This window comes from Cibotium barometz, chromosome 32 (genome assembly GCF_041138505.1).
Source record: "Cibotium barometz isolate CiBa-2024 chromosome 32, ASM4113850v1, whole genome shotgun sequence".
NCBI classification, from domain to species: Eukaryota; Viridiplantae; Streptophyta; class Polypodiopsida; order Cyatheales; family Cibotiaceae; genus Cibotium; species Cibotium barometz.
In genome coordinates, this window is record NC_141077.1 from 15976437 (window position 1) to 16048525 (window position 72089).

General features: G+C 38.1%; 1 protein-coding gene and 1 pseudogene across 1 annotated transcript; one reads left to right on the plus strand and one right to left on the minus strand.

Annotated features, from left to right (window-relative positions):
• The first annotated feature begins 39228 nt into the window (after window positions 1-39228).
• LOC147619862 (indole-3-pyruvate monooxygenase YUCCA2-like) lies at window positions 39229-42214 on the plus strand. Its single transcript, XM_086772649.1, has 4 exons — window positions 39229-40349; window positions 40694-40942; window positions 41067-41189; window positions 41631-42214. The coding sequence occupies exons 1-4, from the start codon at window positions 39657-39659 to the stop codon at window positions 41907-41909; spliced, it is 1344 nt and encodes a 447-aa protein (XP_086628775.1). The 5' UTR covers window positions 39229-39656; the 3' UTR covers window positions 41910-42214.
• A 3165-nt stretch (window positions 42215-45379) lies between these two features.
• Window positions 45380-47043, minus strand: LOC147619863 (uncharacterized; annotated as a pseudogene).
• Window positions 47044-72089: the final 25046 nt, after the last annotated feature.

Below are 72089 nucleotides of genomic sequence, written 5' to 3' on the forward strand. Positions count from 1 at the left end.
CAACTAGAAGCTAGCCCATGAGTTTTTTATAGCTCTAGACAACCAACCTATGGAGGTGTGCGCTGTGCTATGGGAGCCCCCTTAGTTCTTATATAGGAGTGTGGGAGCCCATCATACATGGAAAGTGGAGTAGAAAGGATTGGAGCTTCTCCTCTATGAAAGCTCGGCACTGTATGTTACATTTTTTTTCAAACAAGAATTAATCAAGACTTTTTTTGTCTAAAGTTTCACTACCTTTCAATTTTCAAACTTATATTCTAGCTAGTTATTGTCTAAGGTACTCTAAGTACCCTATTTTAAGCCCAAAAATTATTTGTCAAGGGTTAAGAAACTTCTAAGATTATCCAGTGACTATCCATCTTAACTAAAAGTGGGAAATTTAAACGTATAAATTTGAGAAATAAAATTACAAGAAATAAATCAACAAAATGCATTAAAAATAATTATTATTTCTGCGGGTTATTCAGCTTTATTGGCCAAGAAGGTCTTGAATTTTTTTGTTTCTCAATGTGCACTTTAGTATTCTTCTTATTTATTGTAAAAGTCTCTCTCTCTTCTGTCTGAATGGAACCAGGGGTAAAGTTAATCCACCATGAGAAATTAATATTCTTCTTATTTATTGTAAAAGTCTCTCTCTCTTCTGTCTGAATGGAACCAGGGGTAAAGTTAATCCACCATGAGAAATTAATATTCTTCTTATTTATTGTAAAAGTCTCTCTCTCTTCTGTCTGAATGGAACCAGGGGTAAAGTTAATCCACCATGAGAAATTAATATTCTTCTTATTTATTGTAAAAGTCTCTCTCTCTTTTGTTTGAATGGAACCAGGGATAAAGTCAATCCACCATGAGAAATTAATATGCGTGTGAGGGGGAAACATGAAAGTGGCAAAGATTCCCATCTCAATCTACCCTTTACATTATGTAGGTCAAGTCACCAACTTATAATCTTTAGCCAAATGAGAAAGGTAACTACATTGGAGGGATAAAATCACATTCCAAAAGCTCTAAAGCAAAATAAAACATAGTGATATGGGATAAAATTTTACTTAAAAACCACCATTTTTTCTCATCCATTGTGTCATTTCATCAAACTTTGTTCCTTTCCTAACTACATCTCCTCTCCTTCTTGACTTGAGCTCTAACTTGCTATCTTTAGCCCATTGGGGAGGAAGAAAACATTCGCTTTCTTCTCTCTAACTTTATAGTGTATAATCCTCCGGTAGTTGGAATGGATGAATTATAGTATTATAGGCACACCATTACTCTAAGACTCACAATGAGGATATCTCTACTTTTTCAAGGAATGTCTCTCTAGCAAGCAAACTATACATGCCACAAATAATAAAAGTTAAGATCACAAAACACAATATTCTAATCTATAGAACACTTATGCAAAATCATTAACCCCAAGAGGCATGAAATACATATCTCTAATGGTCCTATTTACATTGAGTAGCAAAGAAACAAGATTCTCTTCACCATTTTGAACTCTGTGTTTGCATCAAGTAGCAAAAAAACAAGAGTCTTCTTTATTCTCAGAAAAAAACATTACCTTTATATGGTAGGCATGTACATGGATAAGTGTTACAAATGTGGGATTTCACTCTATTAAAAGAGTTGATCATTTGAAGAGGTAGTCATGTATGCATAGTTGTTATCCTCTTTTCCTTGATCACACTCTCTTGATAATTGACCAAGCTCTCCACATTTTCCACACCACTCCTTTCGAGGGTCCTTCTTGTAGCACCATGTTTCATTATGCCCCTTCTTTTTGTAAAACAAGAATTTGATTAAACCTTGCTTACCCACATACAAAGCTTGATTGGTTGTAGATGATGAAGATCCTCCATTTGTCTTTATCCTTTTGTCCTCCTTCAATAGTGATAAGATGGTCCCTTCAAAGGATGGATTAGGTAGGGTCTTAAGAGTAGTCACAAGATACTCATACTCAGGTGGCATGGCTTTGAGAAGAACCGTTGTTGCATCTTCATGAGATCTTCTTCATCCGCTTTGACATTAATTCATGCCAAATGAACCATAATACATTTCATGTTGGAAATTAAGGTGCCAAGTTCTTCTCTTGGTTTCCTATCCACCAAGAGAAAAAAAATTGATCTTGAGAGTAGTTTTTAAATGCTTACCCTTGGCACACTATAAATCTTTTCAAGCTCATTCCACATGCTTTTTGCGGTCTTCAATGTGGCCAGATGATTGATGAATAAGGCTCTTGTGTAGATAAAGTGCGATTATTGATTGTGTGTGCTCGTCATCTTTAACCTCCTATTCATTGCTTTGATCCACTATCTTCTTCCATGTCACATAAGGCCATAAAACCTTAAGCATCAACATATATTTGACTTGGACTTGCTAAGTATGGAAACCGTCGGACTTGGACTTGCTAAGTATGGAAACCGTCGGACTTGCTAAGTATGGAAACCATTGCTGGAAAATTTGTTGATGGAAGCAGACTCTTTGATTAGAGACATCTCGTTTAATGATGAGGCTAGGGTGACAAGTTGTCCCATGATGCACAATAAAATTGTAGCTTTCAAGTTGATGTGATGAGGATAGGTAATAGAAGATGGATTAAATACATGGTAACCAAGGCATGGGAATCGGCTTTAGAAGAGCATGTGAAATGGCTTTAAACAAAGAAAAGAGGATAAAGGTGTAAGTAATTTTTAACCTTATATTAAGATAAGGCTCTATAGAACAACATGTGGTGGACAACAAGATCAGTTCATCAATGGCTCATGACATGCTTCCATTGTGATAAATTATATTGCTCAATGATTGGCCGAGCAGCTTGCTAAGGACTCCTAGTGTACACGACTACTATACAACACGACTGATTACATTCTGATAAATTAAATTGCTCTGAGAATGATTGGTCGTTCATTGAGTCACCTACTGGCTGAGTCACTTGTTGAGCCCACCGCGTGCAAAGCTACATTTCATATTTGTAGATTCTCTTGATGCTGAAGAAGACTTAATGTTGCAAAAGATTTCAAAAAACTTAATGTTGCACAAGACGTAATGTTGTAGAAGACTTAATGTTGTAAAAGATTAAAAAAAACTAGCTTTCCTTGACCTTCTTCTTCTCTTATCTTAAAGTCATGTCCTCTTGCTCTCAAAATGGCTTGCTTATGTTGCACACACAATCTATTCTCTTCTTGAGAAAATAACACCACCAAACTCTTCTCCTTAACCTCACACTTTCATGCCAAAGCTTGATGTGAGGGAGAAGAGAGAGGACCAACCATGGAAGCTCTAATACCAAGTTAAGATTTGCATAGTAGTAAGAGGAAGCACATTGAGAACTATGGTGTATGTGTATGAGAGAGAGAGAGAGAGAAATGGAATGCATGTGTGTGAGCTAATACAAGCCACAAGGTAAGGATGAGAGAATGAGAGAGCCACAAGAGTGAGATAAGACTAGAGATATAACCAAAGATTAGGTTGCTTGACTTTTCAGTTTATAAAATCTCCCTCTAGCTCATATAAAATGAACTAGACAGCACCACCAATACATAGGGTTTGTACATACATGATATCCACATCCTCTGTATCCCTTATCTTATTACAATATGAGAGCTATTTTAACACCCTTCAAGTGGCAAAGGTTGTTCTCCTTCTCCGCTTCCACACACTTACCTTTCTTCATATTAATCCATCAAGAGCAATGCTTATGCTCCCAATCCGTGGCTTCTTTGGGGTCATTTCCCTCCCTAAAGGAGGTGTACATGCTATATGTAGGGGGTGACATAACTATCCAAGACTTAAATATGTCAAGAAAGCAAGTGATCTTCTTATTTCCAAGGAGATGCATCAAGAATGTTCCATAAGAAAATGTTCCGTGGCTTCTTTGGGGTCATTTCCCTCCATAAAGGAGGTGTACATGCTATATGTAGGGGGTGACATAACTATCCAAGACTTAAATATGTCAAGAAAGCAAGTGATCTTCTTATTTCCAAGGAGATTCATCAAGAATGTTCCATAAGAAAATTCTAAACACTTCTAATCTAGTAAACTTAAGGTATACAAAAACTAGAATCACCTAAAAAAGTGTACAAGATAGGACATACCTGTACACCAAGCATCGTGAAGAATTTTTCAAGTCCACATGATTTTGGAGGTGGAGTAGAAACATTCATCTCCTTTTGAAAATCATAGCTAATAAATCCTTTGTATCTACTCACAATGTCTCCAAAATACAACTCTAAGTCAGCATCCTGAGGAAATGTCACCTTATTTGCTCCATAAGTAGACAATCTATTGCAAAAGTCTTGTTGCATCCTCCAACAATGGATTCATCTACACTTCCTTAGTCAACCAAGGATTATAAAAGTGATCTTTCAATGGCATCCCATAACTATGGCAAAAGTTTTCATTTGCTCCCAACAACTGCCTTAACTTTTTTATCTTGATTTCTTGGGAGCATGCAGCACTTGAGATGGATTAGAGATTCTTTATTGTAATCTTGAATATTTTATCTTCAAATGTTAGCTTCTAGAAGTTTTCAAACCCTTCTTCACCATTTTCAAGATTGACCACAAAAAGATTCTCGATTACCAAAACTCAATGAACTTAGTAATGCCTTAAATTCAAGCTTGCTCTACAAGTCTCTTATACATTAACAGCTCATAAGAAATTCAAGTTTTCAGTATGAAACAATAGAGCACTCATCTGAGTCATTCTTCTATTGTAAGACTTCACCATGTTCTTCCTTGCTTGGTTTTCAAACTTTGTGTTCTCATCTTTTATCAACTCAAGAGTATCGTCTTACATGTTGCCTCAAAATCGAACTTTCCGAACACCATTTTGCCATGTATCTTTTAGTTTCTAGAAACATAAAAGAATCTTACCATACCAAGAATATTTCCCAACAATATTGAATTGCATGACCCATAGACCATGGGAGCAAGTATTGCTTGGGTGACAATATACTAGACCCTCTTTCCTGTTTATGCCACTCTAGTCCTTGCTTTCTCCAATGACTTCTTCCTAGCCTCAGTGAACTTTTCAGAGAAAAGTGAGACTCATCCAAAGAGAAAATGGTACTTGTGTGGTACAATTTTTCCTTGAGGATGGTCTTGATGTTGCTTCCTCATTCAATCTACATAAATAGTGAGTTATGAGATAAGCATGCTTATTCCATGGAGTTCGAGCATCAAAAATGTATGAAAAACACAACCTAAGAATATAGTTACATGTTGAATCTTTGTAGAGCAATAATTAATTTCAACTCCTCTTATCGTGTAGGGATAATAAACTATGCTAAAACCCTCACATTTTTTTTCTTATCATTACATGAGACCTCCCTTATGCTTTCTAACCCCAAGGTGATGTCCAGTGGTTTCCCTTACAAACATAAAACATCTTACCTCTCAAGGTAGACCATTGCTTCACTGTTGAGATGTCAAGACGATGTTCAATGGTTGCCCTTACAAACATAAAACATCTTCCCTCTCAAGGTAGGCCACTGCTTCACTATTGAGATGTCAAGATCAACTCGAGCTGACACTTATGATATGCTTGGGTGACTGTTTCTACCACTTACATCACTGGCATGTTTGGTAGATTGCTGATATGATGGATCTTTGCTAATGATTCTATAGTTAGACTATACCATCCACTAGTCCTGAGTTATGGCATACTTATCTTGCCAACTCACTCACTTAGCGTGTTCACGTTGTGGACCGCATGTATATAGTACTTTAGTACTTATGTTGTATTTTCCTTATCTCTTTTGTTGTTATACCTCTTTTACTGAGAAGAAGAACAAAATTTCAGTCTCTCATCTTGTGTGAGTGTGAGTGTGTGTGTGCTTGTAAGTGCTCAAGCTCTCTTCCCCCCTACATCTTTTCATGGTATCAAAGCGTAGTTCATGATATTCTGCAAAACTCTATTTTTGGAACTGCAGGAAGGGAATTTGGTTGTGCAAACACTGTGTGTACTACAAAGAGGTCTTACAAGTGTTATTGGGTGTATCACTGGTTGTTGTGAAAGTTTGGGTGCATGTAAAGAATACAACAATTTGTGCAAGTCAACAAGAGTGCTGTGAGATCCCTGTTCCCATCGCGCAATTGATTCGGGATACTAGGAGCGGAAGTAGCACTTCTTGCACGGGGCAGAGTCCCACACTCGGGGCCTCGTCCCACGGATATCCGGACAAGAGACTAATCCGTCGGTTTTTCCAAAAACGAACCCGAAAAGACTTCCTTTATCCGGAAAGCACGTGCGATTCCACCAGGATAACTTTTTACTCTAACGTAGTCAAGACCATTACTGATCAAACTGATCCGACTGCACCTATAAAGATACTCGGTCAGATCAAGGAAGAAACTTGCACTTGGATCATTGGGATCAATGCTTTTTTCCCCATCAAGAGGCACAGCCGTTGATTCCTATCCATAGAACAATTACTATCCGAGATTTACTTTATCTATCGTAATAACAGAAATCGAGTCTCAATTTACGGATCCATCAGTCCAGCCTAACCCCATCCAGTCCCATGGGTTAGCCAACCGCCCAACCACTGTAGTGATGGGATCCAATTAGGAATTTGGTTAGGTTTTGTCCTGGGTACCAGGGAAAAGAGTTCCCAGGCCCCCTAGCCAGAAGTTCATGCAACATAAAACTAGTCACATCACTTACACACCCAATATGAAATTGCCTTTTTCTCATACATCAGCTATCTTTAAAATAATCCTTTAATGAAACCATTATTTCATTGATGACAATCCTCAAAATCTCTGGTTGAATCCATATTTCCAATCATACATTCATCGGTGCACTTACGGCATCATTGGCAACCAGAACGCTCACCACCTGTTCACTCAGGGGCCTTTTCAATAGTTCCTAGCTCATAGTACCCGACAATATTTTAACATATAAAAATCAAGATGGAATCCTCGTTGAAGATCAGCAAGATCAATCAACAGATCCATATAAGAGAACCATGGACTCATCCGTTGAGGACCAGCAAGGTCAATCAACCAGATCCATGCCCGGTTTCAGAAAACAACTCTTACTCCTTGTTCCAATATCTTCCACGACGCACGTGTGGATATCTTCGGCGACCCAGAGCCTGAGCACCGTATGGTCAGCACCCTCTAGGATCTTTCGCAGGTGACCTAGCGCTTCACTCATAGGCCACTTCCTTGGTCCCTCGTCCAACCGTACCGGAAGCTCACCATTTAAATCGAACCGAGGCTGGTCAAGACCTCGGTCGACCTTGCTACGTGAGACGTTCTCCATTGACTCTCCGTCAGCAGTTGCAACTTTATCAGTTAGGTCTCCATGACCTTAATCCACAAGACGGTCAAAATGCTTCCCCAGCATTCTTGACATAAAACAGTCATTTACAAATAGTTCACAAAATAGTTTCTATATCGAACTCTCGTCTTTCCACATTATCCCTCCTCGGTCCACATTACTTATTCCACATTCCATTCATATGTGTACTCATTCTCATCCATTCACTCATATCGACGACACATTATCTCACATACACATTCACATTCATTATTCTACATACACATCCATGTTCGTACATCCACATCATACATCCAATCCACATCCCATACATCCACATCTACATGCATACATCCATTTTCACATCCTCATTCATACATCCGCATCCACATCCGTATCTACATCCATACATCCACATCCACATCCACATTCACATTCACATTCATACATACACATCCACATACATACATCCACATCCGTATCTACATCCATACATCCACATTCACATCCATACATACACATCCACATTCATACATCCACATCCACATCTACCTTCATACATCCACATCACATCCACATTCACATTCACATTCATACATACACATCCACATACATACATCCACATTCGTATCTACATCCATACATCCACATCCACATCCACATCCACATTCACATTCACATTCATACATACACATCCACATCTACATTCATACATCCACATCCACATCCACATTCACATCCATACATACACATCCACATTCATACATCCACATCCACATCTACATTCATACATCCACATCACATCCATTCTCGCCCTATCACAACCCATATACATCTTATCCCATCAGATACACTTCTTACCTCATCCCATACACATCTTATCACATCCTAACTCATCTTAGCACATCCTATCACATCTCATATACCTCTTATCACATCCTATCACATCTCATACACATCTTATCACATCCTATCACATTTCATACACCTCTTATCACATCCTATCACTTCCCATACGCATCTTATCACATCCTAATATCTATTTTAAGAGAATTCTTATATTTGATATAAGATTTCTTTACGCATCTATTTATGCATAAATTTCATTTTAAGGAGAATAACACTTTCAAAATAAAAATCAATCTTTTATGCATCTTCCTATGCATAAATTCATTTTAAATGAGAATGACACTTTTGAATTAAAAAATCAATCTTTTATGCATCTTCCTATGCATAAATTCATTTTAAATGAGAATGACACTTTTGAATCAAAGATCAATCTTTTATGCATCTTCCTATGCATAAATTCATTTTAAATGAGAATGACACTTTTGAATTAAAGATCAATCTTTTATGCATCTTCCTATGCATAAATTCATTTTAAATGAGAATGACACTTTTGAATTAAAAATCAATCTTTTATGCATCTTCCTATGCATAAATTAAGAATTAATAAAAATAACACTTTTTCGATTAATTTAAATTCTTTATGCATCTATCTATGCATAAATCCAATTTAGTAGGAATTACACTTTTAGAATAAAAGAATTTCTCTTATGCATCCTATTTATGCATAAAATCAAATATGATAAAAGTGACACTTTTATAATAAAATAATAATCTTTTATGCATACCTCTATGCATGAAAATTAATTATGATCAAAGTAACACTTTTACAATAAAATAATAATCTTTTATGCATACCTCTATGCATGAAAATCAATTATGATAAAAGTAACACTTTTACAATAAAATAATAATCTTTTATGCATCCTCTATGCATGAAAATCAAATATGATAAAAGTAACACTTTTATAAATAAATATTTCTAGTATACATTTTTCTAAGTCTAGAATGAAAATAACCCTTTAAGAATACTCATACGATGGGGATTACTCTTTTTAACATAAAATTTAATTACTAGAATTTCTCTTTTTCTTAATTCATCAATTATGCATAATATAAAATTTCAATTTCTCCATGATTACAATGAAATTCTTTCAATTAGTCTAGGATGATAATTCCTAGAATATAGTAGGAAGTTCTCTTTTCATGCTTTGAATGAAATTATTTTATGTGTAAATTTTTACAAAATTTTGCCATAGCTCCGCTGCTATGACTGATAAATCTCAATTATTTTAAAAGATAAAGCTTATCTTTAAGGGAATGATTAGAATGATCCCTAATTGGATCATTAACCCATAATGGATTGAATCATCAATATTCATGAAATACATAAACTAAAAGCATAGAAAAAAGCCATTAATTTGGCCTCAAGCATAGATTAATCTCGGATTAAGGAAAAGCTTTATGAAAAGCTTCATTTGGATTGAGAATAGGTCATGAGTATGACCATTTCTTGAGTGAGAGAGAGAAATTACATAAAAACCATTAGAATTAAGCATAAATGGAAATTTATGTAATTCTTTACTATCATTCATCAATTAACTTCAATAGCATTCATCAATCGATGTAATTCTTTACTACCATTCATCAATTAACTTCAATAGCATTCAAAAACCATTCCAATTAAGCTTCTCAAGCTTGAGAGGGGTTGAGAAGAGAGAAACATTGAGAAATTATAGAAAAGATCAAAATTCACCATTTACCTTACAAATTGCTTGATTCTTTGTTCACGGTAGAGGCCCCCAACCAATCAATCGGTTTAGTATGTTGATGGAGCCACCAATGGGGATTGAAGAAAGAGGGAAGCTCCAATTTCTTCAATTTGGAGAGAATTTTAGAGAATAGTAAAAATTAGCATTATTTCAACATAATTCTAGTATAGTAAAATTCTCCTATTATTTTCAAAGGACTCATGTTCTATTTATAGGAGAGGGAGGCTCTTACCAAAGCTAACTGATTTCTAGAATTTTCTAGATTTCAGTTTGGTTGAATTTGGACTAGATTTGGACCTAGTTTGGTTCCTTTTTTATTCAGTTTGGTTCCATTTTGATTTGGTTTGGTTCAAGAGAGAGGAGAGATAAAAATATCACAATTTTTGAAGATTTAAAACTCAATTGCACATGTGAAGTAGGTGCCTCATTCATGAGGGGAAAATCCCCATGCAGAGGTGTCAAAAATGCATCATTACTTTTAAATATCTCCCCTTTTTAACTATTAGCCTTGTCCTTAGTCAACTCTTCATCTTATGTGAGTATTTACTTCTAAATATCTTTCCTTTTTAACTATTAGCCTTGTCCTTAGTCAACTCTTCATCTTATATGAGTATTTACTTCTAAATATCTCCCCTTTTTAACTATTAGCCTTGTCCTTAGTCAACTCTTCATCTTATGTGAGTATTTACTCATTTCTGGGGGATTTTTCTTTTATTTCTTCATTTATCTCCTCCTTACATTTGGATGAATCTTATTGGTCCATAGGAACCTTAATTTAAATTTTCGAAAAAATCTTCACTCCTAGGATAATGCCTCTTGAACCGATTATACTTAATTTCCAATGCACCTTCTGAAAATCTTTTTGAACTTTTGTTTCAAGGGAACTTATTTTAATAATATGAGAAATTTTTCTATCTAAAAATATTCAAAATCTGAATATTCTCTCTCTAGAATATTTTCTCTCTCTAAGTCAAAACAGGCAGAGACAAGATCTTTTATATTTCTAAAGAGGGGATTGATTACAGGGGAAGATGCTGGATATCTTGAGAGGCTGGGGAGGAATCTTACAAGTGCTATTTTTGGGGAATTTGTGTTGTAGACAAGATGTCAAATAATGGATTTCACCATATTGTTGCAAAGAAGCTTGACAAGAATAACTTCCATGCCATGAGGTTTATATTAACAATTTTTTTGATGGGAAAAGGCTACTGGGAATATATTGAAGATGAACATGAGGAGGGATTTGTATCAATAATTTTTTCGATGGGAAAAGGCTACTGGGACTACATTGAAGGTGAACATGAGGAGGCACCAGAGATACCTGAGATTAATTCAACTGCTGTAAATATAAAAGAATATAAGGATTGGAAGCAAGGAGAAAGGAAAGTCATGCATTGGCTTTCTATTAGTATACAAGACACCATGATTGGGCATATACAGGATGCCAAGTCACCCAAGGAGGCATGGGACACCTTGGTGAAGTATGAAATTAACACCAAGGCGGCACGAAAGATTTAGTTGAAGAATGAGCTTCATATTGTGGATAAGAAAAACATGTGTGAATGAATATGCCTTGAAGATTAAGGGCATTGTGGAATCCCTTGCATCTATTGTTGGTGTTTATATTGATGATGATGATAAGGTGGAAGTATGTCTACGTGGTCTTGGGCCGCCCCAATACAAGGCATTCAAGATTTCTATTCAAACTTAGAACATTCCTAACTTTATAGATTTTATGTCAATGCTAATCATTGAAGAAAAGAGTTTGGGTGAAGACAAGTCTTCATAAAACAAAGGCAGTTAGGAAAAACACTCCTTCTCCACAAGTTCAGGTAAAGGATGAGGTAGAGGTTGAGGCCATGGCCAAGGTGGTGGCCAAACAAGTAATAAAAATTATGGTGAGCAATGATAGTCCCATGAAACACAACAACAATACACAAGTGGAAGAGGCCAGTTTAGAGGCAGGGAGAGTCAAAGAGGTTGTAGGTTAAGAAAAGCCCTATATGCCCTTAAGCAAGATTCTAATGCATGCTATGAGGATGAATGCATATTTTCAGCAAAAAATGATACACAAGGTTATTTTTATTGTGGTGGCAAAGCTGGGCAGGCAAATTGCTATAAGAATAAAAATGACATGAGAAATGGAAAAGTGCAGCAAATAACTATGCATCCTCTAGCAAAAGTAATGAGGAGAATGAAAGGTTGTTTCTTATGCTGCATGTGCTTAATGCTTTGTCAAGAAATGATGTATCCGCATGCAATAATGATGTATGATAGGTGCTTCAAACCACATAGCGAGTAGTTCAAGGATATGGAAAATTTTAAAAAGCCACGTTTTGTTGAAATAGGGGATGATACTGCTCATACAATTGCCCATGTTGGAAATGTGCCAATGTTTATGTAGGATGGTAAGGTGAAGTACCTAGCAGATGTACTTCACGATCCAAATATTACAAAGGATTTGGTTTCTGTTAACCAGATGATTGAGAAGGGTTTCCAGGTGCACTTTAACTTTGATGGTTGTTATGTCAAAGACTTTAAAGATAATTGCATGTTTGTTGTAAAAGGTAATAGAGTGGGTAGAATATTTACACTAGATGTAAATATGCTTAAAGTGAAAGCTGCAATGTTTGCATATGGATCAGGAGTTGTTGCAGATACAAACATTTGGCATCAAAGAATTGGGCATGTAAATGTGTAAAGAATTAAGTCTATGTAGACTAAAGAAATTGTGATAGGTCTGCCTAAGTTTAAGGTTCATGGTATGCAAAAAGTATGTGAAGCATGTCAATTTAAAAAGCAGACAAAGCATGTATTTCCACATGATAGAAATGTGAGCAAGAATGCACTAGATGTTGTGCATTTAGATGTATGGGGTCCTGTAAAAACTACATCTATGGGTGGCTGTAAGTGTTATGTAACATTCATTGATGTGACCACACAAGGAAAGTGTGGGTATATTTCATGAAGGAGAAGAGATAAGTTTTCACTCATTTTCAAAATTTTAGAGTGATGGTTGAAAAGTAGATAAGAAATCATGTGAAGTGTCTAAGGTCACAGATGGAGAGGGCGAGTACTTCTCCAATGATTTCTCTGATTTTTGTGAAAGAATGGCATTTAGCAACGATTTACATGTAGATACACTCTACAAAAAAAATGGGGTTGTTGAGTAAAAAAATAGGTACATTATAAAGAGATAGCATGAGAATTGATGAGAATAGAGAAGAATATGCCGCATAGCTATTGGGATGAACATGCTACCCTACGACGACTACTTTTTAAAGAGGAGAACATGGGGTGAATCACATCTAAAAGCTCGTCTTTGGGGGCATACACAACACTCCTCTCACCATGATCAAAAATCACCATAAAAGAAGAAGAAATTTTTTTGAGACTATCCTTGACCTTTAGGAGAATCCCATCATGGTCACCAAATTTTATCTTAGTTGTGGATGACTCCACGGGTCCTTGCTAGGGAACTCGCGGACTACTGAAACAAACACTAGGGTTGGGGGAAAGGGAGTGTATATCCTCTCAGGGAAGTACACCCGCCAAGGATGAGTCAACCTCACTGGCTAGACATACAAGACCTATGCTCTATACTGTTCATCGTGCTCTCCAAACACCACCTAGCACCTCAGTATCCCTAAAGGCCTCTCATTGACACCACACTGACCACTCACTCACACCACACTGACCACTCACCACTCACTCACATAGAGAGATAGAAAAACACCACAAGAGCATTGTATACCAAAATGCTAAAAAGAATGATACAAGAGAGACTGCGCTCCAACAGAGAATAGACTACCCCAGAGAATGTCATACACTATGGAGAGAGGGCTCCCCTTAACTCCTCCTTAGGTGTTATCCTCCTTGAAGTCCTAACCCCTCATCATGCTGTGTAGAGGGAAGATCTTCCATCGACAGGAAAAGGGAGATGGTGCTCAAAGAGGATCTCAAAGAGGATATTGCCCTGCCTTGGGAAAGGGAGAAGGGTGTTGCCTCCATGAGTAACCTCAGAGTTGGGCATGCACATCGTAAGTGCCACTGGTAGTCGGAGGACCTGATGGGTCGAAGATGTCGAAGGCCTCCGACAATGACGGTGGTCGGAGCGGTTGAAGGGCATAGTGGGAGGCTCTTAGTGGAGTGTGGAGGACCTGGCTACTTGAAAAAGAAAATTTTTTGAGACTCTCCTTTACCTCTAGGAGAGTCCTACCATGATCGCCAAATTTTTTGAGACTCTCCTTTACCTCTAGGAGAGTCCTACCATGATCGCCAAATTTTGTCTTAGCTATATAGACGACTCCGTCGGTCCTTGCTAGGGAACTATGGGTTGGGGGAAAGGGAGCGTTGATCCTATCAAGGAAGTATATACCCACCAACCTCACTGACTAGACATGCAATACCTATGCTCTACAGTGTCTACCGCACTCTCCGACCACCACCTAGCACTGCAATATCCCTAAAGGCCTCTCACTTACACCACACCCACCACTCACCACTTAGTCACCTCACTCACATGGAGAGATAGACAAAACACCACAATAGTGTAACACTGTGTACAAAAATCCCAAAAACAATGATACAAGAGAAACTCTGCTCCAAAACAATGATACAAGAGAGACTCTGCTCCAAAACACAGAATGCACTACTCCCGAGAATGTGCCACAAGAGAATGTCATACATTAGAGAATGTACTACTAGCTAGAATGTGCTACACTGTGGAGAGAGTTCTCCCCTTAACGCCTCCTTGGGTCTCCTCCTCCTCCTCAAAGTCCCAACCCCTCATCATGTTGTGTAGAGGGGAAGATCTTCTATCGGGAAAAGGGAGATGGTGCTCAAAGAGGATCTCACCCTGCCTTGGGAAAGGGAGAGTAGTGTTTCCTCAATGAGTACCCTCAAAGTTGGCCAAGGGAGAGGGGTGTTGCCTCCATGAGTACCCTTGGAGTTTTCCATGCAAGTCGTAAGTGCCACTGGTAGTCGGAGGACCCGATGGGTCGGAGATGTCGGAGGGCACCAGCGGTGATGGCGGTCGAGCAGTCAGAGGGCACTGGCAGTGACAGCGGTCATAGTGGTTGGAGGGCACCGGCGGTGTGGCGGTCTGAGCGGTCGAAGGGTAGTACAAGTGACAGCGGTTGGAACGGTCGAAGGATATAGTGGGAGGCTCTTGGTGGAGTGTGGAAGACCTGGCTTCCTGTTCAGAGTGGTAGATCCCATGGATATGTGCATGCATAATTTGACAAGAAATGAGCTCTCGAGTGTTTGGGGGCATTTGTAGTGAGGTTTGTAGGTGTCATATGTCACTCGGGCAGGGGTCGAGGGGTAGCAGACCACTACGCGCATGCGAGGGCATCCATCAAGCCATTGAGATTTTTTAGTTAATTGTTTAAGGCTACCTCGCAATCCCATGGGCACTTTTCGTCCGTTGTTTGGACATCCGAAATGTTGTTGATTTTGCTCTGAAGCTGCCAGATTTCAAAACTTCAAAGCTTGATTTAGGCCACTTTGTTTACTCATTTCAATTCCAAAAAAAGCCCTACCCGAGATAATGTCATGCTTAAGATTTCAATTTTGAATTCGGTTTTCTCGTTTCCCAAGTAAAAGGTGCTTAATTTGCAATCCTCTCAAAATAGCAACTTCCTATGGATAAAAATAACAACTAAATGCAACCATAATGAACTCTAAATGTTGCAAGATGAGCGTGATAATGATCAAGCAAATGCCAAAGATCAAGAAGTTATGCATAAAGAAATGTATGAGCATGGTTGATTGCCAATATGTGGTGAGGGTCATCAATCATTATTGAATCTCAAAGTCAAAGCTATGATGGACATGATGCATGCTACGATGGACACCCATCAATGTTGCATCTACTTCAAGAGGAAAGAGTGTGGTGATTGGTGACATATCCATCAATGTTGCATTAGATAGAATGGAAGCTAATGATGCAAGTATGAGTATAGGTGATGGTAATGATGAGTTCAAGGTGTGAAAGACAAGGTGTTACTAAGTTCAAGAGTGAGGGCACTACCAAAAGAATTTGAAGAATGGGTTGATAATATAAATCTCTACTTTTCTCTTAACCCTAAATCTAAAAGGAAAATTTTATATTTTCCACTCTACATTTTGAGGGCTATGCAATACATGGTGTAGACATTTTAGTGCCAGTAACTACATGATCACATCTTGGAATTATTTCAAGGACAAAATAAGAAACCTTCACTTCTACATTGCACTAGTCCGAGGGTTGTTGCAAGATCAGGGTGTCCAGTTTTGTCCAGTTTATGCTGGACTGGGACAATTCTTGGACAACAAGTCCGAGGGGGAAAGGTACTTTAAACGAGATCAAGAAACTAATAAAAAATACACATACACTCAAATTTACCCCCAATATATAACTTAAATTAATATAAATTAGTCTAATTTATCAAAATTAACAAAAAATATGATAAAATTTACATCAAAAATGTAATTTTACTAATTAGATTATTAGTATTTGCATGCCTTCTGATAGCCTGGAAGAATTTTAGAAAAGAGATCATTAAAAATTGAACCATTGGATTTGCAATTTTGACTAACCACCACATTCTACCAATGTCTCACTATCTACCACTCTTTTGATCTACAAGATTATACATTTTTAAGTGGTAGTTATTGTGGGTGCAAAAAGTGGCATATATTATAACACTTTAAAGACCTTGAAACATTTAAAGAACATAGACAAATAGCTTAAAAATTTCTCAAGAAATCAAGTTAAGCTCTATATTATGTGAAGATCTAAGATGCAAAGTGACTAAAGGTAAATGCCTATTTTTTTACTATTTACAGGGTGCCTAAGTGGACAAAATTGGGCACCACCCAGGAGATTGTTATGATTGTGTGGTATAGCTTGGAATAACCATCAAAAAGTGTTTGTGAATAGGCACAACAATTATTGAAGATTCACTTGGATGTAGAAGGAGTTAGTGAGACTTCCAAGGTGATGAATTTTGTAAAAGGGTTGAGAAGAGACATAAGAGACAATGTCAAATCTTAAATACCTACACGTCTTAGAGTGGTGATGATGTTGATCAAAATCTATGAGGGTAAATATGCTTCAACATTGATGCCAAAGCCTTATTTGAGAAGTAATTTATGATCAAGCCATGCCACTAAGCACGCGGCCTACAAGTGGTTCTTGTTTTGCTTCTACCATAACCTCCCAAATACTCCAGGGTGTATGGGTGTATGGGGGAAGGGAAAGCAAATTTGAGATTTTGTGCTAATCCATAGGGGCTATCAATGATATTGGCAAGGCTTAAAATGGTGTCAAAAAAAGCATGGTGTTGAAAGAGGATAGAATCAATTAAAGATAATGAAGGGGAGAAAGAGAGGGATTAAGTTCCTTACTAGACACACACACACATAAGAGAGTGCAAGACACAAAGAGAGATGGATGGCTGAATTTTCTTCTATCTTCTTCTCTTCTCTATAACCATAATCTCACCAACCATGCCAGTGGCATGAGTGTGGAAGCTATCCAGGTGGGTCATCAAGGTCCACTGTAGCAGTAGTTGATCTCGATACCTCAACACTCCCCCTCGAGCTCAACTCCACACACTACACTTCAAGTAAGCTCCTAAACCTGTGGAGCTTCTCTATGCCCAATGTCTTCGTGAAGATGTCAGCACACCTGATCCTTTGTCTTAACATATACCAGATCTACATAACCTGCGCTCGAACCTTCTCCCTTAAAAAGTGATAGTGCACATCAATGTGCTTAGTTCTAGCATGGTATATTGGGTTACTGGCCAACTGTATGCTAGTCATGTTGTCACAATAAATCACAACTTCCTTATCCATGAGCTCACCCGTATCACCAAGTAGATTCTAAAACCAAGCTACCTCATAAGTTACCATAGCAACACCCATATACTCCGCCTTTGTACTCGACAAGGCAACTGTTGGCTGCTTTTTACTGCTCCACCTCATAGAGAGCAGTACTCCGAAATGAAAACAGATCAGCACCCCTTTTACTCTGGCTCTATACTTGACAAATCAATTGTTGCCTACTTTTTACTGCTCCAACTCACAGATTAGTACTCCCAAATGAAAACATAAAACCAGCCATAGATCTGTTGTTTGCAACCCTACTAGCCTAATCAGCAAATCTGTGTATCCATGTAGTTGTATCTCTATATCAGGCTCATAGAAAATTCCATAATCAACTATGGACTTTATGTACCTGAGAATCTGTCTAGCGGCATCCAAGTGTGGCTTCTTGGGGGCCTACAAAAGTTGACTCACAAGTCCAACAACATAGCTCAGGTCTGGCCTAGTAATGGTCATGTAGATCAAGCTACCCACTATGTATATATACATAGTGGGGTCCTCCAAAAGCTCACTTGTATTTGGAAAATCTTTGTGTTCTACTCCAATGGCACTGATATAGGTTTACAGCCTATCATACCATACTTGGACAACATGTCCAAGCCATACTACCTCTGTAGTAATAAACAAAATTCCATGAGATGATCTCACCACCTCTATGTCCAACAAAGCCCACAGCTCACCACCTCTATGTCCAAAAAATCCCACAGCTCACCCAAATCCTTCATCTCAAACTTCTCCTTTAAAATCCTCCTTAGATGGAATTCCAAGCTCCTCATCAAGGCTCTACTTAAAGCCGCTAGAGTCACCATCCACATATAAGTAGCCTGTTGACAGATTAGCCACCACAAAAGGTTGATCTACCTTTTCCTTCCCGTTGCATGATACATGTGTACCTACATATATCCTGAACCTTCCTGAACATGGAAAAACATTGGATCCATTGTTAGACTTTAATAAGCACTTGTGATTGCTTCTCTACATGTGGTGCAGGATCAACACTTCTTACATCTTCATCTTCTATTTCCTTCACTTCTAGTGCATACCAGCTACTCATCTCGTCAAAGACAACATCTCTACTTACTTGCATCTCACTAGAAGCGATAGGGTTATAATGTATATAACCTCTCTACTCCATAGCATAACTAATAAAGATGCATTTGTCTACCTTCGGATCCAACTTAGTTCTTACTTCATCGGGAACATGCACATTTGTAACACACCCAAACACTTTCAAGTGAGACATATCCGGTCTTATGCCTATAAACTTCTGTTCAGGTGTCATACCATGAACAGTTGCAGTGGGTGTCTTATTCAGAATGTACACAATAGCTGCTACTTCTTCTGCCCAAAAATAGTGTGGCATATTATTTCCAGCCATTAAGGCATGTGCCACAATGTGCCTATTTTTTCTTTCTGTAGCACCATTCAATGTTGCGGAGTCACACCTAAAATTTAAACTGTCTCTTGATTTCTTGATTTCACCCAAAACCATTGAATTCATTGTTGGGAAGATATTATTCTCCACCATCTGATCTCACGTGTTTTATTTGTATGCATTTTTCCTTCTCAACCAAGTCTCATTAGGAACTCAATGGAGTCTTTTTGGGCCCTTTAATTTGCCATGAGGTTATGGAAACGTTTAACTTTTTGACAAATAGGAGCCCGCCATGTAAGCAAAAACCAATGGTTTGTAAGAGAGGTGTAAGAGTGGTCAAAGGGTGCACTTTTTCCCCCAAAAAGGGGAGGGGGCAATTTTACAATTTTCGGACCTCCATAACTTCTACATACAAGCTCCGATTTGAGCGGAGATTACAGATCCGTGATCTACGCATCAAGAGCTTTCCATAGATATGTTACATGATATGGTTTTATCCGCTAGATTTTAAATTCCATTTTCCTCCCAAAATTCAAATTCGAATAAAGTAGCCGTTTTGAAGCTTCTAATTAGAAAACGTTTCTTCTTAAGAGAAAAGGTTTGACTCCCTTAAACTGCCAAATAAAAGGGCCCAAGAAGACTCCATTGAGTTCCTAATGTTAAATCTCTGAAAGTGAGCAAACCCCTCATGAAGTTAGTAAAGCACCTCACTTTTCTCCTTCATGAAGAAGTAAACCCACACTTTCCTAGGCTTTAAATCTGTGAAAGTGAGAAAAGTGAGCAAACACCTCACTTTTCTCCTTCATAATCTAAGCCCACACTTTCCTAGTGTGGTCATCAATGAATGTAACATAATACCTGCAACTTGCCAACTGTTGCAATCTTGGCATGTCCCCATACATCTGAATGTATAACATCTAATGGCCTTACACTCACATGCTTTTCATGTGGGAAAGCATGTTTGGCTTACTTACCAAGACGGCATGCTTCACATACTTTATGCATACCATCAACCTTGAAATTTGGCAAACCTGTAATAATATTTTAGGCCTGCATAGACTACAGCCGATGTATATTCACATGACCAATGCGCTTATGCCATATGTCAATATCGACAATGACACCTGTTCTGTGCACAAACATGGCTGCCTTTACCTCAGGCATGTTCACATCCAAAGTAAACATCCTGCCATTTCTGTTACACTTTGCAACCAATTGACACTAGTTTTTGAAGTCTTCCACAAAACATCCTTGAGGATTAAACCTCACTTGCAAACCTTGCTCAACCATCTGTCCAATAGAAAACTAGGTTCTTTATAATATTTGGAACATGAAGTACATCTGCCAATTATTTCATTTTGCCATCCTGCATAGACAATGGCACTTTACCAACATGCGCAATGGGATGCACAGTATCATCATCTTTTTCTACATAACTTCGTTTTTCATTTTTTCATGTCTCTAAACTACTCACTGGCTGTTCATGTGGTTGAGGTGCTAGAATCCATTTTTTTCCATTTTTTGCATGTCTCTAAACCACTCACCCCATGACTAGTCAAATTGATAACAATAATATGGCAAAACATTGTGGTGTATGCATTATTTTGAATGTGGGCATGTTTGGAAGTACATCATAACTGGACATACAGGAGGAGAATATCAATTGAGCCTACAAGAGGAGTATATCATGATTGGTATGTGGACATACAAAAGGAGTACATCATGGTTGGTATGTGGACATACAAAAGGAGTATATCATGGTTGGTATGTGGACATACAAGAAAAGTACATCATTTTGGAAGTACAATATGTGGACATACAAGAGGAGTTACTATATGTGAATGATGAAGGTGTTGCCCACACGATAGGAAATTTAGGTTAACATGAAGAGTTGCCTCACTTTCGATTCCCAAATGGCCTTCTTATAATTTAAGAATAAGGTGTATCTTGTTCCAAAATCAGCCTACAAGGTGAATTCTTTTTAAAAGATATATCTCTTCCCCAATGGTGGGGAATTTAGGGCTTGTTAACCCTTCCCACGAAGACTTTCTCCTTGCTAGAAACTTTCTTGGCATTGATGTCGGACACATCAAATAACTTCCTCATATTGGCCACATGCGTTTGGAGCTTGGTTTTCATTGTTGAACATTGTAATGTATTATTTTATGTGTGTGTGGTTGATTGCTTATTAAAGGCACACCACGGGACTTTGTGTTGTGGTTATTATCAATGGCTAAGTGTTTGCACTTGTGTAGGAGACCTAGGATTACTGAGGACTTGATTTTTAAGCTTTGGCTGCCCCCAAGGGTGTAAACCCCAAAAACTAAATTAGATAAGGCCTCTTGTAACCAAAACCTCTCATTCTCTTATGTATAATCTAAGAGTGCTCTTCTTCTCTACTCTCTTGCTTCTTGCCTATCTCTTTCCTATTATGATTAGATCTCTTATATGATCTCATGGCCTGTGTGTGAGAGAAATTGGGTGAGAGGAGGGTTAATTTTCCTTGGTGTCCAACGGCGGCGGAGTGGAGTCCTTGGGTGCTTTTGCACGGGGATAACACTACCTATAAGAATTCCACGCAACCTGCTTTTGCACGGGGATAACACTACCTATAAGAATTCCACGCAACCTGCTTTCACAAGGTGAGTGAAACACCTCAACTTTGCATTTGTGAGCTAGCTCGTGGTATACTGGATTCTCGGTTAAGTTGTTTACGATCCCAAGTGCAGTTGGGTAAAGCCCCACAATATTGGGTTGTTCCCTACGTCCTTTCCATGGTGTCGGGGTCTTCCATAGAACCGCGCAGTCAGGAAATAGTCCCATCACATAGCCATAGTGCATTTTGAAATCTTGTGAATGGTTTAAATCTATCATATTTTTTGTTTTTTCAAGAATGGAGTAGAAAAGAAATTCCAAAGAACTATCTATTTTACTGCATTATTCTTGTTATCTTAAGAAATCTGTGTTTAGTTTCTTGTTACTCTTAAAATTATGTCTTCTAAATTCTACAATTCTTGTTTTTAGTCAATTTTTACGTTTTTTATTTTTTGTTCATTCATTTGGGCCTCAAATCGAATCAATTTGGTCAAATAAACCTGAAAATTAGGTTTTGGGCATGGGTTTTATCCCATTTTTTACTCCTTACATGGAGGAATTGGGATAAAAATAATGATTTGGGTATGATTCTCAAATCGGATTAATTTCTATGTTTTGTAAGTTTTTTTATATTTTTGTATTAGTGCTAATAATGCAAATTAACTTGGCCTAATCTCCCTACAATTTGGGTCACTAGTTGTTAGCCTTAGTCGATTGGCCTCATTTAATGCATGAAGGCTTTTAGGCCCCAAGTCAAAAAGGGATTCTAGGAAAATTCCAAAAATCCTAACACCATCTCTTTTCCTAGGTAATTTGTGAAATTGAAAACTGAAACTGAAACTGAAACTATAAAAAGAAAAAATTTTAAAAGAAATCAAAAAAGGAAAAAAAGTTACCGCCTGGAGACCCAAAAAATGGAATTTTTTAAAAACGTGCACACACAAATTTGCCTGTTTTATAGGTTTTAGGACATTGTGGTCATTTCGGTGCAACCTATACAAGAACCAAAAAAATTTATAATTTTCCATAATTAAGAGACCCACGACTATAGGAAACCACCTCTGGTTGGCTTTAAAAAAGTGCATTATTTCTTTTCATAATAGTATTTAGTAGAGCGCTTAAAACCCACTTTGGACATACATTAGTGACTAAAAACAAAAAATAATTAATTATTTAATTAAAAAATAAAAATAGTCTAAAACATCAACCCACCTTTGTCTTGAGACCCTCCTCAGGAACGAGATTCACTATGGTGCAAGGCCTAAGACTTTTAACAAGTGGCAACACTTCCTCTAATCTTGAATCAATGGAAGGGATACCATCCCAAGGGGGAGAAAACCCCACTCAAACAATAAATGCTAGACTTGCCACCACTAGCTTGATAGGCCGCATGACTAATTACTTTAAGGGTTTAGCTTTGGCCAACCTCTGCACCTAACTAAGCAGCAAATTAATTTGGGGATGGAGAAGTTGAGGTAAGCTCCAAGGTCACATCTAATATTTCCTTACACATGAGCCCCATGCATGTGGAAATCCCTGTCCACATGGGACCAATCTTGATCGACAACCCAATGCCTATAGACCAAACTTGGGGGGTGTACTACTAAGAAACCCTATGTATCACGTGTGTTCAAGGGGTATTAAAAAAACCCCTTACCTCTAACTTTTTTCTTGAATAAAATGACCCCTTTTTCTTTATGGACTTATGGGTTTTTTCCAAAATTGATTTAAAAAATCCCTTCTATAAATATATTTTTATGAATTTACCTTAAAATTTTGAATTAAAAAACCACTTCATTTGAACTCATGTGGTATACTCACATATTTTTTGGTGAACCCCCCGAGAGACAAAACCTTGCCCAAACTTTACTGCTAGATGGTAGAACCAAAGAGGAAGTGCAAGAAATAGAAGCCCTAATCCAAGCTGCTAGTAGGGCGAAAGAGAAAGAGACCTTACATTGAGCCTAACAATGATTAGCATCCCAAACTGCCTTAATTATGTTACTTGTATGGGATTCATGCCATTACGCACACACAGAGAGAGCGCCCTTCGTACCACATGCCCTCCCAACTGATCCAGTAGCCTTTGCACAACCATTGGGGAGAGCAGTCCACCAAAGTATAGGGCTAGTCTTGTGAGATAACGGATGGAGTAGCTTTGGAAAGGCTACATAAATTACAGAGCTTATGTATAAGTTCAATGGAAATGGTGATCATTTCCAACATAGAAAGACCACAACTAGCCTTGCCAGCACTGTCTCACCATCACAAATATTAAACCTTAGTTCTATAGCAAATCAAGTAATGGTTGAGCATCCCACGCAACTCCTATCAAAGGGCATGCACAATGTACCCAATGTGCCATTACCTCCACCAGTATTAAGACCAAAACCACCTTCACTCACCAAGGGTGACACCTCTTAATCAAGTAAGCCTCGAGGAGCCTACTGATCACCAAGAATATGAGGTGGATGTCGAATCCATTCCACACTTCTTTGAGGACCTCACAAAGCTTCATCTAGACTATTATGTACTAGATGAGAAAGGGGAAGTCAAGCCAATTTACAAACTTGATGTCGCTATGGGAAGGGATCAGGACATCAATGTAATGGGAAGGCCAATGCCTCTTCAATGTTACCACTGTCAAGGTTCCCATATCAAGTTTCAAAATTCCTTATATATAGTTTCCTCAAACTCAACCAAGCTATGCCCTCAAACATGCCGCCAACTACTTGTAACCTTTATGGCATAGATCATTGGATTAAAGACTCGGGGGGTTCACTATATGTAAAATCTCTATATCACATGCGTTCAAGGCCTAATTTGAAAACCCCTTATTTGTAAATTTTTCATGAATAAAACACACCCTTTTTCTATTCAATCTGTAAATACCCCCTTTAAATTGTACAATTCTGTATAAAACACAACCTTTTTCTATTCAATCTGTAAATACCCCCTTTAAATTGTACAATTCTGTATGCAAAAAAATGTGTAAAAAAGGGATTTAAAAACCCCTTCTGTTGAACTCACATGCTACACTTACATATTTATGAGTGACTCCCCCGCCGAGGTTAAAGACTAGCTGAATAGTCTATGGTGACAAGTCGACAAACAAGAACCATCATCACACCCCTAAACACGATCGAAGTAAGTAATCAAACATAAAGTTAGATCTTCAAAAATCTAGATCCCACACCTTTGAATGCTCTCAAGCTCAGAATCAACAAGTTTTTGAGCAACAATATGTGGCCTTGATAGTAAAGTCTAAGAGAAAAAAGGCCATAGCAAAAAAAAAATGATTAAGAATGGGAAAATAGAAGAGACAAAAAAGACAAAATTGGGAACACCTCAAGAGCCAGTCTTCATTAGGGACCTGGATGTAAGGACCTCGATGATGAGGACTTGGACTCCTTGGACACAAGGGCTAATTCTGAACTTGGCAGGGAAATACCACCTAAAACTAAGAACACGAGAAAGGAGACCCCAAGGGAATGTGTAATTCTTGAACTAAATCACACATGATGAAACTTGGCTCTTATTCTGACCCTCAGAAGGATATTGAGCAAGTCCAAAAACTCAGTGATTTAGTTACTAAAACACAAGAGGAGTTGGAATCAAAGACCAAGTAAGTGAGAGTCGCAGATACTATACACCCTAGTATCTTGACGACTATCTGAGGATCACAAATCCCAGGATATGCCCAGTTTCAGTATGCAAGAGACTGAGGCCTCCACCACTCGTAATTTGATCCCTGATTGGTTCAAGGGAGAATTATCATATGGAAACCTTGAGCCCATCTCGAAGATTAATTTTCTAGTCTCACCAACACCTTTCTATGGAAAGGAGGTCATGAGTTTGCCACTGAACATCCCCAAATTGTTAGATTTTATGGCATCATAAACAAGTACAACGATAACCACCCGATTGAGTGGAGATCTTGAATTGTTTGAAGCAATGAGAGCCTCACGAGAGCTCTCCTTAATGGAGAACTCAATGTAGGACTACCACCATTTGCTGACAAGCATAAGGCATGTCCCCAGTATACAGTGGAGGCACCTTGAGTCATGCCTCAATCAAAAATCCCAGTGGAAGAAGAAAATGCCAAATCTATGGTTAAAATTCCACTTAATAAACTAGGACAATACTTAGAAGGTGATGAGTCTAATGCATTACTACCAATCACTGCCAAGGGCATCATAGATGGTGGTGCGGGAGGATGGCTGACGCCGCAGGCCGTTTTTGACAACAGGCGCAACAGCAGACTCGAGAGGCAGGCTAGAGCTATGATGGTCGAGGCAACAGCAGAGTTAAGCAAGCAGAGGCGGGCTGGAGGCTGGACGCCGCTGGAGCTACGATGGCCGGTGGCTGCGTGCAAGGCAGGCCGCAGAAAACATATAACAAAGTTACAAACTGGTTTTCGCCGTTCACAGACTATACTTACAGTTCGCCGTTCGCAGTTCGGGCTGGAGCCTGGAGCCTGGAGGTTGACCGCCGCTGGTTTTCGACGTTCGCCTTGAAACAGTAACCTGAAAGTTGAGGGCTCAAGGCTCAAGCGGCAACTTGCAAGCCTCAAGGCTCAGGGAGGTCCGAGACTCCGAGGTTGGTGAAACAAAAGTTGAGGGCTCAAGCGGCACGCCGGCAAGCCTCAGGGAGCCTGGGAGTGGGAGGTCCGAGGTCGACCGTCGGAGGAACTGCACAGGTGACAGTGCATGTGCCATGCAGGCTTGCAGCTGCCAGAATATAGTAACGGGCCTCAAGGGTCGCCCAATGCCGCCTGCGCAGTCTGCACAGTGCAGATAACGATGCATGCAGCAGGCCAATGGCAAGGTATGATGATCATACCTTGGCCAATGGCAGTTGAGGGCCGAGGCTTGAGCTAAAGCCTAAAGCCTAAATAGTAAAATCCTTGCATGGCACATGCAGCATAATATCGATTCTCGAATATCGATAATTTGAAATTTTAATTTTTGATGTGTCCACTGTCCAGACTCCAGCGGCCACCCGCCCAGACTCCAGCGGCCACCCGCCCACAGGCACTGAGGCACCTGGCACATATGTAGCATGCTCGTAATAATCCGTCGGGCGCCCAATATATTTATATTATTTATATATAGTAAAAATTAAAATCCTTCTCCTTTTAAAATGAATCGGCCATATTCCTTCTCAAAAAAAAAACGAGAAGGAAGCTTTTCCTTCTCAAATTTTTTTGAGCCGACTCGTATTCAATTTGATCCGGCTTTAGGCTAAGTCGAACCTATTTTTTCCCGAACACTGGCTGACGGGGCTGTCATGCCAAACCCATCAGTATGTTATAAGATTTAAAGATTAAGGTTCTTAAAAATTGAATTAAACATACATTCATTGTTATGGACTTTTCCAATCAACTTGAATCGTATGAGATGGTCTTAGGATGCTCCTTCATGAGAGAGGCAAAGATGGTGCATGATTGGTCTAAAAACCATGTCTACCTTTAATTTGATGATTCCATCATCAAGGTTGATCTTATGACTAGCCACATATATCCTATAAGTAGTGGAGGCTTGAAGTAAGATGAACTAAACTGGATACATATAATGATGGCTACAATCAATAGTTGGAACCAGAGGATCTACATGGGCTAGACGTGATCGGGTGAAGAACTTCCCAAGGTTGTGCCATTATTACGAATGATTCGTGCTTTGCATATCAATGCCAAAGGGATTAGTCATAGTGAACTTGATTCCACATGGGATGACTCTGTCAAGCACCAATGGTAATGAGGAGTCTGAAGAAACAGAGACTAGAAGCCACACCAAGTCCTCAAATACTGTGAATAAAAAAGAGCTGACAACATCTATGAAATTGCACATGGAGTAGCTTTGAATTTGATAGTGAGTCCCAACCTGACAAAAGGGATGAAGTTCCTCAAAACACCAGGGAGTATCTCCAAAAATGGCAAAGATAAAAACAACATGTAGCCAATCATCATAAAAGGCTACAAGAGAGGATGACTACTACCCAATGGTTGTAATATGTTGGTGCATTCAATGCATATCACAAATTCATTAAAGATTGGGGAGAGGAAATACAAAGAGTTATGTACTACAACCCTCCTCTCCCATTGAGTTGATAGCTAAAATTGATATCACTGATGAGCCAAAGATTAATCGCTCCGCTAGGTGGAAGAAGAACAAAGAGTTGGCCCAAAAAGAGAAAGAAGTAAAAGTTGTTGCTAAAGCATCCGAAAACAATTAGAAGTCAACACTTGATTTATGCCCTTCCCTAGAGCACTATAAATCTTTTACAATTGGGGACCACAAGTTAGTGTTTGATAAAGCCACACAAAAAATTGATAAGTGATAAAGAAGGAGTCTATGATGGTCTGCCTCTAAAGTAAAGGAAGTAGACTTGGGGAAGACCCCAAGCCAATCTTTATAGAAAAACACCTCAATCAGAGTCAGGAAGTTGAACTCATTGACCTCCTCAAGGAATATAAGGATTACTTTGCATGGACTTACCATGATATGAAGGGAGTACCTACTACTACTAAGGTTGTGTAGCACATAATCCCCATGGTACCAAATGCTAAATCTATCCATCAACAACCTTATCCAATGAATCCAAATCTATCCATTAAATGTGGATTCATCTATGAACATTTGGACTAGGTGTCACCCATTGTGGTTGTTCCTAAAAAGAATGGAAAATTATGAGCATGTGTTGATCTCAAGAAGGTCAATGCTGTAACAATACAAGATCATTACCCCTTGCCATATTTAGAACAGGCACTCAAACGAGTAGTTGTTGGAAAGGAAGAATACAACTTCTTAGATGGGTATTCAAGATTTTCCATTTCTTCGGAGGATTGAGCTCAAATTGCTTTTGTTATAGAGCATGGAGTTTATGTTGAGTTTATTGTGATAACAAGCACCTAGTGGGAGGCTTCTTGGTTATGCCTACAAGAACATTACGTGAACCAATAATACTTGGTCGCACATGGATGAAGGATGCAAGATGTATGATTGACCGGTCCAATGGGTGTGTTTCTTTGGGTAATACTTGGTTGCACATGGATGGATGATTGACTGGTTAATAGGGTGTGTGTCTATGGAGGTGAAGCCTTAATCCCCATAAGGAGGAAGCTTCAACATCAACCAAATCTAAAGAAACCACAACTCTTGACTCTTTTCCCTCCACATTTCAAACATCAACCAAATCGAAAGAAACAACAACTCTTGACTCTAAAGAAAGCTTCAACATCAACCAAATCTAAAGAAACCACAACTCTTGACTCTTTTCCCTCCACATTTCAAACAGTCCTTAACTTCTCTTAGTCTTTTAATTATTTCAAGTCATATATGAATCTTTGTTTTTAATATAGTTAATTATCATGTTCTAACCAATAAGATCATCTCTAGTTGCAATAGCTAAGTCATAACCATGCTTACATATTAGTCCATCTGGTCTATATAGACAAGTTAGTCAATCTTAATAGCAATTTTTAAGGCAAAGCCTGACAACTGGTCTCTTTGGGAGAGTAATAACTTTCAATCTATTTGGAATTAGAGAAAAAGTCAAGACTATAAAGTTTTAGGACTTCTAATGCTCTATAACGCATGTCTCAATGATGGTTCTCTAAAAATAAGTTCTTAGGTCTCTTTGAGAGCATTCAAAACAGCCAAAGTTATGTTTTCAACATGAAACTATCAAAAACAGCCAAGTGTCCCACTTTGCACTCGATAACTAAAAAACCAAAAGGAATATGGCTTTCTAGAGTCGCATACACTCTTGTAGAGTTTCTTGCCATCTAAAACTTTCATGTTTACATCAAAATCTGATTCTAAACATAGGGAAAGATAAACTCTTTGCAAAATAGCCCCTCATGAAAGTTTTACCTAGAATCAAGTTATGAACTAGTCAAATATTCTATTTTCTAATTCTTTATCTCCAAAAGTGTTTATTCTATGAGTCTTTAGACTAAGGCAATCATTTTTAGTTAATAAATTCAACCGTTAAGCATTCCATACCTCAACTCAGATTCTCTCATATACATGCTTATCGATTTATTTATTTAATCTCAAAAGAATTTAAAGCAAAATAATAAAAAGAGTATTTGTGTACTTCCTTGATATATTTTTTGATGTCTTGATTGATTGGGAATCCATATCTACTCTCCAGAAGTTGTGGAAGAGCTGTTTGTAGATTTAGCAAGCCTCTCAGATCTGCTATTAGGGCTGCAATCTACAACAGGTATAACTTCACGCATAATTATCAGATACTAGTCATGTGGGTATTTACAATTACCAGAAAGCATACGGTCTACAACCTTACGCAGGCAAAATTGCCAGCATCATCTGTATGTGAAAGTTGACTCCAAAAATAGGTCACGTTTTATTTTTTTATCAAATTTTGATTTGCATGTCCATCTACACACTTAAAGGCTTCCTTTGAGTATACTAACTAATTGAAAACTCAATCTTGAATTTTCACTTAATTTTAACACTTATCTTTAATCATAACTCGGTTAAACTTAGAGGTATGTTACACCAACTCCTTGTCCCTTCTGGAGCATGGTGGGTCATTACCTTAACAGTTTAGCTAGCGGTAGCTACTTAGCTCCCTTGCATGTAGTCTCCCTGTAGTAGTGTCCATGCCATATCACAGTAGTGAGGATGCAATCAGACCGTTGCCTCGTACACTAGAGGAGACATATTTTAGAATCAAACCATGAGGAGGAGGATGAGCTTAGTGACACTGAGTCCGACCCGGCATATGAGTTGACGAAGTGTTGTGATTATTTTAAAGACTTTTTATTTTTTATTTTTAGGTTCAACAAGAATCAACATTACAAGTATAATTCTACAAGACCAGCTTCCCAACCATGCAACTAACCAGGTGTATTCTAAACACATCCTTAAATGTTGCTATTATATTTAATCTTTTTTATAAATTTTCAACTCAATGTTTTCTTGAGTGCTTTCTTATGTTTCTTCTTAGACTAGTCTAACTTTCTTCTAGTTATTACTTGGATGACCATCAAGGCTAAATCCTTCCTTTGGAATAAGTCCTAGTTTAATCTTTACTGAGATTGACCTTAAAGTATTGCAAGTACTCCACCTTCCTTCGTGTGCCCACTTTTGTTAGAGTAGAGCCTTCTAAGTGAATTATGAAAGTGAAAGTAGTAAAAGAAATAAAAAAACCCCAAAAAAGAGACCAAGAAGGTAACCATCACCATATGAGATCTTGGTAGGACTTTTGACTCTTAGTGATAGAGCCTTGGGACCGTAGCCTTAATCTTTATGGGATGGCACCTTGTGACTGAAAACATACCAATAAAGACCTTAAAAACCATCATTGTCGAGGTATTGATATTAGCGGTTCTTAGATACTCTTGAAGGAGGTCTTTGGGCCATTTCTAGGGTCTCTACAAGGTGGTTCCCTACTCTTACTTTTTTATCTTTGAATTTAAAACTATAATTACTAGAATTTCTTATTATTTGTTTTTTTTAAGGAATAAAATCTTGTAAATACATCACTTTTAGCAGTTTCATTTATGAGGCTAGATGATAGCTAGAGAGATGGTTTTACAAAAGTGATAGTGTGTAGAGATTTAAGGTCATTACCGTCGGCATATTCTTAACTCAGTTTTGGTTTAGATATAATTTAGACCAACCTTAATATTACCCTTGTAACAATTAGGAAAATTTATCCAGTCACAACAAAAATTTCCTTATTACTTGATTAGGTGATTGCACTGTTCTTGAAGTTTAATTATTTTTGAATGAAATGCCTTACTAGTCATACCATGTTACCTTGCAGATCTCACAAGACCTCCAACATTTCCACAAGCTTCTCCAACACTATTACACAACAAAATACCCATCCGGCATACAATCTTGATGCATCTTCATCGCCATACTCCAAGGACAGAATGTGCATCAGAAAGGGAGGTATGTTATCCCTTGCCAGAGACTTTCTTGGCATCGATGTCAGACACACACTGAACAACTTCTACCTCATATTGGCCACAAGTGCTTGGAAGACTTGTTTTAATTGTTAAGCATTGTAATGCATTATTTTACGTGTGTTTTGTTGATTATCTATTAAAGGCACACCACCGGACTTTACATTGAGGTCACTGTGCATGCCTTTGTATCCAAATGTATGCCTTGTTAACTCAACAAGGATCCAGCTCATAAGACTTATGGTTTCATCTTCAACCATTGCCTATTCCTAGTGGGTAAGTGGACACACGTTGCCATGGATTTTAAAGGAGGAGAGGTTGGGATAACATATATGTGGCTGTGGACAAGTTGACTAAGTTAACCCACTTCATTCCTATAAAGGTCCTATATATAGCATCCAATCAATTCATGGAGGATGTTTTTAAATTGCATGATATACCTTACCAATTTGTGATGAAACTGGGATGCAAAGATTATGGGTACATTTTGGAGAAATCTCTTTGAGACTATGGGCACAAAGTTAACTCCAAGCATGGTCAATCACGCCAAAATGGAAGCAAAAGGTTGGAGACTTGATTGAGGTACCAAGTTAGCTCCAAATCATGGCCAACCACCCCAAAGTGAATAGCCAAACCAAATGGTTTGGAGACTTACCTAAGGCACTATTTTCATAAGATGTGGCATGCATGGGATGAATGGTTAAACATGGCTAGTACTCATCATGTGAGTATTAGTATGTCACCATTTGAGGCAATGTAGGTAAATGTGCCTATGTTTATATTAAACAAGACATGGTGAATCCAAAAGCAAGGAAGGAAGATGTAAGAACTTCTCCAATAATGTAAAGAGAATATGAAGAGTTCTCAAGTAAGAATGAAGCAGCATCAAGAAGCCCATAGGAGACCACTAGATTCTAAGGAAGGGGATTTTGTATTTTTGTGGGTTCCCAAGTGAAGATATGGGTATCTTAAACAAACACAAACACCAAGCTTTCCCTACCACTTTTATATGGTCCTAATTATAAAAGATGCCTACTACTGATACAAAGATGCCCATAGGAGAGCATTGGAGTTTAAGGAAGGGGATTTATATTTTTTGCAAATTCCCAAGTCAAAATATGGGTATCTTAAATGTAACACAAGCACCAAGCTTGCCCAATTGCTTTTATATGGTCCTTATCAACAAGTGGTGAGAAGGGTTGGTAAAGTAGCCTACCAAACTTCTACTTCCATCTTCTACGAGAATACATGATTTCTTCCATGTTTCCAACTTGAAGGCATATGTGGAATATGGAATATATGCCTCCATGTAAGTGCACTTTCTCTCTTTTCTCATGCTTCCTATCTTGAAAAAACCCTTCCAAATAAGCTAAATGCTTGTGTGGGCCATTATCTCCATAAGCATATGCATATAGAGTTTGTACAATCTATTGTTGGACACTTGACCTTGAGGTTGTGGAGCTTAAACATGCACCAAGATGACTTTGGATGGCCTCAAAAGTTGGGGTATGATTGTAATAGCATCAATATTCAGTGGATACATAGAAATCATATCATACCACATAGTGACAATGATTATGAAGGGCCACCTAGACTAAATGTGGATGGGTGGATGCATAACAATCATATCATACCAGACAATGATTTTGAAGGGCCACCTAGATGAAATGTGGTTCACATAGCATGTAGTCACACTCCATTCACTCACCAATTATTTGCCTTATTATCTTCTACTATAACTTAGTCTCTCTATAGTTCTAGACTGAGATTATCAAATCTCCCGTCATAGGAGCATGTAGTTGTGGGACTTATCTATCTACTATAACACATTAATAGTAAAGTATTGTTCCCTATATGCTGTTATGCAACTTGAGTCTAAATCATATGCTATGAAAGATACAAATTCTTTTCATTGTTATATGCTATTATGCAACTTGAGTTTAAATTCTATGATATTAAAGAGACAAATTATTTTCATTGTTGTGTGCATACAGAGCATGTACGAAAACCCTCTTAGTAGCAAAATTAGGTACAACTTTTGTGCTTCCATTTAGTTATGAATTGGCGAGTATGATCTACACAATGAAGTCAAAACTTTCCATTCCTTGTCAAAATTTTCATGAGATCATGCATGTGGTTTCATTGCACATTGAAAGCACTAGTATTAGAGGTAGTGAGGGAAAACAAACTTCTTGAATATCTCATGATTAGAAGAAGGTGTTGAAGAATTACCATAAGAACTATAAGAAGTTCTCTTACAAGAGGGAGGTGTCTTGAATGTGGTAAGAGATGTTGGGAAATGAACCTATTTTGAAGATCTATCTATATTTTGGATCCTCATTCATGCTTAGTACATAACAAATTGTTACCTTTTTTGTGTACATTGAAGTGGTTGAACTCCATTTTTTATGTAGATTGAAGTGGTTGAACACTCCCCAACATGCATTGGGAGAAATCTTAGTACACATATAACCATTCACTCCCCAACATGCATTGGGAAAAATCTTGGTAAACATATAACCAATTCACTTCAAGTATGCTTCAAGTGTCTTGTGAAACAAGTCATTCCGTAAAACAATTTTCCAACAAATAATACATAACTATCCATCCATTTTATTAAAGAGTACACACTAATTAATGTATATAAGATCTCACATGTTCTCTTCTAATGTAATGAATAATAGAGGAGAGTATGATGAAACACCTTAATGGTGAGGACAATGAATCAAAATGGGAATTTGGGATTTTGAGATTAAAATGACAAAAAAAAAAAAGAGAAAGACCAAACCCAAGCTCTTTTTGTTGGCATATGGCCCTTATAGGCTCATAAAGTGATTAAAATGACAAAAAGGGAAAGACCCAACCAAAGATCTTTTGTTTGGAATGGCCCTAGACTCATACTCAACCATACTTTATTTTGTTTAACATCTTATCTTTTATCTAGCCCTATGTTCATATATGTCACATCGCATGTTTGCATTGTTGTTTCCACTTTGGAATGAATGTGCCAACTATTTGAGCCTTTTTTTCATACTTGCCTTTGGGCCTTAGTGGCTTGTATGCCCTTTCATCTTGAACCTTTGTACACATAAGAAAACTTAAAGGGAAAATTAAGGAGTTTTCCCTAATGTGCCTCTAAAACATTTGTAGAAATCTTGTAGAGGCATAGATGTGTAGCATTTATATTGTTTGTATGCTCATTGTGTTACTTATGTTGGCCCAGGGCATATTTTGACTCTTTAGGACTCAATGCTTAAACATTCATTTTTTTTATCTCTAAAATATATTACTATTGATTTAAATTTCAAAATTATTATTTTAGACTCATTGAGAGTTAAGATTAGTGACTTATACTCTATTTTATAACAATATATAGAATACATAAAAATAATACTATGCACCATGATTTTCAATGGCCAATGACCCCAATTTTAAACAAGAGAAGGGATCATCATTCCAGTGTGGTTTCACTCAATCATTTTTCATAATTATGCATGTGCTATATAAAGGCTTCAAGTATACATTTAAAGGCATTCACAAATAACATTACTTTCCTGTTACCTAAACGATGTAATGATGAGATAATTTAGTTTCTTTAATTTTATAGAATATATTAGTAAAATAATATCATAAATTTTTTTAGGGAAAGTGTAAAGTAGATATAGAAAATGGGAAGCAAGTCTTATTGAAAATATTAAAAGTGAATTGAATGTAAACCCTTATTTTTTCTTTTCTTCACTTCAACAAAGTTTGTGGCATGTTTCATCACACATAAAGAATAAAGAATATGATGATATTATTGCAACTTTTTTACACAAAATATCATCATGGACCATATACAATGGGTTTATTATAATAGTTGTAGTATATGGTTCTAGACATTCTTCATCATTGAAGTATTTGCATGATTGTGAGTGACATCTTTTACATTCTTTTACTAAAAAAAATCTTACCTAATATTTTTTTTCAAACTCAAAGATAGACATTCTTCATTCATTGAACTATTTGCATGATTGTGAGTGACATCTTTTACATTATTTTACTAAACAGAAGCCTTACCTAATATTTTTTTCAAATTCAAAGATATAATTAAAATAAATGAATTCAAATTAAAATAATGATAAATCATGCTTTCCCTTTATTTGATTTTATCCATACATTTGTATATATTCTCAACACCAAATAAACCATTTGTTGTTGTGTTAACTTTACCTTGAAGTCATAGAAGTAAGATGATTGTAGTATTCATTATCATTCAAGAAAAAAATTCACACATTAAGGTATTATTTTCTATTATGGTATTAAAATTATGGTAAAAATCTGTTGAAATTGAATATAACCTCTTTTAATTAAACTAATTTTGAGCATTATTTTTGACCTACATGCATTTAAGGGTATTTTAGCATGTAAAATCATGTACGTAATCGATTTTGCAAAAGATTTATCCACATTTTTACAATCTAAAGTAGAAAACTCTTCATTATTGAATAAGTTCTTAAGGGTTTTAGAGGTGCATCAATAGTTAGCAACATGATAAAATATCCAGTTCTTTATTTATAAGTTTAGATAAGGACTTCCTCACATGTATTTATAAGTTTAGATAAGGTTTCATGATTTGACAGTGTCCCTTTGAGTATAAACTTTAATTATGGTAATCTATGGATGCATAATTAAAAAGTTAACACTTAAAATATCTAGAGTAGATCTATAATCCTTTTCTTTCAATAATATAAACAAGTACTTCCTCACCACAGAATTAAAAAAATAAATAAATAAATAGGAAGAGGTCAATACCATGTATTGTTATAGATTTTGCATATAGTCATGAAAATATTGAAACCTTAGAAGAACATTCCAAAAAAAAATCATATATGCTAACATGTAATGTATTGGCAATTTGCCTTCATGTGTTTCACTCAAAGTGACTAGTTTTGGGCAATTTCAAAAACTTTTGTTTAGAATTTTTACTTTTTCAAAGCCCATAATATTTTAGAGGACCTCATATTAGGCTAAAACATTTTATTAAGGTCTATCTACTTATAAGCACTCTTTATTTTGATCAACGAATATCATCAATATTTTTTTTTAGAAATATTGAGTACTACTTGATTGTATGAAACAACTTCTTCCATGTGAAAAGTTTTCAGGCAACACCGACTTCTCTTTAGAATCCATAGTGAAAGTGTAAATTCTCATTTGGCCCCATGCGCTTGCACGGTACTCGAATGCAATTTGTGAGCATGCTAGTGATCCACAAAATTATATAGCAACCATCATTGCTTCTAATGTACTACTAACCACTAGTGGAGGACATCATAAAAGGTAGGTCTCTTATGGCTAGTTGATGACATAGAGCTGATGATTGGATTGTTTCTTTGTATCTATAGAGAAGTCAGCCATGAAGATGGTGTATGATTGGCTAAAAGGAAGACATAATGTAATAACATTGATGTGTATTTAAGGTTACCATCACAAAGATAGATTATTGTCATGTTTATAGGAAACATCTTCCTTCAAATATTGAGGTATCCTTCTTACAAATGAACCAATCATAAATCTTTAGGACAATGCAAATATTTTTTCCCTTCACAATAAATGTCCTATAATACGAAACATGACAATTGTAGATTGACAAAGAGTGAGCAAAATTGAAACTTTACCTTAATGCATACTCATTCAAAGGAAGAGGTTCACCGCTTGTATCTTTGAATCCTTAGTGTTAAACAAATTACAAACTTTTCATGCATGAAAGAATGTATCTCAAAAGGTTGTTAAGATTGCAATTTTTTTTAGAGGAGACTAAAGGTTCCCTAAAGTACCATCATAGCAAGCACTCAAATTTTTCTTCATTTTTAAGACATAAACTATTTAGGTGGACTTGCTAGATGTTACAAGCACACCTACATTTCCATTTTAAAGTTCTTAAAGCAGACAATGGATATGAGAATGCATTATGTGATGAACATTTCACATAGCTAAGTAGAAAACCTTAATATAATAAAAAAATTGCATCATGATTCCATGATTAAGCCTAAGGGTAAAAACAATAAAACACTTTCATCATGTGGCCCCCTTTCAATCATTATGGTCTTTAATTGTTATGCTTTGCACTTGCATTACAATCTAGCTATGTTTACAAGATGCTTGAGAAAATAGTTATATGTTGATGCTACTAATAGTATGTGCTCATAAGTGAAAACTCATTGTACTTACAATAGTAGATATTTTTCATTAAAAAGATTAACCGTGTATAGCGAAAACAAGTGTACCTCTATAAATAAGAGGTGATGTGATATGTCAAAATTTTTGGACTTATCATCTTGCACTCTTTTTTGGGCTACAAACATATTGTGGTTGGCTAAATGAAACCTTGAATTGTGGATTATCGTAGTTTTGAGCATTCCAATTGTATACTTCTGTACATGTCAAAAACAAAAGTGGGTAACAATCTCTAGACAAAATGTTGAAATCAAAGAAAGCTCACATTTTGAAGAGTAACAAGTGTCTTGTTTAATGGTATTAGGGAAGTGTTGTAATAAAGATAACCAAGCATAATCTTCGTAGAAGCAGTAACAATATGGATGTGAGGGTGAAAAGGTGGAGCAAATAGAGAGGAGATGCATTCTGTTTAATGCATTAATGTTAACTTTATGATAAATTTAGTATGAGGTTCTAGAGAGAAATAAACATATAGGGAACAAACACACACACACACACACACACACACACACTCACACGTAGGCATAGGCATAGGGCACAAGCACAAACACAAGCATAGGCATAGGCACATGCACAAGCACAGGCCTAGGCACACATACATGTACATGTGTGTGCATGCACATGCACACGTACATGTGTGTGCCATGCACGTACACACACACATGCACATGGAGCACACATCCACACATATGTACACACAGTTTAGAAGCATGCACAACGCCGATGTGCAGGCATCAATAGAAGCAATTAGGAATAGAAAGAGGTGATTTTTAAGGTCTTGGTATCTTCACACGGGAATGGGGGAGATGATTGCCATGGGGATGGACAGATCATATGCCCATTAATATGCCAATGGCCCATGCGAGATGAAGGGTCGGGGGGGGATGCTATGGTGTGGAAGCATTGGAGGCATGGGGATGGCGGCGTCGTCACACGGTGGGCGGGAGTGACATGACACGTGGTGCAACGCCACGCGCCACCTGAACGCCACCTCGAAGCGCGGTCCAGGCGGGCGGCGCCTGGCTGAATGTGGCGGCGAATGTCGCATGGCTAAATCTGGCGGAGAATGTTTTGCCCAGGGTGGCACTGGCAAGGCTTAGGGTACCACTATTTTTTTCCGGATTGAAGCCGTATATCTATCTATTCATTTATCGTCTTTTTAGAAAAATTTAGAAGTTGGCAAAATAAAAAAATTTGAAAACTCCAGTACCACCATTAGTCCTCAATTAACGTGCTTGCTCTACACGTGTCGAGAAGAATAAGCGTTCCAGTAGGTTAACAAATGGTTAACTGGCCTATATTAACACGGGCGCCATCCTCTACACTTTGCAGACTGAAAGCTTCTCTTCCACCATAGCCACCCAGGTTCTTTCCATTTCTATCCGCCTGCACCTCCTCCTCCTCCTCCTCCTCCTCCTCCTCTTCGTTCTACGTCCCATCGACGCATTCATGACCCTTTGAGCCTGGCGGCCAATACTCCTGCACAATTTCTGATCATTACGTTGTTGATTGCTCCTCCTGCTCTCAGTCTTTTGTGCATGCGCCCGCTAGCTCCCCCCATCGCCTTGCCATCGCCATAGCTAACCCTCTCTTCAATCAGTTTACTTCTCAGTATCTCTCTTCTGCGAGCTCTCATGCATTTTTCTTTTTCGCTTGCTTTCCGGACATTCTTATTCTTCCGTGCAAAGTAGCATTAACCTTACTTTCCCCCCCCGCCCCCTCTTTCTGCTTTTCTAGCCATAGCTTCTTTAGAATTAACTAAGCAGAAGCCATCATGCCCGCCTTCATCCCAGCACGATGGACGAAGCAAACGCACAACGTTCGGGCAGAAAGTCAAGAACTGGATTCCACCAACAGAGTACTAATTATCGGAGCAGGACCTTCCGGCATGGCTACTGCCGCCTGCTTGAGGGCTAAGCGCGTCCCCTTTGTAATCTTGGAGCGCTCTGCATGCATTGCTTCGCTGTGGAAAGAGAAAACGTATGACCGCCTCAAAATGCACATAGCCAAGGAGTATTGCGAGCTTCCCTTCTTGCCCTTCCCAGACACCTTCCCCACCTTCATCACCAGAAAGCAGTTCATCGAATACTTGGATGAATACGCCTCCACGTTCGACCTGCAGCCTCGCTTCAACGAGACTGTGCAGTCTGCAAGCTACGATGAATGGTCTGAGACATGGCATGTTGAGACGACGGTGGCCGGCCCTCATGCAGAATCTCCTTGCAAGGTCGAACACATCGGGAGATGGCTCGTGGTGGCCACAGGCGAGAATGCAGAAATGGTGATGCCGAATATCCCGGGCCTGAGCGATTTCAAAGGTGGTCTCATTCACTCTAGCCAGTACAGGAACGGAGCCGACTACGCAGGCAAGAAAGTTCTCGTCATCGGCTCTGGCAATTCGGGAATGGAGATTGCCCTGGACTTGGTGAACAGCGGTGCAAGACCATCTATCGTTGTGAGAAGCCCCGTGAGTTCTTCACACCTTTAGCGCTAAATCACTTAAGTATGCTGTCTTAAAACTCTGCAGATTTCTGTCTGCACAATTGATAGATAAACCCGCTAGAGTCGACTCCTCAACCACTCCATGAGATTTGTCTTACTCAGAGTTTAGGTTTTTGTTTGCTCAATAGATGCTCAAAAGCTCGGTGAATTCCGTTTGCATGAGCGAGGACCAGTGAAGATGTTTAGTGTGCAGGAGGGAATCAGGCTGTAGATTTTGGGTTTGCAGAATCAAATTAGGCTTTTCTGCAGAAGTTGCAATCAGGCTACGAAAGTGCTAATTAAGACTGCAATATTTTCATGTTTCTGCAGGTACACATTCTTCCGCGTGAAGTGCTTGGTAAATCTACTTTCTCTCTAGCGATGCGGCTGATGAAGTCTTTACCGATGTGGCTGGTGGATTACTTGCTCGTCTCTTACAGCCGTTTTGTTCTAGGGGATACTGCTGCCCTCGGTATTCAAAGGCCCAAGGTTGGGCCTTTAGAATTGAAGTGCAAGATGGGAAAAACTCCCGTTCTTGACGTCGGTACGCTGACAAGGATTCAGTCCGGAGACATCCAGGTGCTTAATTACAGCTTAATCATTCTTAGTGAGCAGTTGATAGTTTTTCGTAGTCTTCATGGAAGCACTAGAGCTTTGTTGCAGCAAGCGGTTTTAGCCAAGCTTAATTCGTTAATTTGATTAGGTGACGCCTGCCGTGAAATGTCTGACCGAGAAAGGAGTCCGATATGCAGACGGTAGGAGTGAGAGCTTCGACGCAGTGATCTTTGCGACTGGATACAAAAGCAACGTGCTACATTGGCTTAAGGTAAGAAAATGGTCAAAAGGCGAAAGCTTTGTGTAATTAAGAATTGTAGTTTTGGAAGCTGAGAGACGGGTCAGAAAGCAAAACCTTTGAGTAATTAAGAACTGTAGTTTCGATATTGGTTGACAAAGTTAAGCAAGCAATGTTTCAATATGGATTGAGATTAGAGAGTCGCTCACCACTAGCTTTGCGTAAAGATTTCCTTTATTTGGAGCATGCTGCGGTTAACTAGGTACGAGGTAACTTTATTAAGGGCTGGGAGACTGGTGAGCTAAAATTTTATATTAAGAGGGGGAGTTAGTTCGAATATTTTGTTTTGCTTTATCCATTATGGCGAAAAAATCCTGGAAAATTTTGCAATTTAGAGGGCAATTCAGGGAAAAAGCGTATTCAATTCAGGAAAAAAGCGTGTTGATATTTGCCCAATTTCACTGTGATTAACAGGACAAGGAGCCATTTTTTGGTGGGGACAGCTTGCCGAGGCAACCATGCCCGCACAATTGGAAAGGGAAGAACGGGCTCTATGTGGCAGGCTTGTGCAACAAGGGCATTCTGGGGGCAACCACAGATGCACAGCTTATTGCGGAAGATTTGTGCGACGCTTATTCAAAGTGGCAACCAGAACACTGCAGGTCTATCTCTCTCTCGACAGATTGCAGATCTCTCTCTCTCTCGACAGATTTCTTCTCTCTGAACAGACAGACAGAAATTCAGGCCACTTAACTCTAATAAGTCTGGCTAAATGCTCTCCGAGCACAAAGAGATTAGCCCAGCTGTTTGACTATGTGAACACAGATGGTCCGGTTCCTTTTGAGAAGTCCTTGATGTAATGTGTACATCTGGATCGGCTGCTACAGTATGATGTGGGTGTTTGTAGGATGCCGTCTCGTGCTGTACATTACACATTTTTGCATGAGCAGTAGTAGTGAAGTTTTGCCCCCTCACTGGAGCTGAAGAGCTGGCCATTTTTTAATACTCACTCGAATTTAAAATCTTTGTCCTTCTAAAGAGTTGTTCTTCTAAGTATTGGTTTTTTGGACAATTATAAGTATATATTTTTGGGGGGATGTTTGGATTTCAGTTTGCTGTTAAGCCATGTGAATCTGGCGTGTGGTTGAAACTTGAACGCATTGTGCAGTGTGAGTCTGATCATGCGCATGCGGCTTTCACAGCCTTTGAGATCAGGCGCAATCTCTCCCCCCATTCTCTCTCCCCCCCACACACAACACACACAGACTCTAGTATCTCTAAGTAAACCACCAAATTAGTCATGTTTTAGTCTTCCTGCCGACTCGCCGAGTTTCGACTGACATGACCTAGCTCTTCACCACAGGGTGACTATCAATTATTTTCTACCTCGAGAGTGAAGAGTGAGGTTTGATACCTACTGACATGACCTAGCTCTTCTAGGACTGTGTGACTATCAATTATTTTCTACCGCGAGAGTCAAGAGCGAGGTTTGATATACGCTGTGACCCAGTAAGTACACGAGAGATTCTTTCAAGGATCAAGATCCATCTGTGTAGGTCATCAGCCCTCGATCTTTGTGAGAAAAACCTGTCAACCCATCATTTGCTCCGATCGGATTTCTCCTTTTGTACGAGCGCTGTGCAGCAATCAAGGCGTGTTCACCGTGTTGCGGCAAAGAGCGAGGCTCCTAGGAAAGCCTAGCCTAGTATAAGCAAAGTGAGAGCACGCTGTGAGGGCATCGATAAGAGAAGCCTCGAGTAGGACGGGCTCCGACGGAGGCTCAGCTCAGCACAGCACATCCTTCCGTTGTCATTCTCTCTGGTTTTTCGAGAGTCGCTCATACGAAAAGCGCCCAGAGGGGTTTCGCGTTAACCCCGCGTTATTAAGCCCACCTCGGGCCTCGGGTCCCGCTCCCCCCCTGGACCCCTTCCTGACGCCTCTCCATCAACGCCCAAACTTTGATTAGCGTGATCATTGAACCATTGAACTCGAGCGATCTATTGACCCTCTCCTCCTGCAATGTACCCATCCTCTCCCCAGAATATATATATTACTAAACAGACGAGACACGCATGAAAAAAAAAATTTGAAATTACATATTACACACACACGCATCGGAATTTGCACTTTGAAAAAAACCCTTGAAGTCCGGACAAACGTGGAGAAGGGCGAATCAAGTCCTGTTCGGGCACTCACACTCAGGCCTGGCGACCCCATTATAGCATTTTAGCCACTTTTCAAGGCTTCTATCTAGGGAAGGCACATTATATGCTCATCTCATGTAGGCTGAAATTTGAGGGCTTCTTAGAGGTTGTTCGCACGGAGGGTGGCTGCTTAGGGTGGATTCACAATGGGGCGGCGGAAGTGAGTGATGTGGAACTCCTTGTCCGGGTGGAAGACTTTACATTTTTCTCCTGTCGCCGCCCTTCAATTCACACGGAGACGGCGGTAGAATGGTATTCACACTGCCGCTGCCCCTTGAATTCACACGGAGGCGGCGGAAGCAAACAAAGTGATTTGGTAAATTGAAGGTCAAAGCTAACAAAAAAATAGCAAATCACAATAAAAATTAACCATAATGCGAGACCAGGATTACAATGCTTATAGACCATAAAAACAAACAAGGTTTAACCATAATGAGAGAAAATGATTACAAGGCTTATAGACCTATGTTCACCAATGTCAGTCATATACTGATGAGAAGTTATTACAAATCATGAAACTTGAGCTTCAGAGGAAGATGAGGATGTATCTGCATCGGAAAGATTATCACCAAAGAATTCTTGAACTCGTTTCTTTGAATGTGCCCTATACATTGATCTTGCAATGTTGTTGCGTCGTTTAGCACCAGATCCGAAATCATGTTGTACGGTTCTTCCTCCACAGTCGTCTCCTTGTTGTGCTCGTTGAATTGCATCTTCTGGCTGGAGGGGACGGATAGCTTGAATTTCGGCCATAGAAGTTACTGCTGTTCTTTGATCCTCTTCCATCGAACTGCCAAGTTGTAAGCACGCTTCTGCTTCACGCACCCAATCCATGTCAAAAGAGTCACCATGACAGATGCAAATATTATGTAAGACAAGACATGCAGCTATAAGACTAGGCACGTGGTGAAGGTCCATATCACATCTTTTGAGCAAGATGCGAAACCTTGCCTTCAACATGCCAAATGCTCGCTCTACAGGCATCCTAGTGCTAGATTGTATGAAGTTCCAATAGTACTTCATGTGTGATAAGCCTTCCTTACATCCCTTAAAGGGCACCAACATGTATAGCCGTGCAGGATAGGCACAGTCGCCAACCAAACAGTAATTGCCCAACAAACCCCTAACACATCTTCGCCCGAGTTCACTTCTTGTGAAGTTCAAAGAGTCGTGGATGGAGCCAGCCCAACCCACATCATAGTCCCAAATTGAGCAATTTGATGCAACTGTTAATTGCAAAAGGATTGAATGAAATCCTTTGCGATTAAAGTAATCCTCATGGTTCTCTCTCGGTGCAATAATAGGAATGTGCGAACCATCGATAGCTCCTACGACATAGGGGATGCCTCTAATGGCCTCAAAGTCTCTTGATAGTTTCTCAAATCTAGCTCCAGAAGGCCACTTGATATACATATCTTTTAGGCCTGATGATAAGAAAGCTCTACAAAAATCTAAGACTATGCCACAAGCTGTGCTAGTGGCACATCCATATAGGTCACCTAAGACCTCCAAAGCTGTACCACTAGCTAGCCTATGCAAAGCAATAGATACACGAGTCTCTCAATGCTCAAGGTTTCACGCATATTGATGCGTTTTTTCTTCAATTGTGGAGCAAGTTTGCCACACAAGTATTGGAAGGTCTCTCTACTAATCCGAAGGCGTTTCTTGAACATGCTTGCTGAGTAAGAACCTAGCAAGAAGTGCTCAAGAAAATGTTTGGCCCGTGGATATGCCCAAGCTTTTCTACGGGTGTGCCCTATCCTACGATTTATACTTTTTTTTGCATGCATACATCGACCCATACACTGAACTAAGTACAACCACATTTGTAACATAGACTCTTCATCACTCATGGGGGGTGGTGATAGAAGCTCAGTAATCGCAAGAAAGCATAACCATGCACAAAACAATGCAATTCTCCTTGGGATGGCCATGTCCACCTGCAAAAATATGCAACACACATTATTTAGATTTCTCCTTGCTTACAACATTTCACACCAACACACTAGAAGATATAAATAACATTGCAACATCATTTTGATGCATTCAAAAATTCGGCCATGGTAGCATGGAGGGCAGCTAGTAGATCCAAACGTTTGTTTTCAGTGGCCTCCTGACGAATAGAAGACTCCTTCAAATGATCAAGTAGAGCACGGCCTGTGTTGGCCATCTCATTCAAGGAGTCCTCTATTTTGGCAGGTCCCTGACGTCCTGATGGAGGTGTAGGTTGAACCTTGGCAGTGGAGTTTTGTGGCTCCCCCTCCTCATTCTCCTCATCTATTTGTGTGTCTAGGGGGTCATTACATGACACAGAGCTAGCATGTGATACACTCTTTACCTGTGCTCTATTGTGATAATATTCGTCTACGACATCAAACCATTTACAAGTGTATTTTCTATTGTTACCAGACACACTATTGTGAGCTTTGTCTACCCTGTATTGGCCTAAAACATGTCCCCACTTCTTCCTACATGCTTCGCTATCTTTGTCAAAATCATGATAAGTAGCAGATAGTTTATCTGCCACTTTTGCCCATAAATTAACCCCCTGTTTTTGAGGGTTGCTAAATTCATGGCTCATGCCACCTCGCACGTGGATTAGCTGATCCGCCCAAAAATCTTTCCATTTTCCTTTGCTTTTATTGTCGAGGTCGTCGTCTTCGGTAAGGTCAACTCTGCTGGCGCCTTCTTCTTGGATGCCCTTGGCCTCTTGGATGAAGCAGACTCTTGCACTTCGTCCCTGTGGTCTGCCCCATGCTTCTTTGAAGTTTTGGCTCGTGATGGTGTAGTTTCTTTCGTTGGATTTGGAGGTGAATTTTTTGATGGTTCGTGATGAGGACTTGGTGGCTTAAAAGCCACATTTGGAGGTGGGGGTCTAAAGAAGAAGGGAGAGGCGGGAGAGGGAGAGGTTAACATGGCCGTAAAGCCATGAGGAGGCATTGGAAAATGTGCGGATGAGAAGGGGTATTGTGGTGGCGATGTAAACATTTGGGAGAGAGGTGTGTCATCCTCCATTTGAGAATCAAATGGTTGAGAGTGAGTAGGGTCCATAAAATGTACCTGAAAGAAAACAAAAAAGAATTAGTCATGATCAAAAATTTATCCTTCAAACAAAATTACAAGCATAAAAAAGAGAGGCCTTTGGTGGAGAGATGGGAGAGAGAGAGGCCATTATAAGAAGAGAGAGAGAGAAAGAGAGGGCATATGGTGGAGAGAGAGAGAGAGGCCACATGGTGGAGAGAGGGAAAGGCCATATGATGGAGAGATTTGCCATATGGTGGAGAGAGAGAGAGAGAGAGCAATGCCATTTGGCGGATAGAGGGAGAGAGAGAGAGGGTGTATGGTGGAAGAGTGAGAGGCCATTTGGTGGAGAGTTGTCATGTAGAGGATGTAGAAGCCAAAGAGGGCCAAAGAAATTGGCAAGGTACCTTCGAAACCTTGTTGGTTTGCACCTGCACATCACAATTGAAGCAAATGTGTTAGTATGCTATTGAATAAGCCAATTGTGCAATCAATAAAAGCTTGAAAAAAAAAAAGCTCAAACTTCAAAGGTGGTCTACCGATATTGCTTGATAGAAGGGCAAGCAAGTCTTGATTTGGACAGAACTTCTTCTCAACAGCTTTTTCACAGTGGCAAAGGAAGTACAACACAAAGCTTCAATTTATAGGAAAAAAATGTAAGAGCTCCTTGAACAATGTGTAGACGTTGGAAAATGCAACCATTGGGACGTGGGTGTTTTGGTCCGTTTGTGTGAAGAGAGAGACAACCGTTCATTTCTGGTCATGAAGAAACATTTATTTTTGAGGGGAAAAATCGAATGGTCAAATGGTGGCTTTGGAAATATCCAAATTGGGAGGGGGGGGGTGACTAGTCACTTTCAACGTTCAGCAGTGAGCACTGAACGCCGAACTCAGTGCTTGCGTGGCATGTTGTCAGGCGGCAGCGCACTTGGGCGAGGGGGGGGGGGGTCGGTACATCTGCAATGCCCACCTGCCGCGACGTGGCATGAACTCCCCACTGCTGCCGCCGCCCACTGTGAAAGGGAGCGGGCACGTGGCATGCTCTGGTTCGCAGGGTCCGAGCGGCAGCTGCTGCCGCCGGCCCTTGTGAATCCAGCCTTAGTTTGGTCCGCATGTAGATGTGGTCACTGGTCATCAGGTGGCCCTTTGTGCCATATCAAAATTTGAACTAGGGACGCACACTAAAAAATCATATCAAACAAAGGGCCATATCAAAATTTGAACTAGGGGATGTACACTAAAAAATCATATCAAAAAGTCGAATGAATTAATTTGGCCTTTGGGCTCAAGGTGGGCTGTGGAGGTGGGTTGAGTGTAGAATATTTAAATGAGCACGCGACCTCAAATAAGGAATCGCGTCGCGACGAATGCTCCGTAGGTGATCTACATCCCATGCAACCACCATGTGGCCATTTTTTATTTAATTCTTTTGATGAGGGCAAAAATAAAATGAAGAAAATAGAGCAGGGTTTATATAAGGCCATTTTTAGTTTTATGTGGCCATTTTTTATTTAATTCTTTTTACGAGGCCAAAAATAAAATGAAGAAAATAAAGAAGGGAGAATATAGCACAATGGAAAGATAAATAGAAAAATAAAGTGCAGAGACAATGCAATAAATAGAGAATTTAAAAAATCTTAGACATATACATTGTGATCGTGTTGTCCACCTATGCACTCTCAAGTAAAGCTTAGATGGCAAACTAGACAGAATCTGGATGGAGAAAGAACTGTTCTAAGTGATGAGGGTGTGGATACTTACAAGCATTTAATATCTTAGCTTGTGATAATTGTTTCCATATATAGAGTTGCTTAGATGCATATATACAATGTGGACAGTTACACGGCTAGATGCATATACAATGCGGATGGTTACACGGTATAGACACAGTCCACCGCCTGCATATCAAGAATGCGGTCAACTGTCCCCACCGCCCACTAATAATTAACTTAGGTATCCTAAAGAATATTCCGAGAATATTCTAGTCCATATTATTGGGCCAGGACTTTTGCCCTTGGACCCTTGCTAGGGGGCCACTGGCTCCCTTGACCCTCCAGTGGAGGGCTCCAGCTGCCTCGCTGGCCCCCCCAACTAACCATTTCCTTTCCACCAATGGTCATAATTAGGACCCCATCAACCATCTAAGCCACAAATGTGTAGACAGGGTGCTTAACCTTGAGATACACCATCTTTTAGTCCTTGGCCTAAATTTGGGAGGCCTAGTCTTCACAACAAGTTCATAATGATCCTGCATACAACTAGATGTTAGGCAAGTGACAGCCTAGTATGTACAAGAGTCTTGTAGTAGCAGGTCAGCTGATCCCAGACTGCAGAGGGTGTATTGCCTGAAAAGTGTTAGCGTCATCTAGTTTGTTATCATAGTATACAGACCAACAGAGATGAGTAACTTTATACATCAGTTTAGTGACATTTAGACCAGTATCCCCCCCTTTTGAAACATAATACTGTTTCTAGAAACCCGTATTTCCCATAAGCAGCCATATCTAATAATATTAAAGAACAAGTTAGTAACTTCTTCAGAGACCACTCCCCTACCTAGAACCCAATCCCCCCAAAGACCTTGAACACGTAAGGACTTAGCAACCCATTTTCCAATTTTAGCCCAAGTTCCCCTAATTAGCAGGACACTCCAGAATGCATGCCTTCCATCTTCGAGTGCTGATCTGCACCACCTGTGGGACAGTAACTTGAAGTGAAGTTTCTTTGAAGGAGTTTAGTCCCAATGGGAAGGGCTAGCAAGCAGACTCTTCATAGAAAGACCTGAAATTTCAAGGGAGTGTTTGACTCCCAAATAAGCTCCACCTCTTCTTCCAAGTACCTTAGCCCTTTATTAAAAGGAATGATTTTTCAAGCATTTTAGATATAAAACCAAAGTATTGATTGACCATGTAAAATTAAACAAAGCTGGCTAAGGGTTTTCCTAGTAGCATTTTATCTAGTTATAAAACCAACTTTCAGCATACATTCTTGTAATTAAAACTAGTTGGCTAAGCCAATGGAGACACCCTAGCGTGCGATAAGGTGTTGAAGTCTCATGCATGAGGTGCTGGGTTTAAAACCTGCTAGCTGTTGACGGTAGCATAAAAGCATGTACACGCGCACACGAGCACAAAAGATTAAAAAAAACTAGTTGGCTAACTAAGTTGTCCTTACTTTAATTGGCTAAAAAATAGGTTTTAATTGGGCATGCATTTCCCAATTAATTAAATAATATTGTCCAAGCTAATGCAATAGTTTCAAAATAGTACGAGTACTTACTTAAAATTCTTGTACTCAATGCCAGTCTATTGAATTGTGAACTTTGGATGAACTATCCTAGTAATTTGACAACTTGTGGCAACATCATGGAAAAAGGGTAGCTTAGAGTTAAAAACTCAAAATGGCCTTATAGTGAGAGAGAATACATAGCCTAAAAGCACCCACCAACACAAAAGTTCATGTTTAGAAACAATAGTAAACTAATATTATAGTTTTCAACTTGAAGTTTGATATTTAGAAATAATCGATCAATAAAATTAAATTTCTTCTTGAATTCTGTTCTTTTGTACATATCATATCTGATGTTTAGAAACAAGTATAATTCAATTTCTTACATTATATTTTTCAGGTAAATAGCTCAGGGGGTTCACCTCCAAGAAATTTTATGTATCACATGCATTCAAGGGGTATTAAAAAAAATCCTTACACTTACATACTTGTATGAGAAAAATGACCCCTTTTCCTTCATAAACATACGTTTTTTTTTCCAAAATTGGCTAAAGAACCCCCTCGTGTTAATGTAATTCTATAAATTTTTTGAATTAATATACCCCTCCTGATGAACTCACATGCTACACTTACATATTTTTAGGTGAACCCCCCAAGGTAAATAGAAATAAATTAAGATCTTTGAATTGTTATTGCTCCACTCTCATTTTGATTTCAACTACATGGGTACCAACTAGATTTACATTGTAAGGCCCTCTTTATGTGGAGGAAGCGTTGTATCATAGAGTAGCATGGATGCTTGACAAAGCCCACCTTAGTATTGTATCATAGAGTAGCATGGATGCTCAAAAAAGCCCGCCTTAGACTGTGTGGGTACTGACTAGATTTATGTTATAGTCTATCTTTATGATGAGAAAGTGTTGTGTTGTAGAGTAGCACAGGATGCTCCTCGACAAAGCACAACTTGGACACCGGGGAGGCCATATGTGGTTGGATGGTTTGGCATCATGGCAATTAGGCTACATGTAAGTGTGTGCACTACAACACTACCCCCTATAAGTGACGGGTCCAAAATAACGCGTTATTAAACTGGCATCATTTAAGCAATGACGATCGTCGTATAGCCATATCAGACCACACTAAGCATAGAGAAATTTTATCTCGAGACACACTGACCTTGGGTTGTGAGGCCTAAACGAGCACCCAAACGACCTCGAATAGTATAGCCATATCAAACCAAACTAGGCATAGAAAAAACTTATCTCGGGACACACTAACCTTGGGTTGTAGGGCCTGAATGGGCACCCAAACGACATCGAATGAGTGTAGAAACTATGCCAAAATTGAAGGCTTTTTGATTAGTTGGCTAACACTCTAGTAATTGGGTGATATGATCAGCTAGGTCTAGTCAAAATCAATGTACAACATATTAAAAGACTAAGGTCATGTAAAAGGGTAGAAGAAGGGTGTGTGTGTGTGAAGGGACTTAAGGTCCACTAGCTCACCTATTTAAAGGTGGAGCTAGAAGGCTTTTATATATGGAGCAAGAAGCCTAGTTGTATTTGAGCAACTTAATAAGCAAGATATTTTCTTGTATTTTGTGAGTCCCTCTCCTCCGCATATCTCAACCTAGCATGAGCACCACGAATTCTAACATGGTATCAGAGCTTTGGTTGATTAGGTCCCTTTGTGGTGTAGAATAGGTCAAAATTATCACTTTTTCCTTATCCTTTCACTTGTGGAGCTGAACCCCCTGGCAGTGGAGGCCTTCCAGCACCTTGTGGAGGCAATATCTCAACAAGTTTTCATCTAAGAAAACGTAGAGGAGGCTTCGGCATTCATACAGCTCGTATGGCCAATTGACGGAAAGCATGCTTCGCTGCTGCGGCATTGCCGCCTGAGGGAGCCGACGCCATTTTTTGCTACGCTGGAGGCCATACAGCAATTCGCCGCCTGTAGGCCATTATAAGCTACATGTGGTTGAGGGCTTTTGAAGCCCAATGTCTCAAGCATCTACAGCTGTAATCTCAGCTTCAATGGTGCATCAACACGCATGCTACAGCAGAAAAACTAGGGCTGCCTCCTTCAAAGCCCTTGAAGCACACCATTAAAGCTTCAAAATTTCTTCTTTTCTTGCTCTAATCCTCCCCTCTTTGCTCTAATCACCTAAGTGATCTTGTGAGGGCTTATTTTGCTGATCCCACTCTTGATTTTGAAGCGGTGGCCAACCACATGAGGCATTCATAAGTCTCATTCATCAAAACGTCATCAAGCTTCCTCATCATCTTCAAGTTCACAAAGCTCTTCAAAGTGTGCTTATGAGCACTAATAGTGTTGATTAACACTAATGAGGCTTCTAATCTAGCAAAGGGGAGTTATTCCAAAGTGTTTTTAAACACTAAGAGTGTTTTTAAACACTAATGGTGAATCTAATCACCAATATAAGTATCATTAGATGCTAAAAATATGCTCTTAAACACTAATCGTATTTTTAAACACTAATGGTGATCTTAATCACCAAACAAAGTGTTGCTTAACACTAATGTGGTCTTAACTATCAAAGGAGGAGGTCTTTAACACTAAGGAGGCTCTTCTTCATCAACATTGGAGGCCAGGCACACACCATAAGTGCCACATTATAAGTCTTCATCGTCAACCCGCTTCTATGCTTACCTTGACAATCTTCCAAGGAGAAATGGTGCAACCATAAGCCATTGTCTTCATCCCATAAGCCAAAGAGGTTGAAGTTTTCTGGTTTTTCATCAACAAACTCAGTTTTTGAGTGGTTTAAAGTTGGGCACATGTACACTAAGTGCGCATCTTTAATGTTATTGTGTATCACCCTTGAGGCTCTTGTTTGTAAGAGGCATAGGCATGTCATAAGCCATATGGTCTCATTTCCTAAGCCCAAGGCATGTTATTCCGCTGCATGTTCAACATTTTCATCTTCTAAGATGAGTTGTAAGGTTGAGCATAGCATCACTAAGTGTTCTACCTTGTTGTTTGTCATGTTTTTAAGCATCTCTTGGCATTGTCTTTGTAAGAGGCATAGGCAACATTATGAGCCATGCCCTCTCCTTCTTGAGCTAAGACTGATGTACCTTATTGGTTTGAGCATTTACCTCAACCACTTACTCACTTTCATTAAGCTTGTACCTTCAAACCCTAATGGGTATCATGTAACCAACATGCACAAAAGCTTTTGTTGTAATTATGGAGTAGACATTGCCCTTGACCAATTCATAAGGCAAGTGGTAAGACCCTCCCTTTCCCTTTCCCATATAAATCTACCTCATAACCATTACTCTAAGAAGGAAGGCCCTCATTGCCCATGGAGGAGGTATGGTATTCAAGGAAGCATCAAGCATGTTGAAGGAACATTTATGTGCAAACCACTTAAGCAAGGGTGGCAGCCTTGTTTTGATCATTGTGTGAGAATGGTCAAGGTGGAAAGCATGTGGAAGCAATGGCATGTATGTCTAAAGCAAGTCAACTACAAGAGGTCAAGCAAACACAAAGAGTGGGGTGCACCATCATTTAGGTGTACATCTTCATCGACATCAAATAAAGACTTAGATGGCATCATTGTATTAGCCTCTAAGGCTCTAGAAACATAGTTGTAAGTCTTAGATAACCACACCACCATGACATCCTTATACGCCTAATGTTATAAAGGCAACCTATGTCCAATACCACCTATTCCAATTCTTTCATAGTTGGTATTGAGGGAGGGTATTAAAAGACTAAGGTCATGTAAAAGGGTAGAAGAAGGGTGTGTGTGTGAAGGGACTTAAGATCCACTAGCTCACCTATTTAAAGGTGGAGCTGGAAGGCTTTTATATATGGAGCAAGAAGCCTAGTTGTATTTGAGCAACTTAATAAGCAAGATATTTTCTTATATTTGTCAGGTCTTCTTGCTCCATGTGAGCAACATGTTTAAACATTTTGTTGATAGTTCTTTTGGGCTTTTGATGTTTATCTTGTGTCATTATGCAATGCAAACCCAAATCTATGCAGGAGGTCTTACCTCTTGCCTTATTCTGGACAAGGACTGTCTGATCCCATTTTTACACTGATGCAATGTGCCCAATACATAATGCATATAGCATTCATTCTTATGCACATTCCCAAATGCATATAGCATTCATTCTTATGCACATTCCCAAATGCAACTCTGGCTGTGAATAATCTTGAATTTGAGTGAGATTTACAGGCATTAACCAAGGGTTAAATGCAAAATGATGATTACCATAATTTTATCAGCACAATTTAACACTTGAACACAAAGATACTGAAACACAAATATATCTTTTTAAAGAATTTAGGTTATCTAATGCTAGGTTAAATTTAACTATAAAGAGATGATAATCATAAGGATTGTAGCCCTATGCATGGATGGTTTGCTAAATGCTTGTAGGCATTCAATTCACAAAGAAGGTCCAATGATTTTTTATGAGCTTGTTGAGGCCATTTATGACCACATATTGAAAATCTTCTTACGCACAAAGTAAAAGATGCTACTACCTACTTAAGCCCTGCTTACGTGTAACGTAAAGCTAAAAATTTATGGGAAAATCACAAAATATAGAAGTAAAACTTTATCCTAACGTAGAGTTAAAGCTAGCCAAAATGGTATTTTTGTAGCACTAAAACATCAATTTATCCTTAACAAAGAGTCTAACTATGACCAAAAATTACCAATTATACTTTTATATTATTATCCACATGTCCACCACATAGTTTATTGAAATTCACAACTACACTTATATACTATCCACTAAGTGGTTTGTCCAAATTCACTTCCAAGCTTAAAATCTCTTTTTTCACTTATAACTCACTAGTAGTAACACAGCTTCTCAAACCAAGATTTGATTGAGCTATAAACCTTTCTATGGACTTTGCTAACCTACAATACCATGTTCCCAAAAGGTTTTCATAAGATACTTAACTATTTTAGATAACTAGAAAATAATTTTCACACATACATAGTGAAAATGTTCATGAAAGGGAAGCAAAAGATAGCATTTATCTCTTATAAGATATTCCTTACGTATATCATGGTCTACAAGTATTATGAGTGCCCACCAGTATATACTTTCATCCTGCCTTTTCTTGTATACACGCTCTTGTGTGCTCCTTATAAATAAAAAGGAATCCCATAATCTAACTAAGGTGGCATGTAGATTATTCTTTCCTCCTACTAGATCTAAGGATGCCCTCAATGTTTATTAAGCTAATTTATTCTTATACGAACTATCTAGATACCCTTAATGTTTCCCAAGCCAATATTTCCCCATCCCATCTATCCCAAAAGGTCTTCCCCAGCAGTAACAAAAGAAAGAGGGAGAGGGCAAATTGTGAGAATTTAAAGTAAAAAATATTAGGTTTATATCCCCATTCATGTGCATTTTTTAGCTATTGCTCCACAAAAGTCAATGATAAAATCTCACTCCACCTTGTCATACATGTTATTAAAATTGTTGATGATGAAAGTAATGGACCTTGACCAAAACTTGAGGCCTATTTCATCACTTCACACATAAGGAAATAATAGCTTTTGGTCAAGTTTGAGTGGCGAAAAAATTGCACTACACCTCCCCTATGGTCAATCTATAGAGTTGAAAAAATGATAAAGAAACAAATATTATGCTAATGAACTTGACCCAAATTAAGATCTCAAAGGATGTAGTGGGTTTTTAATCAAATTGTGGGAATCACAAGAAAAGTGATATGGGTTGATTCCTAATAGTCCAAGAGGTTTAGGAAAATACCTTTTGTTGCATGGCAAGATTACTCTTCTTTCAAAAAATTTGCATAACCATGGATGATTATGCATGTCTTCCTCAAAGAAAGAGGATAACAAAGTTTGCATGCACATATCACTCCATTCAATTATATCCAGCTAGTCGGCATTGGAAGATGAGAAACATAGGTCGTTTGCATCATTAGGATCAACCCTTAATGAGGAAAACTACTCATCTCTTTCTCCAAAGGAATATCCCCTCATTTCTCAAACAAATTATGCCAAAAAAAATGTTACCACTATTCAACATGAAAATTAGCAAATTAACAACAACACCTATGGAAAATTCTCTTAAGGTTCCAAAAGAGAAGAAATAAAAAAATTATAACTGCAACTCTATATATTCAAAAATAAAAATTTAAATAATTTTAGGGGCCCTCTCAAACAAGAGTAAAATATTCGATATAAATAGGCAAGGACATAGTTAAGTCTAATGGACTATTTTTTCTAATATAAATAAAAAATTGGCTTGAAAAGAGGCATGGAATCATTGTGGGATATTCGTCTCATTTATATGACATCACTATTCAGATATAATCCTGTAAAACATTCATCTTCCATAGGAATTATATATAGGAATTAAGCATCATATAAACCATTAACAATCATGAAATGTCCAGTGATACCGACTTCATGGTAGGAGAAATATAGTGAAGATGTAAAATCACATCAAAGGATGGCCTCTTCTGGTTCTCTTATAATTGTAATATAGTAAAGCTTACTTCTATAGAATTGGCCAATGGAATCACTTTCCAAGAGGATCAAATGATACTAAAACTCCTTTTTGTAAAATCCCCTAAATTGGAAAATAGGAAAAGATAAGAACAATTAGTGAAAAAACCTAGTTCCCAAGCTTCTTGACTAAAAAGATGGCATGTCATCATTGGTTTCCTCTTTTATAGCAATAGTATTAAATAGATTAGACAAAATATGGCCTAAAAATAGTGATTAAGGAGTTGAACACATGTATAGGTAGGTCTATCTTTTCCATCCTTGTTTTTTATTGAACCAACCCCTTTCCTAAAGAATTTGCCATAATTATAAAAAGCATAGGATAAATAGGGCATCCAAGATGGAGCCTTAGGTAGACTTCAAAACTTTTACATTCAATTTGGGATGTTTGTAAATGTGGTGAGGATAAAGTTTATGGTCTCAAAGTGGTTTCAATCCTTGATGTCATAATAAATAGAGTTTATTCCTTTTAATAGAGCCTTGCTATCCCATAAGTGGACAAGAAGCATAATTGGACCCATAGCTAGAAAAGAAACATATGTCAAAAAAAGACATGTAGGAAGGAGAAAAATGGAAGCTAATATATTCTCAACGGTTGATCAATAGGTTTTTCCAAAGAGGTTGGGCTGATTCGCATGTCATTGGTAAAATCGTTTTCTAAAAATATATATGTCTTCCAATCGTAGCTCAATCAAGTACTTGAGTAACAAAGGAAGAGCCATATATATAAATGCCTATAGTAGCTTATTTAATAAAGAAAAATACCTACATAGAGACTTTTAGAGAGCTTTTGAGTGTATCTATCATGCATGATGCTCTATTACTTATAAATGGGATAATGTTTACATTTTTACATGATATCATGTTTTCTAATATGTTGACACTATTTTACTAGCCTTTGAGAAAAATTAGCCTAATTTTCTACACTTACTTATAAAAATACTCTTTCTTAAATATATATAGGCTAATTAGATAACTAGATAATATTTTTTATATTTCTATATACTAAGGACATGGCTATGAGGTAGCCTTGGTGAGGTCACAAGCTTATAAGGATTTTAGATAGCAAAAGAAGTGAAATCAATTTTTCTTTTTAGATTATTTGTGCTTATATTTTATGAAGAGACAAAATCCAAGAATACATAATAAAATTCAAGAGTTAATGAAGCATTATCATGCACAAAAGTAGGATAGCAGACTTGTTGTTGAGAGATCTAAACTGTAGTAAAGATTGTAACACTATAAAGATGGCATAAGAGAATATCCTTCATGAGCTCGCAACAAATGGCTAGAGTATCATTGGTGGTGCAATGTGCAATTTCTTCATTAAAATCAAGATAATTCCATTATGAGGAATCAATCTTCACTTAAATAAAATTTTAGAGTGTCCAACACCTTATACCTATGCTGCTAAGAAAGAATCAATCATCTATGGTGTAATCTTTCCTCTATGCATGATCATACCACAATATGAGATTCCCTTCCAAAGTAAAGGTGTAATTCCTCCACCAAAAAAAAAACATTTTTTTCCTTTCTTAAAACTTGCCTAAGTAAAGATCTTGTTATTATAGGATTGATATAAGCATTAAAAGTGAAATAAAAGGCCTTCCAAAAAGGTCCCTAGACCATAAATGACAAAGTGTTCATCAAGGCATGCATTGAGAGACCTAAACTGAAGAGATTAACTACAACTGCAAACCTATTCAATACAATACAAATTCTCATCTTAAAACTTCGATATAGTGTAGAGATGTATGCAAAAGGACTTGTTCGTAGGATTATTATGTATTATGTATAGGCTTATGAATAAGGCTCTATGCATAAGGGCCTTTTCGAAGGCTTTATGCATAGGGATGATGGCATGCATAAGGCCCTATGCTTAAGCCTATGCAGTTTGCTCTATACATGATGATAGATATGAGCATTTAAAAAGAAAGACTAAGATTTCCAAAAAGTTTGTAAATCTCTTCATACATAGACACACCCCATGACCTCCTTAACCCCACAATCTCAATGACCAAAATTTCCATGTATGAATAAGGCCCTTTTCTCAAAGGATTTATGCATAGGGCTGATGGCATGCATAAGGCCCTATGCTTAAGCCTATACAGCTTGCTCTATACATGATGAATATGATCATTCAAAAAGAAAGACCAAGATTTCCAAAAAGTTTATAAATCTCTTCATACATACACCATGACCTTGTTAACCATGAGCTCAATGACATCTAGATAAGTGAGCTAATTTATGGATGGAAAACATAATGGTTACACTTGACATGTGCTCCAATGAATGGCTCTCTAAGAGCTCCCTACAAGCACCAACCCTATATCCCCACTAATGGGACATCATAATAATTTGGAGATATTACCTTTGATGTATGTAGATTATGCTCTTATCATGGGTGTGCCTTGCTTAATCTTACCATGAAAATTATAGCAAGTGGGGTCATTTCAATACTCTCACATTAGTGTAAAGACATACACAACTAGCTATAGAAAAGGCATTGACCACTTCGTCTATACCTATAGAGATAAGAATCCTTCTTGAGAGCCCACAAATCACATGGTAGCCTGAAGATCTTGAACCTTAGTGGTCCATCTCCATGAGAGAGAGAGACAGAGAGAGAGAGAGAGAGAGAGAGAGAGAGAGAGAGAGAGAGAGAGAGAGAGATCCCTAACTCACATGATGTATATATATGAAAGAGAGAGAGACACACAGAGACAGAGATCCCTAACTCACATATTGTATATTAAACCATTAACTTTGCCTTGTATTATCATGTCTTTGATATGTGTGCTACCTTTGTTGTGTCCTAAAAAGAACACTTTTTTAGCATTTTTGTGACCAAAAGAGTCACAAGACATGCCAAGACAAGGCAAGAAAATATTTGGTGAATATGGAGAACTAAATGCTAGATCAAGATGACATGGTAATGGGCCTTTATTGAGCCACATTGTAGTGTTTGTGATATGGCATGTAGTGTTATGAGTGCCACATGTAGTGTGCATCGAGGTGTGTCCATGTTGAGGCACAACATGTAAAAGTTCTTATGTTTCCCATCTGTGGAATGTAAGAGACATGTAAGAGAAGTGACAAGACATGTAAAAGTTCTTATGTTTCCCATCGGTGGAATGTAAGAGACATGTAAGAGAAGTGACAAGACATGTTCAACATTGAAATTGTGTGGCATGTGCTCATCATTATGAGAATGGTAGAGGTTCACTAGTATGGGATGGTGGCATGAGATTTCCTCTTCTATTTGGAAGGACATACAAAATTCTTTTTATAATATGGGAGGGACCTTGAGAGTATCCAATTGTTTACTTATAGTAGGGTGTTGAGATTTCAACTCTAATATGATTGTGTGTGATCCTACATGTGCAAAGTTGGGAGGAAAGAGTTCTTTAATTGTATTATATAATTGATTTGTATGATGATTATAGTTGATTGTACGGCAGAGAAATTGTCCTTTAATCGTATGATGTAGTTAATTTTTATGGTGATTGTAAAAGGTTAAAGAAGAGTCTTAAAAGAGTAAGAAAGAGTGGACGAGGATGAGTAAATGTGGACATTTGAGAGGGCCACAAGGGTGGCATGCTGTGTGTCACTTTTTGGTGATGCATAGATAGCTCTTTGGAGCTATATATTGGATATAAAGAGTGCTATTTGAGTTATTTATTTTGCTAGCTTTTTATTATTTTTAACATATTAATTATGGGGTTTTTTATGAACTCTCATCCACCACAAAACGTTATTAGGACCTCTCTCCCTCTCTCTCTCTCTCTCTCTCTCTCTCTCTCTCTCTCACACACACACACACACACACACACACACACATGTGCACACTCTGTCTTACTCTCTATGCGCCTAAAACCTCTCTAGATAAGTACTTATGTGTATTGGTACACCAAGGCCTTATTGTGTGCCACATGCACCCTCTCATTGCATTCTTGATGCATAGACCCCATATACCAAAAAAATATTGAAAATAATGGCTTCTTTCATAAAATCAAAAGATATATACAAATGTGCATTATAAAAAATTTGATCAAAACACTTTATACATGCACAATTTTTCTCTCCATTGCTCTGGTAAAACTCTACAAGATCTACAAAACTTTGTAAAATAGATCAAAACACTTCATAAATAAACTGTTTTTCTCTCCATTGCTATGGTATAACTCTACAAGATCTACACAACTTTATAAATACGAACCATGTAGTCAAAGATATGGTATCATCATGAAATCATATTTTTAAGCTTTCAAATATTTTCAAATAAAATTGGGTACAATCTTTAGGACTGTAATGAATGCCATTGTAGAAAATATTCCTATAAAGATGGAAAAAATGGTTGTACACACCCCACCTCAAAGGACAAACCCATTGGAGAAAGTCTGTGTAATCCATGAGTCCAAAATGCTCAATTTTTTGAAAGCAATTAATATTGCCAAATCTAGCACTTACTTAGAAGATCTAGTTTAGGAGTCTAACAATTATAATTTAATTAACTTTTCATTTCATGCATCATTTAGATAGAGTGTATGTTCCTATACTACTACAAGAAATCATACATGAAAATCTATAGTAATTCTAGTTTCTTTCCCCAAAAATAATAAAGATTGAGTTACCTAAGTATGTAATGTGTAGCATTACTTGAGAATGAAATGGATAGTGATAAATACATAATATTATGCACATGGAGGCCAAAAGTTCCTTTCAAGATTTATTTTCTCCTCATGAGTCATGTGATGATTTTTGAATCCATGCAAGATGCTATGTATGCCAAAATGCAACACATTTGTAATAGCCTTAACAACAATGGTTTTGTTAAAGAATGGAATATACCACTTTTTTAAGGTTTGTAATGCACTTGATCATATCATGAGTCATTTGGCAAAGTCTAGAATGTTATAACTGGACTTTATTATCCTTTGTTTGAACTTTTTAACATGTTGATAAGTTCAATTGCTTTATCTATTCATTAAGTCCTATTTTAAGATGTTGATAAGTTCAATTGCTTTATCTACTCATTAAGTCCTATTTTTCAATTGCTTTATCTAGTCATTACGTCCTATTTTAAGATGTTGATAAGTTTAATTGCTTTATCTACTCATTAAGTCCTATTTTTCAATTGTATTGTAAGTGATAACGAAGACACTTGGATGTTATGGTCATTTGATATGGCATGCATGTATATGTGTAGAAAGTGCTCATACACATTTGTGTATGTGCACAAACATGTGCATGCATGCATACTTCAGCATATGTGGGCATTTGAAAAGAGGTAAAGGGGAGAGGGGGCTTCTATGCATTGGTATATGCATGCATAGACATGTATGCATGTGTGCAAGTATATCCATGAGTAATCAATTTTGGACGGCACAATACTAGATGTTTCACTCATACCTTAAAATATCAAGCCTTGAAACTTTACTTGAGGTGTTTTATTGTTCAAGATGTAAAATGGGAAGTGTTCTTAAAAGAGTGAATTTATATATTTTTTAAAGTCTCTCATATACCTTTTGCATTGAAGAGTTAATGCCCTCCACATAAAAAGTGATATGACATAGCCTTTCAAATCAATCACCTTGCCAGGCTTCTTGGAAATATAGCTGTAACCCTTGGAAGTGCTTTGTTGCAACAATACACCTCGGAAGTGAGGTCTACAAGATGCTTGCTCCTTTATAACCACGAGTGTCATTTCATGAACCAAAAAGGCAACAACAAAGGCAAAGAAAAGAATAATTGATCACTTTTACAGTATTGTGATTTGAAGTGTCATTCTCCAAATCTCTAGGAGAGCATTGATGTAGGCATGCTATTTCAATTGGATTGGATGTGGTTGACCTTGGTGTGGATCGTGTCCTGTCGAGATTGTGCACTCAAACAATGTAAAAGATGTTTATAAAGAAGGACCCTAAAGCTTTGGAACATGTTTCACATCAAGCTACACATGGATGTGTTGACCTTGGAACAATGGCTCTTGAGGCCATTCATCAGAAAAGTTGGGTTGCTATACAGAGGAATGTGATGGTGAAGTGGTGAAAGGGACCCATATAAATATGGGTGTATATATGCGAGACCCACATCAATTCTCTTTATGTTGGCTTGCTTGGGGCATATCAATCATCTATGCAAGGGCTTTATTCCATCGTACACTACTGGCATCCCCCTCATCTTGCAGAGGAGGGGGAAAGCACTTGGGGCCTCTAATGCTAACTCAAAGGCAAGGTTGTATAATAATTCAGAAGACAGTATATGCGAAATTGACAAAGGCAATCATCTGTAATTATGATTGGGGTTAGGAAGACGAGGGGGCTTTTGGGTACTGACTGTTCACATGTATTGGACGGACGGCCACCACTATGAGGGCGCCCGTACCCCTTTGCAACTTGGTAGATTGTGCAGGCTTTGTGTGCAATTTGGGCTTGTTGTACCCAACACCTTGTATTACCGTAGGTTCGTAGCTATGGGCGCTGCCCACTTTGCCTTTTAATATTCTAGCTTCCGTGAATGATTGGAACTGTGGGCGCCAAAGCTGCCTAAGGTTGAGGAAATCCCTTTTCCTATGTATGCACCCCTCACCTCACCTTTTATCATATGCTCAACACCTTCCCCCCCCCATATAAAAGACCCCCTTTCCTCTCGGACCCTCACATATCTTTTTTTTTCCCTTTGCATCATCAAGCTCACCACCAAAACTCTATCATCATAACCTCCTTACCCTCCCCATTCCACTCCCAATATGTGGCCCAATTTTCGAGGCTTGATGTGCAAGTCGGAATGATACGATGGGTATGAATAACAAGATCCTTCTCATTCCCAAATCTGGCTGCTACTATAAAGCCACCAAGCGAGATGACATCATGTGTTTGCAACAACAACATGGGCATTACTATCATGCCCAAGGTGGATGCTCATGCAAACGCACCATGCCCATAATTGCATTGGTGTTGCTCTTGTGGACTATTTTCGAGCACGACAACCTTCAACTTTGCAAAAGGTGTCTACTATATCAAAACATAGTTCAACTACCAAAAAGCATGTGGTAATCCCAAATTTGGTGTAATAATTATTTGGACCACTGTAGTTTGAAACAAATTGAGCTTAGGCTTAGACACGACCAAATGGCCTCACATTAGGCATTGAATGTGGCTTTGTGTCAACGATAAAGCATGACCATTGGAATTTGAATCACATAGATTCTTCATTGTGATTCAAAGAATACAAATACAAATACTTTTCTAAAAGTATTTGTTTAAAAAATCTGCTTTTAAAAGAATACCAATACAAATACTTTTCTAAAAGTACCATTCAAAGAAAGACATGTAGACACATTTAAAATCTAAGTTTTTAAATGTACTTTTAACAAAATATTTTCACATGAATACATCACCTTATAAAAACTAAGGATAGCTAGGATACAAACCTACTTAGATTATCTATCATGATCTAAAATGCCATTACTTGACTCCTGGAAATGATACCATCACACTTTGCCACCACACTTTACCACTTTATGATGTTTACCAAATTACCTTATGAGAAAAGGCAAATGATGACTTTTAATAGTAACTAACTAGTTCAATCACATAAATGTAACTTTTCCAACAAGAAAGACCACCCTTGATGTATGTTGTTGTAGTTAAAAAGAGCATGTGGGCTAAGGAAGGGGCTTGGGGAGGTAGTCCCTAACCATACCATAAATCATGATTCACATGTTTGTTCTAAAGTAAGCTAACAAAGAAGCTCATCATTCCTTTTAGATTCTAAATATGCTTATACCATACATGTAATAACCTTACACATAAATGATTTTTTTTTAAACCTAAAACTAGAATCTTCACTCAAATTTTTAATATGACCCATTGTGGGGGAAAAGTATTCAACCTTTACAACCTCCCAAATGATCTCTTTGTTCCATGGCCTTTAAAGCATCCCAAAATGTAGGAAAATGTTTTGAAATGGAGGTATTTATGATTCTATGTAATGCATGTATTTAACGTTTCACATATATTAGAATCATGGAGATGGTATGGCACAAACAATAACTGAGAAAGTTGTTTTTTCTTAACATGGATTTGTTTGGATTCATCAAATTCATAAGGCACATAGGAATGAACATACACATCTTAGTATCATCCTTAAAGATATATATATACATAGACATCTTAGTATTAACATGAAAGATATACATGTATATAGACATCTTAGAATCATCACAAAAGATATACATGTATATAGACATCTTAGAATCATCACAAAAGATATATATGTGCATACTAGCAAGCCTCTTGAAAATATTTCTATGTAAGATTCTTTTATTATAAAATAGTGAACTTTAGGTTAGGCGACACCTAGTTGAATAAATTAGAGATTTCACTTTGTACTAATACCTATACATGTGTAAACATATTCCTTCTATTAGGCTAAACCTATTTGAAGCAATTAGAGATTTCATTTCATACTAGTATCTTATCATATGCAAGCATATTCCTGCCACAACAATCGTAGACAACTCAATTGCACCTATGATAACCTTGTATGCTTCTTTATTCTAAGGGCTTCTAAATTCTTGGAAGTTGTTTTCTTACATAACAATTAATATCATTTCACAAAACAATTGGACCTATGATAACCTTGAATGGTTTTATTATAAGGGCTTCTAAAATCTTTGAAACAAATTTTTTGCATAACTATTAATACCATTTCACAAGAATGAGAAGGAATATATGTCTAAAACTTTCTATTTATAAGATGTAGAGTCTATAATAAATTTAAACTTGAGTGTAAAAGTGAAAGTGCTTGAAAGTAGTATTTGTTTCATGTAAGCTTAGGCTCAAATTTTAGCCTCGTCAAAGAGATCAATTAAAAATATATAATTATGCCAACAAGTAACTCATCAAAATTGGTTTTTTTCACTGCAAGGTTTGAGGTAAATCTATAGAAATACATTTATGTCACTTGAAACTAATGGCATGAAAAGGGGTCACACAAAAGGGTTTTCAAAATAAACTTTATAAGTGTCATCAAAAAAAACTTGTTGGAGGTGGGGGATTGGTATCCAACACTAAGATGATCTGCTAAAATACACACTCCACAATTGTTGTGAAATTTTTCATGTACTCAACTTCACAATTGAACTATGGGTTGCTTCTTGATAAGCCATTATATACATGATTCACCAATGTGAAAGCAAAAACCGCTAGTGGGGGATTGGTATCCAACACTAAGATGATCTGCTAAAATACACACTCCACAATTGTTGTGAAATTTTTCATGTACTCAACTTCACAATTGAACTATGGGTTGCTTCTTGATAAGCCATGATATACATGATTCACCAATGTGAAAGCAAAAACCGCTAGTAGACACTCATGTGTCATAACATCCAATCCAATTGAAATCATTAAAGGCATGTAGTTGAACATCACTCCCCTTAGCATAGAATAAGATAAGGAACTAAGTACCCTGTGAGTATTTGAATACTCATTAAAGGCATGTAGTTGAACATCACTCCCCTTAGCATAGAATAAGATAAGGAACTAAGTACCCTGTGAGTATTTGAATACTCATTGCTTGGGGAAGCTTACCAATGCTTACTTTTGAGACTATGCATAAATATGCTCGACTAGGAGATCCCAAACTGAATCTCTAGTCTTGTATTACATAGATAGATGAGGCATCTAATAGCGTGCTAGTAAAGTGATGCAATGGTTCACTTGTATCCTAGAGACTAAGCCTAGCACCTATCTCTACTAGTGGAGCAATAGGCTTACTTTGATTGCACCATCACGTTGCATAAACTATATTCCCAAATAATAATGCAATGAGCCTAAATCTATCATCTCAAATGAACCATGTTATGGAACCTTGAAGGCTAAAATCTTCTCCTCATTAGGGACTATGAGAAGCATGTCATCAACTTATAAAATGATGAACAAAAAATAATCATACTCCTCTTTACATTACATCTAGAGGGTACTCTCTATTGGACTGTTACAATCAAGTATACGTTTATCTTCTCATACCATGCCCAGGGAGCCTACTTAAGGCTCAAGGGGTGCACTGCTAAAAGAAACCCTATGTATCACATGCGTTCAAGGGGTATTTAAAAAACCCCTTACTTGTAAATTTTTCATGAATAAAATGACCCCTTTTTCTTTATAGACTTAGGGGTTTTTTTCAAAATTGATTAAAAAACCCAGTCTGTAAATATATTTCTATAAATTTACCTAAAATTTTGATTTTAAAAAAACCCTTCATTTGAACTCACATGGTATACTTACATATTTTTAGGTGAACCCCCCATATAAAGCTTCTCTTAACCTGCATACTTAATATTCATGCCTCTTCTCAACAAAACCATGAGGCTAAGATACATAAACCTCCTCATACAAGTCACCATTTAAGAAGGTAGTCTTGATATCCAACTGATGTACATTCCAACCATGAGGTTGAGATACATAAACCTCCTCATACAAGTCACCATTTAAGAAGGTAGTCTTGATATCCAACTGATGTACATACAAGTCACCATTTAAGAAGGTTAAGATACATAAACCTCCTCATACAAGTCACCATTTGAGAAGGTAGTCTTGATATCCAATTGATGTACATTCCAACCATGATGATGTGCCAATGCAGTAATACACCTAATACGAGACGTAGGTGCAAAGGTCTCATCATAATCTATTCCCTTATCTTAAGCATAGCCCTTTATAACAAGCCTTGACTTGTAGTGATTTGCTGCTACCATCAGCTTCATGATGAAGCTTATAAACCCATGTCATATCAATGTCCTTTTTACCATAAGGCAAATTTGCTAAATAATAAGTGTCATTTTTTCAGGATTGAGTCGTACTCATCTTGCATGGCTTACATGCAATGATCATTTTTCTTGTACTTCCTTAAAGGAAATAAATTCCTCTTCATTATATATACTGGCAATGAGAGCATAATCCACAAAAAAATAAGTTGCATGATGAGAACCTCCACGTATCTTGCTAGGTAAAGGAGTAGGTAATTTGTTATCCCATAATGTCTACACCAAACTTTTTGGCATTCTTTTGTATGCATGTATGGCTACTCTTTCCTTATTCACAGTTGTCTCATTAATAGGCTGATCTATGATTTTCAGCCAGTATAGGCTCGGGGGGTTCACCTAAAAATATGTAAGTATAGCATGTGAGTTCAAATGAAGGGGTTTTTTAATTCAAAAATTTAAGGTAAATTTATAGGAATACATTTACATAAGGGGTTTTTAAATCGATTTTGAAAAAAAAAATGGTAAGTCTATAAAGAAAAAGGGATCATTTTATCCATGAAAATATCACAAGTAAGGAGTGTTTAAATACCCCTTAAACGCACGTAATATAGAGGCTTTCTTAGTAGTGCACCCCTCGAGAATATAGGCTAATTTTGTAGCCCCCCTTTTGAGCATTCATTTTCGCCACATATGGCTACCTGGCATTATACAAAGATGGGAGTTATTTCTTTTGAGCATACATTTTGTAGTTTTTTACATAAAAGCATGGGCTAAATTGGGTTCTCAACAAAGATAACATCTCTACTCACCAAAATTTGCTTTGTGGCTAGATGGTAGAGTCTATACCCTTTTATTTCTAAGATATATCCCACAAAAATACATTTTACCACCTTATCACCCAGTTTATTATATTATTGCTTAGGCACAAAGCATAAGCAAGACATGCAAAAACATAAAAATGAGCCACAGAGGGCTTCTTGCCATTCCAAGTTTCATAACGAGTAAATGTCTGCAAGCCCTTGGCAGGGCATCTATTTAGTACATAAGTGACACACATAACTATCTCTCTAACCAAAAAATATCAGGCAGCAAGTCCTACCCTTTAACTATACAACATCATGCCATCTCCATGAGAGATCTATTCTTCCTCTTAGCCACATCATTTTACTGAGGTGTCTAAGGTATTGTATATTGATGTTTTATGCCTCTTTTAGCCATATATACATGAAATTCCTTTGACATATACCCTCCCCCCTCAATCTGTACGAAGGGTGTCAAATTTAGATACAGATCATCCATGGAAAAAAAGTATCTAAATCATGTAAAAACCCCAGACTTTGTCTTCAAAGCTGTAATTTATGGATAGCCCTAACCAATTCATCTTTTGGGAATGTTGCACATTGCATATTTCCTAAAATGCATCCCCTCACATACATGTTTGATAGGGGCCTCAAACTTAGGCAAATTTGACTCCATTTATTCCTTTTGAGGCACAAAAAACTACCAAAATTCAAGTGACCAAAGTGGGCATGCCATAGCTCCACATGTGTCACTCATAGCACATGTGGTAATAAAGTGAACAAACATTATGTGCCAATATCTCATACCTATCCAACCTATAAAGCCCATGGCTTAGAGTACCATATACCACAGTGATGTCTCCATCACTTTGGTCATGAACTGTACACTTGTCATCAACAAATTTAACCACTAGGCTTGCCGTAGTCATGGAAGAGTCTGACAGCAAGTTGTTTTGATACCTGACATAAATAAGAATTCTAAGAGAGTGATTATCCTACCATTTACACCAACAATGAGAACAACCTTATGAACTTCTTTTACTGGATACAAGGAGTTGTTTGTACATGTGACTATTCCTTAAATGAGGAAAATAAATCATGCTGAGAAGTAATGTTCTTGCTCTAGCAGCACTATCAAAATACCAGATATGATAATTAATCATCACTGACATCATGGACATAAGGATCATAACTGTAGTGCACATTGAATGCCGAATCATCCTATGTATAGTTTGCTAGCTCCTCATTTTTAGCATTTGTCCATGCCTGACTCTTTCTTCTTCTCCTTGTCTAGCCTTTGTATGTATTCATCGATGTAATGACCTAGATTGCATTCGTCTTTCTTCTTAGGCTTATCACCCTTCTTCTTGGCATCCTTTCTAGAGACTGGGCTAATTCTACCTTTGGCTTATAGCTTCCCCCTAAGAAAAGGCTTTACCTTTACATTTTTTACTAGTATAAAATGCATAATAGTTTGGTTTTGTGAAGATTTCTATTCCTATTAAGAAGATAACTGTAACCAACTCATCAAAAGTAAGGGCATTAGGGTTACCCTTCATTCATGAGCCAAAGTTTCAATGCAAAACTTGGTATGAATCTGGTAGAGCTGTGAGAATAGTAGACACTAAAGAACTATCTGGATAGGCCTCATCAATATATGTCAGGCTCCTCCCCAAGGTCTTTAATCCTTGTGAAGAATGCATCCATTAAATCTCCCTCATTCATATACTCTGACTCTAATTGCTTATGCAAGTAGGCCACTCGTGCCTCGTTACTCATTACATACCTAGTAAAGCATAGCAATAAGTACCCCAAGCATGTTTTGTAGTTTTACATGAGTGAATATGAGGAATTATTCTTCTTTTCACTAAACATGACACTAATGCATGTGTGTGTGCATCTCTACCATCCCACCTGATTTTTTCTACTATGGGGGGCATAGAGGCATATGCCCCTGCCCCATCATGCTCTTCCTTGCCAAGCCTTATAGAAGAAATGACTCATCTCAATCCCTACTTACCTTACGACAAAATAGAAGGGCTTGCAAGCCTTGAACTGTGAAGCAACCCCATCAAACCAAACCCAATGACTCTTTAGTGTAACCCCTAATTCTTTTAGCCACTTATAGTGCAACATGAAGCAATGCTGGACAAACAATGTATCGTTCACTTTGTCATCTGGTATGAAGAAGTGAACTATTTTGATTAAACTTGGATCCATCTTCTTTGTCTCATATTTAATTGAGGTTGAATAAAAATCCATTTTATACTTTTGTGGTTAGTCCACTAATTGAAATTTTCTTCCCAAAAGATAATGTCTCCAAACCATGAGAGCATAAATCATAGCTAGTAGCTCTAAATCATAAATCATAGCTAGTAGCTCTAAATCATAAATCATAGAAGCTAGTAGCTCTAAATCATGCATGAGATAATTTAATTCGTGTGGTAAGGGATTCCTAGAATCATGAGCCAGGGGATGGCCTTCTTGCATTAAAACTCCACCAATGGCTTGAACACTAGCACCAAATACTACCTGAAAAGGTTTAAATAAATTAGGAAGCCTTAAAATAGGAAAGATTGCCAAGATAACCTTTACGTTATTAAAGCTACTCTGTAATTCCTAGGTCCATCTAAGATCCTTCTTGAGTATACTTGTGAGTGGAGCAGCAACCTTCTTGAGTATTCTTGGAGTGGGGAAGCAACCTTCGCATAATCTTTGACAAATATCTTACACCAATGTTAACCCATTCCTAGGGTTAGCAAGATCTACCGCCATTATCTTACATCAAGGAGTAACGATAGATACACCAAAAGGTCATACATTCAAGATATGAAGTAATAGTGTCCAAAGCTACAACTTGGACGAGCGCCCGTGGAATCTACGCGTCCCTCATAGTAGCGAACTCGCCCCACCAGGCAATATGTCAAGGAGCCTACATTTCCCTCATTGTTTGTGAACAAGCATTATATATTTACTTACTTTAAAAAAAGAATGTAATGCATCAAGAGAGTGTACCATTATATGGTAGTGATGTGCATGAACACAATTAGGACGCTGGGGTACTTTTTCCCTCACTCGGAGGTTTTTTCCCCCATGCGTATGTACATCCTCTTATTTACTCATTTTGGGGTGTGTACCTATCTTTTGTATCTGGCACACATTTGTTTATTCTAATCTAGTGAGTTTGTGTACTCTCAAGCTTGTTTATATTGTGTGTGTGCATTGTTGCAACCCTAACCCTAATTCCAACAATTGGTATCAGAGCTAGCTTCCTTAACACTTGATCTAGTAGTCTGTCTCCCTCCTCTCACGATCCTGTTCTTCGGTCTCCGATTGAGATACCCTCTTAGGAGAAGAAGGTATATACTGTAGTGTGTATACAACATGTATATGAAGTACACAAAGTTTTTGGGGTTCGCGACGTGATCCGGGCACGTTTTGGGCACCGCAAGGTTTCTGGAGAGGCGTCATTTTGGATTGGTTCTGCTTGATTTTGGGTGTTTGGGCTATGAAGTGCGACAAAGATTTGGTGTGCAGCAGTATCTACAGTGTCTTCAACAGCATCGACCATCATACTTTTGCCACCACAGTAGTAACACTCTATTCTCTACTCTGTGTTATTTTTCATACACTTTGCAGGTGATTCAGTAAGCTAGTAGCCATCCGGGGTTGCATTCAGTGAATACTGAGTAGTGTGTTGAAAGATTTTGCATTTGGTAGACAGTCATGTGGCTGGCAGTAGTGATGTATTCAACATGTTGTCTCTGTTGAGGAAAGTCCTAAATAAGTGATGTACTTCATGGATATATTATGAGAGTAGTCATTGTAATAGCATTAGGCCTCTTATGAGCCTAAAGTACCTGGTCAGCCACCACCACCACCACCACCACCACGTTTAAGTGAGTGTGAACACTTATGGCCATGTATATAAGTGAATATCTCTCATAATACACTACACTCTCCCATTGTGCAATTGATTCTTGCTCTTACTAATAATACACTACACTCTCCCATTGTGCAATTGATTCTTTCTCTTACTAATCTCTCTCCTCAATGCATGCTAGTGAATGTGTGTGAGTGAAGTGAGGTGAGAGGAGGGACGAATACCTATAGTGCAACACGGCGGTGTGACAACACTCGCAGGAGGAGCGATGGAATTCCTTCTCAAGGAGTTGTAGAGGTTGGAGGCCAGTTTGCGGATCACCAAGTAATCTCTTGTTGGATGTGTTTCAAGGGGGGTTAGGGTGAGCCATAACATTTTTGGCACCGCTCTGGCAGGGAGCCATCCCTTGGCTTTTTTCATCGTTTTTCCTCTAGTCTAAGTATTACCCATTGCCCATTCTCTTTATTAATGGTTTTCCATGAAAAAGA

Excerpts from the sequence above, each read along its gene's own strand:
- LOC147619862 (XM_086772649.1), top strand. The coding sequence starts at position 39,657 with ATGCCCGCCTTCATCCCAGCACGATGGACGAAGCAAACGCACAACGTT. Across the intron at positions 40,350-40,693 it reads CTATCGTTGTGAGAAGCCCC|GTACACATTCTTCCGCGTGA; the intron begins GTGAGTTCTTCA and ends ATGTTTCTGCAG. Across the intron at positions 41,190-41,630 it reads ACGTGCTACATTGGCTTAAG|GACAAGGAGCCATTTTTTGG; the intron begins GTAAGAAAATGG and ends TGTGATTAACAG.